Source organism: Halichoeres trimaculatus, unplaced genomic scaffold (assembly GCF_033239565.1).
Source record: "Halichoeres trimaculatus isolate MK-OKI-2021-1 unplaced genomic scaffold, fHalTri1.1 fHalTri1_scaffold_19, whole genome shotgun sequence".
Classification (NCBI taxonomy): domain Eukaryota; kingdom Metazoa; phylum Chordata; class Actinopteri; order Labriformes; family Labridae; genus Halichoeres; species Halichoeres trimaculatus.
Window position 1 is genome coordinate 28950405 of NW_027437197.1, and position 58711 is coordinate 29009115.

Consider the following 58711-nt stretch of genomic DNA (forward strand, 5'->3'; position numbering starts at 1 on the left):
GAGGACTGCTCCCACCCCTGTGTCAGAAGCATCCACTTCCACAATAAACTGGAGGTCTGGATTGGGATGTCTCAGGACGGGGGCACTAGTGAAAAGGGTCTTCAGCCGGTTGAATGCAGTCAAAGCCTCAGGGGTCCACTGAAAGGGCGATGAGATGGAGGTGAGACGAGTGAGGGCGCTAGCCACTTTGCTGTAATCCCTTATGAAGCGTCGGTAGAAGTTAGCAAACCCGAGGAAGCGCTGCAGCTCCTTGCGGTTGGCGGGTATGGGCCAGTCAATGACAGCTTGGATCTTAACGGGGTCAGGTTGGAGTTGTCCCTTGGCAATTATGTAGCCCAGGAAGTGTACTGAGGTGGCGTGAAACTCGCATTTCTCGGGCTTGACAAACAGACGGTTCTCCAGCAACCGTTGTAAAACTTGACGAACATGTCTCTGGTGCTCTTCGAGGGAACGGGAGAAGATTAAGATGTCGTCCAAGTAGACAAAGACAAACCGGTTGAGCATGTCTCTCAGGATGTCATTCATGAGGGTCTGGAATACTGCTGGGGCGTTGGTGAGTCCGAATGGCATTACCAAATACTCGAAATGACCCAGGGGAGTGTTGAAAGCAGTCTTCCATTCGTCTCCTTCTTTGATTCGAATGAGGTGGTAGGCGTTGCGCAGATCCAGCTTAGAGAAGACTTGAGCATCACAAAGGGGCTCAAAGGAGGGATCGATGAGTGGGAGAGGAGACTTATTCTTGACAGTGACTTGATTGAGGCCCCGGTAGTCAATACAGGGGCGGAGTGAGGAGTCTTTCTTCTTGACAAAGAAGAACCCTGCACCAACAGGAGAGGAGGAGGGACGAATGAGACCAGAGGCAAGGGAGTCCTTGATGTAGGCCTCCATGGCTTCTTTCTCAGGGCGAGCCAGATTGTACAGGCGACTGGTGGGTAGAGGTGCCCCTGGGAGGAGGTCTATGGCACAATCATATGGGCGGTGAGGGGGTAAGGAGAGTGCCCGGTCTTTATTAAACACAGGAGCGAGGTCATGGTACTCAGGAGGGACCCCTTTGAGGTCTGGGGGTGGAGGAGGCCCTAGTGGGTTCCTAGAGGCAGGAACTGCCGACAGGAGGCAGTGTGAATGGCAGTGGGTACTCCAACTGGTGATGGTGGAATTTCTCCAGTCAATGTGGGGGTTGTGTTTCTTGAGCCAGGGGTAACCAAGAACAACTTGAGACACTGGAGAATGGATGACAAACAGCTGAATGGTTTCTCTATGATTCCCAGAGATGATGAGTGTGAATTGCACTGTCTGATGGGTAACCTGAGAGATGAGACGCCCATCAAGGGCCGTAACCCTCTTGGGTGAAGGGAGAGCCTCGAGAGGTAATTGAAGTTGTCTAGCGAGTTCTTCGTGTATGAAGCTGTCATCAGCACCAGAGTCAATAAGAACCAAAACAGAAGAGGTGTTGTGTTGCCAGAGAATGCTAGATGGGACTGTCATTCGTAGTGGAGAGCTGGGTGGAGATGTGGTCTGGCTCACCATTGTGCTCTCAGTCAACGGCGAGCCCTGTCTTTTACTGTCAGGGGGCAGGAAGCAATGTAATGTCCAGGTTGGCCACAGTATATGCAGAGCTTGTTGTTCATGCGTCTTAAACGCTCCTGAGGATCCAGACGGACCCTGCCCAATTGCATGGGCTCCTCTTGGCCAGCAGGGGGTGTGGGAGGAACCGTGGGAGGAAGGGGAGGTTGAGGAGTGGCAGAAGCGAAGGAACCCACTGGGGGAGCCGATCTACGGGTTCTATCAGCCCTTTCCCTAGATCTCTCTCTCAGCCTATTATCTATCTTAATAGACAGGGAAATCAGCTCCTCAAGCGTGGATGGCTCATCTCTGGAAGCTAACTCATCTTTTAGCTGCTCTGACAGTCCTTTAACAAAAATCCCCATTAATGCGGACTCATCCCACCCACACTCATTTGCCAAAATGCGAAACTCTACAGAGTAAGAGGCTACCGAGAGAGAACCCTGAGTAAGTGCTAGGAGGCGCTTAGTAGCCTCACTCCCCTTAACTGGATGGTCAAACACTTTACTTAATTCACTAGAAAAAGACTCAAACGAGGTCAACACAGGAGATGCATTCTTCCAGAGAGCAGTAGCCCACTTGGCGGCTCGGCCACGTAACAAATTAACCATGTAAGCAATCTTAGCTTTATCAGAAGGGTAACTCAAGGGCTGCATATCAAAAACCAGCGAACAATTCAAAATAAACTGTCCACAGGAACCAAAATCACCAGAAAAAGGCTCAGGAGGTGGAACAAAAGGCTCTTTATGTGGGGGGGAAGGTGAGGGGAGACGTGGAGCTGGCTCTGGTGGGTTACTCACAGGTGGATTGGTGCTGAGCGGATTGGGCTGATGAACCTGGGAGGCAATTTGAGTAATTTGTTGGTGGAGTTCCTGGAGAGATTCCATGATTCCGTGGAGCATTTTGTCATGACGTCCGATCAACATGCCTTGGTTTGTGAGAGCTTCCTTCACAGCATCCGGGGTTGCTGGGTCCATGATGGCCAGATTATTTTGTTACGGTATTCAACCAGTAATTCAACTTCAGACCCAAAAGCAGGCGGAGGCAAAGGAAGCAGTTGCAAAGGGTTTTTATTATTCCAGGAGTGCTGGGGGTGGGGGATGGAGGCAGGCAAAAGTCCAGGAGGCAGTGTGGGAGAGCGTGGCAGAGTGAGGCGGAGAGGCAGGAGGCTCGTGGAGACACTGGGGGGAACAAAGGAGAACACAAGTTATTCACAATGAAAATCACTAGTAAGATTTCTTCTAAGTATGAGATACTCAAAAGTGACAGCCGATGTACCACTGGGTGAGCAGGGAATAATCTGGCACAGAGTCCTTCCTCCACAGAGCTTATATTCAGCCTCCAGGTGATTGTGATCCTTCGCAGGTGTGCAGAGTCATCAGAGCAGAGTGAGGGGAGGGGAGGGAGCTCAGAGAAACACAGATCACCACACCTTTCATGTTAATGGTGTCCACTCTTCCTTCGTACTGAGTGATCTGTAGTCTCTCAGGAGCCCTCAACCTCCTGCAAGTACACACATTATCTATTATATGGCTGCAATAAGCACAAATTAATATAAGAGCCGTGAGAGTAACACTATATTCAACGCTACATCTGTGTGCGCGAGTGAACTCAGCGTAAGCACTGCACTGATCATCATCACAGACTCCACAAGCTGATCAGGATGAAGTTTAAAGCAAATATAAAACACAGAGTGACAGGGGCACTTCTGCTTACGCTGACCTTATACACAGAAAACGTGCATCTGTAAACACAGATGAATGATCAGGGAGCGTGGAATTGTTTTTCTCCAGTAACTCTGCGTCTTGTGCGTCTTGTGCGTCTTGTGCGTCTTGTGCGTCTTGTGCGTCTTGTGCGCGTTCGAGCAGAACTCCGCTGTGCGCGATGCTGAGAGCTGAGAACTGTGAACGGCAAATACCCACCAGAGCTCTCTCTTTTATTATTTTAGACCGTGACATGATTTCAACCATGAGTGTGAGTTCGTTCACATGAGAACACGGAGAGATGATTTGCTTCTGAAAGATAAGTGTTTGATTCTGGGCAGCGTCAAAAATGTCTGTGGCATTCTGAAAGTTTTAGTTTCGTATAAGAGCTATGTGCAAAGTAATTTAAGCCTGAAACATCGGAAAAAGAAAAGATCATAATTCAGAAGGTATGGCGGTTTTTACTTTGTCGTGGCGGTGTGCCCCGATCCTATACATGTAGCGGAAACCCAGCCATACGATGCGTTCTGGGAGCACTTTTTTAAAATAAAGATTGAACATGAAGGACTGAACTGAATACAAGAAAAACATGTTGGAGGCTCCACAGTCCTTAACACAGCATCTATAACATGTTGAAACGTTTTTATTTTTACAAAATTTAATCCCCACCCCCACAAAAAATCAAACTATTTTGGAAAAGCTTTGGCGGCCTACTTGCAGTACCTTCGCGGCCCACCAGGGGGCCGCGGCCCACAGGTTGGGAATCACTGTTCTATTGCATTTGAACACATGAGTTCTTGCCAAGATAGTCAGGCATTGGTCAAAACCTCTTGCCTGGCCACTGGCATGTGCAGTCTTTACATCACTGACATGTAACATTTAGAGTTGAGCCTTGCTGAACTTAAGTCTGTGATCCTGGATCACAGACTATCTCACAGAGAGGCCACAGTTTGTCAGGTTGGGAAACTGCGTCTCTGGGACGGTCATGAGCAGTACGGGGGCTCCACAAGGAACTGTTCTGGCTCCATTCTTATTCACACTTTATACTGCAGACTTCAAATAAAACTCTGAGTCCTGCCACATCCAAAAATACTCAGATGACACTGCTATTGTGGCGTGTATCCAAAATGGACAGGAATCTGAATACAGGGATCTGATAAAAGCTTTCTGTGACTGGAGTCATAGAAATTGTCTCCTACTGAACACCTCAAAAACAAAGGAAATGATTGTGGATTTCCGAAAGTCTGGGCTCTGCCATCAGCCAGTTAACATCCATGGGGTGGATGTGGAGGTGGTGCCAACCTACAAATATCTTGGTGTACATCTGGACAACAAGTTGGACTGGTCCCTTAATACAGATGCACTCTTTAAGAAGGGGCAGAGCCGTCTCTTTTTCTTAAGGAAGCTCAGATCAATTGACGTCTGTGGTAAGCTGCTGCAGATGTTTTATCAGTCCGTGGTAGCCAGTGCTTTGTTTTATGGTGCAGTCTGCTGGGGAAATAGTTTAAAGCAGAAGGACAAGAGGCGACTGGAAAAACTGGTGAAGAGAGCTAGCTCCGTGGTTGGATCCAGTTTGGACTCACTGGAGGCTGTGGTGGAAAGGTATACACAGAAGAAAGTGGAGGCTATCATCCGTCACTCTGATCACCCACTTCACACCATCATAATCCAGAGAAAAAGCAGCAGGGGACGTCTTACCTCTGTGCGCTGCAGGACCGAGAGATACCGAAGATCGTTCCTCCCTGCAGCCATCAGAGTGTACAATTCTTTTCTTGGAAGAGAGCCCAAACAACATGAATTTCCCTTCGGGGATTAATAAAGTATATCTTATCTTATCTTATCTTATTAAAAAAACAAAAAACAAAAAAAAACATAACAATCTGAAATCACATATTCTCTTACACAGTCTTATCACAACACTTCTTTAACAACATATTGTTACTATCTCAAGGTCACAGGTGTAATATAGGTTAATTTTAGATGGGGCAAGGCTTCCCCCTGCTCTTTCACTGCATTTATCTGTCTTTCAAGATTCAATCTCTGCATTCTGGCGGTAATTTTTCACTTTATCCATAAACAAAAGTTGTCTCATGTGAGCTTGCATTAATAAAGACAAATGAAATCTTGTTTTGACATTACAATAATTTATTGATAGTGAATCATCAGTGTTAGAGCTGCATGTGTTGAAGAAACAGGGGCTGAGAGATGGAGGGGAAAGAAAAGAAAAGAAAAAAAAAACTCAAGAAGATCTCAAGGACAATTTTCATTTGCCGTAATTATTTTTTAGTGGCTGACCTGTTAACAAGTAAGGTACCAGTGCTGGTATGTCGTTGTTGCCAGAGTTACATGGTGACAGTTTGAATGTGCTCACAGTTCTGTCAGAACAATGGCTGCATACAGTCTCTCAAACTTGTGATAGCAGTTGGTTGCTAGTCTTCATCCTCTGATTCAGGGCTGGTGAAGCCATCCCACTCCTCAGCGTCCACCTGCAAATCGAGAAGATCTCTTTCCATGGCAGCTCCCCCACTGTACAAATTCACAGCCTCTTTGTGTTCTAGTTTGACTGTGTGCAACCTCTGACTGAGGACACTATGGAGACCCTGTGCTGCATCCATAGTTAGTTCACCAAAATCTGTGTGAAAATGAGAGGAAAACAAAAATGAATTACACAGTAGCAAGGTGCAAGAAAAGTAAAGGCAATTTACACCCTACAACAACAAATAAACACTACAAGGCATAATTGCATCATAAACAAGATTATGTTAGAAATAAATGTGATACTTGGTTAATGTTTGATATGGTGCTTAACAAGTAGTCAATTGATTGGAAATTCATTGTTGTTTACCATATAATGAAATTCTCAACAATGTTATGGGAAAAAAATACTTCTGCTTTTTCACTTCAGCATTGTTGTGTTTCACAAAGAAAAGCCATGTATCATTCAGTGTAGAAAAAAATAACCAATACATACTTCCACTTTTAATGCTCTCTGAAGTCTGTGCCCTGAGTGTTTCAACTACTTGGATTTCCTTTAGTAGGTATCTGATGTGCTGAGACATATCTCTAACCAGGATGATCTGCTCCTCCATCAAGCGCTGCAGCAGCATTACCTAGTCAAAAACAGACCTTTTCAGCCAGAAGGTGTTGCCTAAGGTTAAGGAAAGGAAAGGACAAGTGAGCCAAAAATCATACACAGTACACAGTACACACACACACACACACACACACACACACACACACACACACACACACACACACACACACACACTATACTGTATATATTTTATAAGAGTGTATTCATGACCCAGTGCCATTGTATTTGGATGGAGATGTGAAATTTTGAACAGTTTAACAGTGCTGATGTCACCAAACCCTTTTCTGTCCTATATGTTTTACTCTGAGTTTTGTTTTGAAAAAGATATTGAGTAAAACTGATATCGTTTAGAGCTGCTGTCTGTTATTTTGGAAAGTGGGATCAGTGAAATCTGGAATTCCCACGCAAAAAAAAAATAATATTCAGCAAAAAAAAAAAGATTTTCTCTCAATACGAAGGAGGATCACGGCATGGGAAGTAGACTTTGTCATACCTCCATGTTGTCCCTCCCATGGTAGGAGGCAGCCATCAGTCAGACTGCAAGCTAACTCAACGTCAATCCGACCTTCCTCCACTAAGGCGTTGTATTGCAAAACCTGTTCTCGAAGCTTCCTCTTTAGCTCTGTCATTTTCTTCCTTTGCCTCAGTCTTGCTTGACTGCTACCTGCAAAGTCAAATTAAATGAAAAATGAGCCAGATTTGTTTCCAGAGATTTTCTACTGAAGTCCACATAAAGCTCACACAGACACTCCACAGCAACTACAAAAAGAAACAAAATCATTACAACTACTGGGAGTTTCGTACTATCAGTGATATTCTTATAATCATGCTTTGAAATAACTCTGTTTGCTGACTTACCATGCAAGCAGTAAAGATCCTGCTTCTTCCTTAAAAGGACCCTCTCTAAATAGGGGGAAAGACATTGAGAAGTGATCTGTAACGGCTTTAGCCAACTTATGTTGTGAACATTGAAGTCAGTCATTAACATCAAAACATTAAGTACTTTATGTTTTACCTGTGACTACCCATTATCTCACATCACACACCCACTGCTGTTCAGTCTCCTGGTCAAGGTGGTGTGCTCAGGATGTTGCTCAGGGCAGCAGCTTGCACCTTTGCCCTGTCTGTTGTCTTTTTAATAGAGAGAGGGGGAAAAAAAAGAAAAAAAAAAGAATCAGACAAAAGCTCCACAATACAAGCACCGTGTGTTTGTAATCAGGATAAGAAAGAATATAGAAATCTATATAAATGTGAGGTAAACCTCAAAATACAGGCAAATGAGAGAACTGTTATTACCCTTACTTTGACAAATCTCTGTGCTAATGCCTGATGAAGGCTGACTCTCTTTCTTCTATTCCAACCCATGGACTGTTGGGTCAACAAGTTGACTCTTCCGAATTAAAACAGAAGAATACACAAGGTAACATTTAGTGAATGAAAAACCTGACAAAATTAGACCAGTTTGTACAGTATGCTGAACAAATGAAATGTGTTGTACTGTGTCCAACATAGGTCAGCTTTATATATATATATATATATATATATATATATATATATATATATATATATATATATATATATATATATATATATATATATATATATATATATATGTTAATGTTTTTTCTGGTGTGTTGTTCTTTGCACTCTGTTTCCTCAACATTGAATTCGCTTAAATAATTTTTACAGTGGAGTAAAATGATAATTTCTGTGGAGATGGAACAAAGAAACTGTGTTTTTAAATTCTCTAATATATAAAGTACAACTGCCTTAATCGCCAACTGTGTTGAGAGTGCAATACAGTACTAACCTGCCTTTGTCATGTACTTATTTACCAGAGCTGCCCGAGAGAGAAAGCTGTTCACCTCTAAGGCAAATATGGCAAGTTATGTTTAGTGTCCTTTACATAACTTGTCAGCTATAAATGAATTGGAAACAAATATGATCTAATATTTTTTTCCTGATAATTATTTGTAAGTAAGATTATAACATTCACATTGAAAAAAAAAATAATAATTCGAAAAACATTTGAAATTAACATCAGGGCCTGTACCAATCCAAGATTTGGTCTGTAAACTGTTGAATATGAGATGCCCCACAAGGCCATCTCAATTTAGTAACAAAGAATAAGAGAGATATTTTAGACATACATTTTGGTTTTATTTAAAATCCAATTTTCCTAATTGCAGAATTTTATTTTTATAGTCCAATGAATTGTTCACCGTTAACTATTTTATATACAATAGATGGTCTGGATGGTTTGAGAGAAAAACCATGCATTTGTCACTATAAACAGACACTTTGCTTTTCTGTAAATATGTCCAGGCCTATCTTTCATCAGAATTCCAAGCCAAACAATTTGATCTCCACTTCTTCTCCTACAGAATTTCCAGCTCCATCCTGGCTTCTGCCACCCCATCTCACCTGCAGGACATATGCATCATCACTCTAATATTTGAAAAATCATGTTAGAAATGGTCTAAAATTATAAACTTAGGGGGAAAATTCCCCCGCACAAACAGCTGAAAAGCAATTGATTGAGGTTAACATTGAGCACATTTAATTTGATCGGCCTGTCGACTATTTCCCTGTAGTCACTGCAATACCAGAATATAATCACAATCATTTACCTTGCATTTCACAGTATGGGCCTTAGCATGCATAACACTAAGAAATGGCTGCATTTCTGTTAGTGGCTGAAGCTCTGGTACCCCCTGCACAACTTTTTTTCAAGTATGGCCAGTGTCTAAAAAAAAGAGAGAGAAAAAAAGTTGTCACATTTTGTGAATATTGAAATGCCTTTTTCAAAGTGACCTGACAACAAGAAGAATCTATAATCAAACAGTGAAAAGATGAGGCACTGGTAAAGAGTTTGACATAAAACAGGATTACCTGCATGTCACATCCATACAAAACAAAGTCACATTGGCCTTCTTTGCTACATCTCTTGGTATGAACATGGGGTAGGCAAATATTTCACCACAGAAGTGGTTAAGTCCCCGCAAGAGAAAGCCGTGCCTGCATTAAACAGAACAAAAACCTGGTGGTTAATCAGCAGATCCAGAAAAGCCCTGCTCAAGCACCTATCTCTATCATCTGAGTGCAAAGAACAAAATACAAATCTTGCCGTTACAAAGGATGGATAATAACACAAAACCAAAAGTGTGAATAGCTTATTATTCAAAGAAATTAATCTTGCAAGCAGGCACACAGCTCATACCTGCAGACGGCAACTTGAAGACCCTCCTAGTTTCAGGCGACCCTCCTCCTCCTCCGATACTTTTTTTTCTTATCCCCAAGGGGAAATTCAGAAATAATGATTCTTACCATGTACCATTAGATCCTCATCAGACGGAGATATACACGACTGACAAGGTAATTAATGCCTGTTATATGATAGGCCATATAAAACGATGTGTTTTTGACGTGAGGAGTCAGGGGAGAGCCCTGCTTTTTAGATGAGTAAATAAGGGCAGTTAAGGATGTTGGAGTGCGCAGCTGTCCTGCATCACAAACAAAACTCCACGGGAGCCTCCTAATGTCAAACTCGTCGAGTTCGCCTGACAGTTGCATCTCACCAGAGTGCGGTTGCTTTCACACCAGCTGGTGCGCACCAGAGTGCGGCCAGAGCCGAACCGAGATCACCTCCTCTGGCCGCGCCAGTTTGGTGCGCACCAGAGTCTGATTTTGGTTTCACACCAACCCAAACGGGACCAAATATAGGTCGATCTAAATTTGGGTCGACCTAACACTGTAGGTGTGAAAACACCCTAAGTCTCAGCAGTTGGTCCTTAATAGATTAGGTTACATTTTTATGGGATATTCGATAAACCATAAGGATAATTTGCAAGTTATGTTTTAATGTAAATAGTCCTTGCTAATTGCTAATGCTAATTTGTAGACACATTGTTTTTATCAAAAAGAAGACAAAATCACTTCTAGCATTGATCCTGGGCAGAATCAACACCTAACATGAAAACTTACATTTTAAAAAGGGAAATAATCCTCATTTGGGTAAAAAAAAAATATTCTGTTTTTTTTTAGATAAATTCAATCACTATAAAGACTCATTGGCAGCTATTTACATGAATACATATTGCAAATGATCCTTGGGGTTTCTTGACTGTAGAGTATTTAATAAACATCCTTCCTGCTTAAAATGGGGATCTTTGGCAACATTTTACAGTCCTTGTTCTCGACAGGGAAAAGTCTTACCTTCCTTGAATAGCCATCTATGCCCCCAAAGATAACCAAGTTATACCTAGGTTAGAAGATAAGAATCAACTCCTAAGCACACTATATAACATCTCTAACAGCACAGGTCTCACAATACAACATCTCTGAGGTTGTAAGCAGAACAATGTCAGTTAATGGCACTGTAATTCGATGAAGTTCAATATGATCTATTATTCTGGTTGATATAATACAATTCACAAAATACCAGATACACAACTAGACATAAAAATTTAATGAACACCTCAAATACAGATTGTGGGCAGACATACCTAATAAGCTTATGATTAGTGTCAATGTGCACCATGTATTTTGGGTAAGGAACCGTGTAAGTCCTTCTCACCACACAACCCAGGTGGGTCATTCGGAAGGGTACACCCTCGCTGTCAACACGATGCATGGATGCATGGATGCATGGATGCATGCACTTGGTCCTATTGGACTTTGTGTCCCAGTGCCAGCAGAGCACCTTGGACTACTCTGCTCCCAGCATCTGGCATTGTGCTCTTAATTCTGGTGATTAATGAATCTAATTCATCATCACTGCATAAAACCAAACATAAAACAAAATTCTGCTAGCAGACAAACTGTAACCCTCCCAGGTTAAGGGGCTGCATCTCCAAGATGTGTACCAGTTGGTCATGCAATCTCTGAAGGATGTCACGCTTCAATGAATCCTAGGAGAAAAAAAAAAATAAATGAATGATGCTTCTATGGAGCCTTGTACTGTTCTAACCCTCTTTGTCGTCATGTGCAAAACTTAAGAGGTTTATGACACGGTTACAGGGTCCTGTCCAGCCAATGACAGGGGCTAAAGAGTAAACTTTATGATGCCTGGGTGTACATGCACAGGGGTAGTTTACACACTAACCACTAATCTTAGGATATTATAAACATTCCCATTTATCCTTAACTTAGAATGTAATGGACACTGTAACTTCTCATAGCAGCATTAATACAATCAGTAACCTTCTCATGGCCTCTCTCACTCTACCAAGATATGTAGCACTGCCACTGTTGGATAAGGAAGCTGTCAAAAGATTTGTGTGTGTTCATGTAAAAATCTGTGTACATATTAGAAATGTGTGCATATTCGTCTACAGTTGTGCATTCATGCAAGGTTTTTTTAAACTGTTATTTAAATTTTAAAGTCCCTGTAAATCAAATTCCGCCATTTTCTTCTAAACACAAAAAATATATGACAGTTTGTGGCTAGCCAGGTAACCAGTCAAGTCACCTCCAATTTGCCTGTGCATAGTTGCAGTGCCCACTTTACTCCCGACAGTTAGAAAAACTATCACATAGCAAAGTCTGGATTTCTAAAGAGTCCATTGCTGGGGCTGAACCGACCCTCTCCATATCGCCGACCATGTGCGCCATCAGGGCCACTGGCATTATGTACTCCCCGCTGACCCCCTCCATCCCGCTGACAGCAGGTGCTGTCATCTCCGGCACTGGTATTACTTGCCCGCCAGAGAGCAGAAGTGTGTGCTTATATTTCACAAAGTGCATCCAGACTTGCTCATTTCAAACTGTAAAACAAAAAATTATTATGGTCCTCTAAGTGGCTGTTACCAAGAGGCTGACGAGAGGATGTGTGAGTGTATTGAGAAATGTAACAAAGGCATGCCCATCACCAGAGCTGTCATCAGAATTACATTTGAAACACAGATCTGAGTGATTGTACTTAAAGCCAGAAAAGAAAGCAGACTCTATTAGTTCAATGATTGTCTCAGAATTTCAATAAAATACATTTATAAAGTAAATTTTGGTGATCAGTTTTTTTCTGAAGATTGGTCCTGAAAAGAGGGGGTTGTCTTATAATCATGGTCATCCTATATTCAGGTCAATACGGTAGTTTCTTTTTACTTTCTCTTATTAATTTAGTATAAGTCACCAATTGGGTTTGCTTGTTTGGTTTTGTTTTGTGATTCAACTATTCTTTTTTTTTCCTTTTAAAAAATGACTCTACTAGTTTGGGAGGCTAGACACCCCGAGTGAGGGCTCTCCACCTCTTACATGTTGGTTTGACTGACTCACAATAGGCTGCACCAGATTATAGTGAGGATTGTGGTGTGTGTGTGTGTGTGTGTGTGTGTGTGTGTGTGTGTGTGTGTGTGTGTGTGTGTGTGTGTGTGTGTGTGTGTGTGTGCGTGTGTGTGTGTGCGTGTGTGTGTGTGTGTGTGTGTGCGTGTGTGTGTGTGCGTGTGTGTGTGTGTGTATGTGTGTGTGTGTGTGTGTGTGTGTGTGTGTGTGTGTGTGTGTGAGAGTTGTCCCTGCAACTTTCTCTGTGAAGTCTGCCTCCCTTCTGGTGGCCTCAACTTGCTTTGAGTTGATTTTGTTTGTTTGGATTTCTTCTAGTTTAGTTTAGTTGGTTAGTTAGTTTATGTTGGGGAGAGTCAGAGTAGTTTTACATTTTTTTTTTTAAATTTGTTGTAGGCCTACACTAAGTATTGTAAAACTGTGTTCAACTGTGAAAATCTTAAATATTACTCCGCCCTGCCACACGTGTTTTTGCACAGTTCAGATGGTCAGTGTGACTGCGCTCTGAGAGACAGCTGCGAGCCAGAAGTCTGTCTGTGAGTGTTTTGGATAGAGGAGGGTTTCAGCAAGTGCCGCTCGTTGAGAAGAACTAGTGATGCAGATCAATTCATGCTTTCACGTCTTCAAACTCCAGAGAAGTCACTAGATTTGCTGCTTGTTGCCTTTTTTCAAAAAAGTGGTACATGAACTATTGGCCAGAATCATCACAGCTCAAAGAAATCAATGCTGAAACATTTCACTCTGTGTGAACTGAACCTAGAGAATATATGAGCTGACTTTTATGAAGTGAAGCACTGGAATGAGGGAACTTTTCCATAATGAGCTCATTTATTGATATGTTCCTGTAGTTCCACAGCACTACATGGATTTGACCTTTAACATAGACTGGTTCACATTAGTCTACTTCAAGATGTGTTTGTGGCCTTTTTCTGGACATGAGGACCACACATTGAGAAACCACACTTTAAGGGGTTGTTTACACAACAACGGTTTTAGGGTGAAACGCAAAAGTTTTGTTGCGCTTCGGCCCCGCGTTTACAAGGAAACAGCATTTCAGGCGACCTAAAATGCAAACTTTTGAAAACGGCCTCTGGAGTGGAATTTTCCAAAACGCTGCCAACACCGTTGCCGTGTAAACAGTAAGCCAGAATTTTCAGTGGAGCAGATACAACAGGACAACAGTACCGTTGTTACAATCTGTGCGAAACTCTGTTGAGCTGTGCTGCTCAGTCTGGTGAATCTTCTGACTGTCTTTTAACATAATGTGCATCTGTTGCTTCACTTCAGCAAGTGAACGAGAGCTAAGCCAAGCAGATTGACCCCGTGCCTGAACTATCGATAGATAGATAGATAGATAGATAGATAGATAGATAGATAGATAGATAGATAGATAGATAGATAGATAGATACATACATACATACATACATACATGCGTACATGCGTACATACATACATACATACATACTTACATACATAGGATATGGAGATATAGATATAGATATAGATATGTGCATATCAGTGTTTATGAGGTGTTGTTATCAGTAGTTGATGACTAACTGCTCATGCTTGGCTTTGATTTTCTTTCTCAAAGCAACATTTTCATGCTCCCTTCATCCTCTTTGACAGCTTCTATGGCCTGTAGGCCACAGATGGCAGCTTGCTGTGCATGCTGTACAATGAGAGACAGTGAAATGTCTCACCAATCCAATCCAGGCTTCAATACAGGCTTGTTCATTCTCTGAATCACTTTCTTCTTCTGATTATTTCTAAAATAAAGATTTTGGTTTGTTTTCTACCTTTATTTATCCTCCATTTCTCCACTTCCTTTAATCTCTTTAAATCATATTTCAAATGTCTCTGAATAAATTCTGCCTCACAAATAAACCTGTCAGTGACAACACTTGTTGGAAAGTGACCCCGTTCTTCTACTTCCTTCTGCTTCATTTTTTAGTTACTTCAATTAGAGGGAAAGGGTTTAACATGGTTCCAGTCCAGAAGATTAAAGTGTGTGCTGAAGCCTGCATTATGACACTAGGTTTACATTCACAACATGATACAGGACAGAAAGAAATACAGTTTAAGAAGCAGAAAGCCTACTGACCACACATGGAGAATCAAATCAAATAGAAACACCACTGGCTCACAACATACAATAACTTCCATCCATGCACCCTAGCAGGATATGAGCTAAATTTCTTGTCTATGAATTCTGTGATTTAACATTCTTAGCTTGACACTTCAGTTTATCTGGACATAGTTTTCATTTGATAGCTAAAGAAAAAGTATTGTCCAAGTTAGCTGTTTTTGTTGTTAGCCTGCTAGCTCAGTGAACGAGTTGAGCACAGGTGGTCATTGCAAACTCTCTTCACTGTCACTGCTCTGTAGTGAATGAAAGTTGGTCAGCTCTCTGGGGCCCCCTTTGAGCTTGGGGCCCCAAACACTTGCCTGTCATGCACCAAAATGTCTGTCGGTCCAAGACCAGTTCTGGATGTCTACACAACATTCAAGTAAGGTCAGCCGTTTGGACGTCTAACCATGACCCCACTTGGACGACAATATGCAGTTCAACATTTGAACGTCGGCTTTTTGGACGTCAAGTGGACGTCTGAGGAGGAGTGAGTGAGTAAGTGAGTGAGTGAGTGAGTCCACTGAGCAAACAGACATTCAAAGGACGTCCTTTGATGGTCCCTTTGCTCAGTGGGAAGGCTCTGTGAGGACCATCTGTTTGGGGGGATTAAAGTGACACCTGAGAGGCAGGGTACACCCTAGACTGGTCGCCAGCCAATCGCAGGGCTGACACAGAGACAACCATTCACTCACTCACTCACAATTACGGACAATGTAGAGTGACCAATTAACCTGGTGAGCGTGTTTTTGGACTGTGGGAGAAAGCCGGAGAACCCAGAGAGAACCCACGCATGCACGGGGAGAACATGCAAACCCCACACAGAAAGGCCCACCGGCCAGGCTGGGAATCGAACCGGTGACTTTCTTAGTGTGAGGCTGCAGCGCTACCCGTTGCGCCACCTTACAGCCCCTGAGAAATATCATTTAGAAATTTAGAAATAATCAGTTTTGAACTCCTGAATGACCAAAGGGGAAATAGAAAAGAGTAAGACTGTTTGAGGATCATGTCTTGAGTCCTCACAGGGTCTTTAAGGAAGCAGGACTGATCCGCCAAATCAAGCCTTTAACTCTGACCTGTTGAACATCTGGACTCTATGACTCTCTGTACTGTTGGTTTCACTCTTTAGATGTTCTAGCGGTCTTCATGGAGCCAAACTGAAAACACAGATACCAGGAACACACTGGCAGCTAGGAAATAAACAATGAAGTAAATCCGGTTCAGTGTTTTGGTCTTCGTGGTCCAGTAGCCGGGCTCCTTTTCTTCCTTCCTGCTGCTGAGAAGCAGAACCACTGTCTTCAAAACCTCCCTCAGCTCGTCACTCAGATTCTCCGAGTCCTGGGTCTCCTGGGTCAGCTGGCTGCTGCTGCCCTGAAAAAACAAACCATGGTGTATTAGAGCAGTTAGAGGAAGAAGAAGATGGAAAAGAGGAGTCATTGAGATGAAAGTCAACAGTGGACCTAACACTCTGTCTGAGAAGCTGCTGATGGGGGGAGGTGTTGAATGAAGGAAGAAAGTGTCAAATCAGCCTTTCTGAGGCTTTCAGATGACTCAGACAGTTACACTCCAAATGATTCAACCCTGACAGGAAATGAGCTCCATGAGCAAAATGTACAAACTTCCATCTGTTAGCAACAACAAATCAAAAGCTATGCTGTCACCTAAAGCTGAGTCAAGGTTTGTTCTAGGGGCTCTGGATCTATGGAATGAAGAGAATATGGGGCAGAGAAGGATGAGGGCTCAAGACGAGAGGGTAACGAGAGGGTAAGGCAGGGCTAGACGTCCAGCCCCGTCCACAAAGGTCCAGCCCTCCCCAGGTTACTCCACCTCTTCCCATCGTGCTTTGGTGTCAAGATGGTTCATGTCGGTGAGTGAAATTACGTTGCTACAATAAATGCAATGAATGAAAAGCTTTGTTCATATCTCATGGCGATTCTGTTGCTGTATATTGCCGTTGTATAGCTTCAGGTTATTTTGGCAGGTTAATGGTCAACATTTAGCTTGTGTGGTAACATTATCCTACGCGATATTAGAGTCAGCGTTGTGAGTGTTAGCTTTAGCATTGTTGTTGTAACCATAGGTTGCAACCCTAATTTAGCGGTGTGTGTGCGTGTGTGTGTGTGCGGGTGTGTATGTCTGTGTTTGTCATTTTCATTGCGTATGTCGAAAGTGACGAACTTGGAAGTTACATTAAATAGTTACGTTATGTAATGTAACAAAAACTTTATCTAATGTGTTAAAGTTGTAGTTAAAACTTATTTGACTGAATGAATGATCCAGAATGTAAAAGAACACTAATGCTAATAGGCCTTGTGTGTCTTGAATCTAATGGTCAGTTGTTTCATTTTTTGTGTGTGGATATTTCCACAGCATCCCACCCATTTCTGAGTGACTGAAGAACCTGTTTTTCCTCCAGCAGAGGAATACCATAGTCCATGTAGTCCTTACCGGACCCAACAAAATCATAAATGTCTTTACCATCTACAGAATCATTTATCTGGAGCAGTCCACCATGGAGGTATGGTCTAAATTTACTGATTTCATTTATTTTACTTTAACATATCACGTAATAACTTTTACTACTACCCCTCCCTTTTCATCTCCCCATTACAAGTACATGTGCATCTAGTGTGAGGCTGTCAATGGCTCTAATGTAATAAATATTTTGTCTTTCAGAATACCCCATCTGCAAATGCAGCCTCCAATGCAGACCTGTTGCACATAGAAAAAAAAAATGAAGTCGGGCTTCAAATAAGAACTGTTAGTTAATTAATCTTTTATTTGCCCACAGGCTGTGCAGGAAGGGGGAAGAAAGGGGAGCTGCAGGGAATCTACTCTGAATGTATGCACCCTGGCTTTTGTTCCAAGTTCTGCCAAATTTGTGCTGGTGTTCCTGAGTGAAGACTCTTTTATTGGTCAGTGACTATTTTTATCTCAATACAATTTTTATTTTATCTTTTAGAAATGGTCCCTTTTTTTTACTTTGAAAACAAAATGACAACAAGTTATCAGTTATATTAAACATATACTCAACGAATACTTATCCTTCCTCTAGTTCTTCCAGACTGAGTAAATATGTTCATGACTAAATAATAACTGTAGTTATCATTGAAAAACATTCTACTTTTGTATCGAAATTTATTGTCATGTTATGCTTTCCTTTTAGGAGTGGACAGGGAAGAAGAAGAATTTCAGTCAAATGTTCATGTTTTGTATTATTTTGTGTGAATAATTGTTGAAACATCTGTAGTAGATGATTTATCAGTCTGTGGAGGCAAGTGTGTTGTTTTATGCTGCAGTCTGTTAGGAAGGCTGCATCATACACGAAGATGCAAGGCAGCTGGGTAAACTACTCGATGGTAGAGACATGTACACAGGTTTACAACAGCTTTACATATCTGTCCCTGAGATTCTTCCAGGTTCTTTTAACCAATCATAGAGAGAATCACAGCAGTTTGACAGAAACATAACATCATGCCGACCTCTTTCACCTGTGGCAGCAGCTCAGGAGGCATCCCAGCAGGGGACTGGTCAAAGACACGCACACAAGGAATGGATTTGTTCATGTCTGTAAAGAATCATGGGACAGCTTAGAGCCTGAACAAAGAGACAACAACTTGAAATGATAGATTCTACATGAGGAAGATCTGGAGAAAGACTCTGCTGCTCCACAAATGAAGCAGCTGTCTGTTTCCTCCTCTCAGTCAGAAAGCTTTCTGTTAATATTGATGTTAGTTGAGCTGAATCTCATCTCTGAAGCACTCGTGGACTTTTCCTGCTTGGTCCCTGCAGTCCTCACCCAGGCTTTGGTCTTTATCTGCCTCTTGGTCCTGGGACACATGGTCCTTTTCCATCAGGTACATCATCAAAATGGTCTCCAAGAGGCTCAGCATCATCAGAGTAAAAACCCCGATACAGTAGACGGCTGAAAGAAGAAAGCAGTGACAGAAAGAGCAAAGCAATCAGTGGGCTCACAGTGAGTTAGTAGGTGCTGCTAAAGATCCATCAGTTAGTGCAGGACTCTGAGCTCCTTTACCTATGAGTGGGATCCTGTCTGAAGAAGGAGGCAGAATATCATTCAGAATCAGCTGCATCACTGTGACAGCCAGCAGCACAGTCACCTTGAAGCTCAGCTTCTCACCTCCACTTTCTGAGATCAGGAAGGAGGCCAAGTCCAGACACAGGAAGAACAGGACGGGGACTATGAAGTTGGCCACATAGAGGACTGAACGCCTCTTTATGGTCATCTGTAAAATCATGGTTAAGATCAGGTTGGTCTTTTTGTTCCAACACTTCAGTTAAGAAAGCTGAACAGTCTTTGTGATGTGACGTCCAAGGCCTGTTGTGTGTGTCCAGCCCTCCTCTCCTGCTGCTGGAGTTTGCTGCCTTGTTGCAGGTAGCTGTGGGAGGAGTTTAACCTGGAAGAGAATGGGTTCCTGATGCAGCACACCTGAGGCTGGGCTCAGGAGGTTTTAAAAGCTAAGGTGCCCTTCAATAGCTCTCTTCCCTGACCTGCAGACTGCCTTCACCTGTGTTTGTATTTTCTGTTACAGGTTTTGATCTACTTTGGAATACACGCTCACACACTCACTCAACACTGCACACACGCACTGATTCTACATATACTGATAGTCATCTCTTGGTAATTTATTTATCTTATTAAAGAATTTTTGCAAATCATTACAGACTATGTGTGGTCTCCCTCTTTTGTCACACTCTTTTTGAGTCAGGTTTGTGACATTGCCCATTGTATATCAATGAGCTGTTCAATCAGCAGGTTAGCATCATACGGTTATCATAGAGGCCAAGGCTCATACTAAGTGTGACGTCAAAAATAGTATGTAGTGCGTTCACATTAAATAGTATGAAAAGATTGTGTGCGAGAAATACAATTTTACAATCGGTAAAAATTTTAAGTATGGGAGGTGGGCATACTAGTCGCACTGACACGCCCCATAATGCATTGCGAGCCCCATATTTATAAACGTAAATTCAGAATGAGATGACAAGATGAGAAGCAACTAAAATGGGCTTAGCTCTACAGGGAAACCTAAACGTAAGTACAAAGAAATAAAGTGCCTGAGGCGATGGACGGATCGTCTTCAGTGTCTGCGAGCAGTAAACATTTTTTTTAATTTTTTGAAGAGTGATGAATTCGTCTTGAGACCGGTGTTAGCTAAAAATCATCCACTAGCGAACTTCCCGTTTTCAAAATAAAAGCACCCGTTTTTCTCCTTTAAGTTCTTTAACGCTTTTGGCTGGGTGACCGTGAGAGGGAAACATAGCCGCAAGCATAAAAATCGCACGCCGGACAACCGTAACGTTCACATTTCCAATAAATATGCCCCTCTTAGCAACACACCTGCTAAGAAACTCAACACTTTAGTGATTGGTGACTCGGTAGTACGGAATGTGAAATTAGCGACGCCAGACACCATAGTTCAGTGCCTCCCGGGAGCCAGAGCGGGCGACATTGAGGGCAACTTAAAACTGCTGGCAAAGGATAAACGTAGATTTCGTAAGATAGTTATACATGTCGGCGTTAATGACTCCCGACGTCGCCAGTCGGAAGTCACAAAGATTAATGTGGAGTCGGTGTGTGCTTTGGCCAAAACTATGTCTGGCTCCGTAATTTTCTCTGGCCCCCTGCCAAACAGGGCAAATGATGAGATGTTTAGCCGTATCTCCTCATTCAACCGCTGGCTGTCGAACTGGTGTCCAGATAATGGCGTGGGTTTTATTGGCAACTGGCGATCCTTCTGGGGCAAGCCTGGTCTAATTAGCCTGAGATGGCGTTCATCCCACTCTGGATGGCGCAGCTCGTTTAACTAGAAATCTGGCTGATTTTATTAGTTTACCCATCTGACAACTCAGAGTGGAGACTAGGCAGCAGAGCAACAGTCCTATACGCTCCTCTGCGTTTCCCTTAGTGCAGTTTCCCAGCCACTCCTGTTGTAACATAGAGACTGTGTCGGTTCCCCGACCAAGACCCTTTTTCTATAACAATAAAAATAACAATAACAACAATTATTATTATAACAACAACAATAATAATAATAATAATAATAATAATAATAATAATAATAATAATAATAATAAAAATAAAGGAGTGAATTATGATAATCTTATAAAAATTAAAACTTCCGGTGCGGATGAACCTCATGACGTTAAAGTCAAATGTGGTTTGTTAAATATTAGATCTTTATCATCTAAAGCTGTGCTAGTTAATGAACTTATATCAGATTATCACATTGATTTACTTGCTCTGACTGAAACCTGGCTGTGTGAGGGCGAATATGTTAGTTTAAACGAGTCCACTCCTCCCAGTCACCTTAATACTCACAACCCTTGAGACACAGGCCGTGGGGGGGGAGTGGCAGCTATCTTTAACTCTAGCTTTAATATCAGCACTAGACCTAAACTAGGCATTAGCTCTTTTTATAAGTCTTTTTCTCAGTTTCTTGCATCCAGCTGTAAAAACCGCGCAACCGTTTTTGTTTGTTATCGTCTACCGGCCTCCTGGCACGTACTCTCAATTTCTCTCCGACTTTTCAGAGTTTCTTTCTAATATCATTCTTCTTTTGGATAAAATTATCATTGTCGGTGACTTTAATATTCATGTGGACGTCGTTGACAATAGTCTTTGTATTGCCTTCATGTCTTTACTGGATTCTTTTGGTTTCACACAGTATGTGAACCATCCTACTCATCGCTTTAACCACACCTTGGATCTTGTTCTTGCTTATGGCGTGGAACCTGTCAACTTGGCTGTCTTGCCGCAGAATCCTCTTCTGTCGGATCATTTCTTCATTACTTTTGAATTCTTGCTGTCGGATTTCTCACCTGCGAACAAAATCATCTTGTCCAGGAACTTGTCTGACAGAGCTGTAGACATTTTCAAGGAAGCTATTCCTGCTGCCTTGAATTCTTGCTCTACTTTTGCAGAGAGCTCTTGTGCTCCCTCTCAGCTTGATCAGCTTGTTGCGGATACCACGGGTTCTCTTCAAGCCGTCCTCGATTCAATTGCTCCGCTCAGACAGAGGACTCTCAGACGACATCATTCCGCTCCGTGGTACAACGCTCAAACTCGTGAGCTCAAACAAAAATCGAGGACATTAGAAAGAATATGGCGTTCGACTAAAACAAACGAATCCTGCTCGCGTTGGAAAAATAGTCTAAATGAATATAGAAAGGCTTTGCGACTGGCATGTGCAACTTACTACTCGACTCTTATAGAAGAGAATAAAAACAATCCTAGATTCCTTTTCAGCACTGTAGCCAGGCTGACAAACAGTCATAGCTCTACTGAGCCATGCATTCCTCTATCGCTTAGCAGTGAGGACTTTATGAGCTTTTTTAACAATAAGATATTAAAGATTAGAGATAAAATTAGTAACGTGTTACATGCAACCGCGATAGAACCTTCGATCGATGGCGAATTTGCGGAAACGTCGCTTAGAGCGAATACACTCCTGGACTGCTTCTTGCCTGTGGACTTGTCAGAGCTGGATTCAACTGTCTCTTCAGCCAAACCATCAACTTGTCTTTTGGATCCCATCCCAGCTTGGCTGCTGAAGGAAGTCTTTCCCTTGGTCGGATCTTCTTTACTAAGGATGATTAATGCGTCTTTACTGTCGGGCTACGTGCCCCAACTTTTTAAAGTTGCTGTTATTAAGCCTCTTCTTAAAAAGCCTACACTTGATTCAGGCTCTTTTGTCAACTACAGACCGATATCTAACCTCTCTTTCGTTTCTTGGAGAAAGTTGTTGCGAATCAGCTCTGTGATTTTCTTCATAGCAACAGTCTCTTTGAGGTCTTTCAGTCTGGGTTCAGAGCCCACTACAGCACTGAGACTGCGCTGCTGAAAGTAACCAGCGATCTACTTTTGGCTTCGGACAGTGGTCTTCTTTCTGTGCTTGTCTTGCTTGATCTTAGTGCCGCTTTTGACACTATTGATCATTGCATTCTTCTGCGGAGATTAGAGAGTCTTCTTGGTATCTCAGGAACCGCTTTAGCCTGGCTTCGATCGTATCTTTCGGATCGACATCAGTTTGTTCATGTGAACAACGTCTCTTCTTCGCACACCAGGGTGCAATATGGAGTTCCTCAAGGTTAAGTGCTCGTACCGATTCTATTCATCTTGTATATGCTTCCTCTCGGCACTATATTGAGGAAACACTCCATAAACTTTCACTGCTGTGCAGATGACACTCAGCTTTACCTGTCAATGAAGCCTGAAGAAACCAACCGCTTATCTAAACTTGAAGCATGCCTCAAAGACGTAAGGTCCTGGATGAGCAGAAACTTCTTACTGCTGAACTCAGAGAAGACTGAAGTCATTGTTCTTGGACCTAAACATCTCAGAGAAGCTTTCTTGAACAACATCGCCGCCTCTGACGACATCAGCTTGGTTTCCAGCACCACTGTCAGGAACCTGGGAGTTCTTTTGGATCAGGACCTGTCCTTTAACTGTCACATCCAACAGGTCTCAAGGACGGCATTTTTTCATCTTCGCAATATCAAGAGAATTAGACACATCTTGTCTCGGAGCGATGCTGAGAAACTAGTCCATGCTTTCGTTTCTTCTAGGCTGGACTACTGTAACTCTCTTTCATCCAGCTGTCCTAATAAGTCTATTAGGACTCTTCAGCTGGTTCAGAATGCTGCCGCTCGGGTACTGACTTGGACTGGGAGGAGAGAGCACATCTCTCCAGTGTTAGCGTCTCTACACTGGTTACCTGTAAAATCTAGGATAGAGTATAATATTCTTCTTTTGACTTACAAAGCGCTCAATGGCATCGGGCCATCGTATCTTAAAGACTTAATCGTTCCGTATACTCCGTCTAGGTCTTTGCATTCTCAACATGCAGGTCTGCTCGTTGTACCTAGGGTCTCAAAAAGTAGTATGGGAGGTCGAGCCTTTAGTTATCAGGCTCCTCTTCTTTGGAATAACTTACCGGTTGAGGTCCGGGGAGCAGACACGGTCTCAACCTTTAAGTGTAGACTTAAAACTTTCCTTTTTTATAAAGCTTACAGTTAGAGCTGGATCAGATCTGAACCAGCTCTTAGTCATGCTGCTATAGGTTTAGACTGCTGGGGGGAACTGACACACAGGGCTCCTGTTTCCCTCTCTATCTGTCAGTCTAACTTCTAGTCTTACTGTCCTGTTATAGTTACTGACCATACACCTCTCTGAGAGGATCTGAGTTTGTCTTGTAGGTTCCTGGGGATCGGTGAAGTAGATGGCCTGCTGCTGTGCTCCTGTCCGACACCAGCTGCTACGGCTTTGGATTGTTGCTGGGAGTGGCCTGCTGGTTTCTCCTTAACTGTTGCCACAGCGCCAAACTTCAGACTGCGTCTGTCTCTCTCTCTCTCCCTTTCTGTGTGTGTGTGTGTGTGTGTGTGTGTGTGTGTGTGTGTGTGTGTGTGTGTGTGTGTGTGTGTGTATATGTGTGTGTCTGTGTGCGTATGTGTGTATCCCACCCTGTAAATGTTTTTGTAAAGTGTCTTGAAATAACATTTGTTATGATTTGGCGCTATAAAAATAAAGATTGATTGATTGATTGATTGATTTTGTAAATTTGGCTCTTGTTTTGGAGCGGACCGGAAGACTGTCTGTGTCTTCGATAGCATATTGGCGCTCTTAACAGAATGTCCGAAATGTCGAAATTAAATTTGTATCCGTGTGTTTTGTGGCCCAAATGACCACATTTTGGTATTCTACGTGAGGACTTTCTCGCCTAAAATGTTCTTAAAACTTTCAAATATGGCGAATCAACTGAGATATTTGATAGCCTGGTGTGCTTCCATAGACTTATGTGTGCTTCTAATTTTTGTCGTCGGAGGTTTTGAAATGCATCATGGGAAACCGAGTAGTATACTACAGTGTAAACGGTTGGCACTCTAATCATACTTATAGTATGTAGTATACAGTATATACACAACGACCATGTAGTGTGTAGTATGTTAGTATGCCATTTCGGACACAGCCCGAGTCTTTGTTTAATGCTCACTGTTTCTCTCTTTATAGACTGAACTGCACTCAACTCAGTAAGCAGTGGGGACAGTTTGGCCATTTCAAAGCAACATCAGTGTTTGGAACCAAACTAGTGGAAAGAAGAAAAACTGGAGCTGTCCAGGATGAGGGGAGCTGAACAGGTGTGTGTTTATCCAAACAAGCTAATGCTCTGCAGCAGTCCATGTTGTTCAATCAATAGAATCAACATGTGAATAGAGTCCGGCCTGTTTGGAAGAGATGGACCAATGGGCTCTGTGTGTGTGTGTGTGTGTGTGTGTGTGTGTGTGTGTGTGTGTGTGTGTGTGTGTGTGTGTGTGTGTGTGTGTGCGTGTGCGTGGGTACAGACCTCTACTGTTGGTACTCACTGTGTAATCCAGCACGCTTAAGAAGAAGCCAAAATTGTAGACCTCTGAGGTATCCACCGTTACATCCATGAGAAGCCACTCTGACTCAGTCTTCATGTAATAACCAGTAAACGATAATATGTCATTATTGGTTAAAGCTGAAAGAAGCTTCATTTGCCGTGCTGATGATGGAGAAAGAGAGAAAAGTGTGAGACTTTCCTTCCAGTTTTAACAAAGACAAGGTTTCTGGTCTTGGTGCCATGAAGTCCTGTACTAGGGGACTCAAGACCCATTGACCTTGGTGAACTGTTCTAGACTTGATCATTTCAGTCACTTTTTTCCAGGGGGAAGAAATGAAAGCAGCTGGACAGGCAATGTGCCAGCTTTGTGTGATGGAGGCCAGGTGGACACTGACAGGGTTAGCAAGTTTTCTTTTACACTCACTGGCCACTTTATTGGCTACACTTTGCTGATACCAGGTTGGACCCCCCTTTGCCTTCACAACTGCCTCAAGGTTGGACGTGTTGTGCATTCAGAGACGCTCTTCTGCAGACCTAGGTTGTAACCAGTGGTTATTTGAGTTACTGTTGCCTTTCTATCAGCTCCAACCTGTCTGGCTATTCTCCTCTGACCTCTTGCATCAACAAGGCATTTCATCCACAGAACTGCTGCTCACTGGATATTTTCTCTTTTTGGGACCATTCTCTGTAAATGCTAGAGATGGTTGTGCGTGAAAATCCCAGTAGATCAGTAGTTTCTGAAATACTCAGACCAGCCCATCTGGCACTAACAACCATACCATGTTCAAAATCAATTAAATCACCTTTCTTCCCCATTCTGATGCTCGCTTTGAAATGCAGCAGATCCTCATGACCATGTCTACATGCTTTGATGCATTGAGTTGCTGCCATGTGATTGGCCGATTATAAATTAGTGTAAGCGAGCAGTTGGACAGGTGTGCCTAATAAAGTGGCCGGCAAGTGTGTATATGAATCATAAACAGCCAGAACATGAAAGTTAATCCTACTCTACCCTTAAAGATAAAACAAACAATAAATAACTTAATGTCAAATAATAATGTTGATGAAAAGATGAAAATATCTCCAACTCTATAATGAATGAAAGAAATGTGTTTTCTACACGTCCAAAGGTTCCACACAGTCGTAATTAGGCTCAAACAAACAGCTTGTTGTAATAAATAGTAGACATGAGAAAAAAAAAGGTCAAATGTGGAGCATGTTTGGTCCCTGATCCCAAGAATCAGAGATTTAATGTTAAAAACACAAACATTCAGAGTTATACTCACACGGATGTTGGATTGACTTGAAGGTTAAGTTGCAGATCTGAGTGTCAAAGGGAAATCTGTGGAAATCCATCTTACAGGTGCTGACCAGCACCATGCCACTCTTTTGATGTATCCATCCATCATACCTTATCGTGAGATACTGAGTGTTAAAGAGCTTATCTTTGTTTGTTCTGAAAGAGAAAAAAAGCAAGTGACCCTAAAAGCGTGCCGTGGATTCAAACTGATGACTCATTTGATGAAAAAGTCTCATTGTGTTTTTGTTTGACATGAAGGCCAACTGTCAGGATTCAAAAAAAGGACTCAGGCGCAGAGAAAAACCAGGACAAAAAACGGAATCCAAGCAAAAGTTCTTTACTTAATAACTCAAGAAAACTCCTAACAAGGTCTGTTCCAAAATTCCAAACAAGGTCATTCCAAACAAGAAGTTCAACAGGCTTCAGAATAAAACAGTCTTCGGAGTACAACAAAACCCCAAAAAGACAAACAAAACTCTTAGGCTAAATGGCGTGACCCAATGATGCAACTCAGACAATCTGACAGAAAGCTGGAGAACAGACATGGCATATATACCCAGGTGAGGCTGATACTCTCTCAGTCACAGGTGAGTGATGTCAAAGGGCGGGAAAAGAACAAAGACAGGAAGTAAAACCACACATCACACAAAGCAACAGGATTTACAAAATAAAACAGGAATTGAACACAAAATACACTAATGATGAAGAGAACATTACAGCCAACAGTTTGAACAGACAGATACCCAAGTGTGTATTGGGATAAACATTTCAACTTTCTCATAATAGGCTAGGCACTACCCAAGTAGCTGCCTGTTGCAGCAGCTCTCTCGTCTTTGTCTGTTTCTTGTCATTTTTTTCGTCTCTTTTTCGTAATCTTTGTATTTGGAGTGGATCATCACTTTGTATGGTTCATTGTCGGTCACGGACACCAAACTTTTTGTGGCTTCGGCGATATTTTTGACTACTTTTCTCCTGTGTTTGTCTGGAGATCCTACATGTAACCATGGCTGCATTGTTTACATGCGAACTCAGCTGTTAGCAGCCTGTAGCATGCCAATGCTAACTGGTGTAGGGCTTGATGATTTCCCTCGAGCTGAGGAGGAGGAGGTGAGGACGACGTGCCGGTTCTCGGGTGTGAGCTGGGAGATGACAACGTGGACCTGTCCTCCCATCCATCGTTGTTGGGAACGTGGGATCCAGCCCCGGGGGATGGACGAGCTAGCCGTGCTAACCCAGCGGCATCGTGCTGTTCACGGACGTGGCTGACGGAGCTGACATCGGACGCCAGCGACACATCGGAGGAGCTTCGCCTGCTGTGAGCAGACAGGATCCAGGAGACAGAGACTGAACAGACTGCTGGGGAGGCTCAGTCCTGGACCCTGTAGAGGTGGAGACTGGCTGGAGAGTGGTGGACGAGTGGTGGACGGGAAGTCGTCATCTATTTTCTTGTGGACCTTTTTGCACTTTCTATACTCTTTCTTACTTTTGTTTTCTTAAATGCTGCGGTGACTCCTGAATTACCCCTCGGGGATAAAAAAAAGTATTTTCTATTCTATAATATGAGTCAAATTAAGCTCTAAGCTTATCTCCGTGACAAAACGATAAAAACACTTTAACTGCACAGACTGAGCCCTAACACCTCAGACAGCAGCATGGACACATGGAGAGAGGACAGGTGCAGAAGGACTTGGTACAGATCTGTGTCCTGGTAAACTCTGGATGTGGCTTAAAGTATTACCAGTCTGTCATCCAGATAAGATCTCCCTACAAGTTCAAAGGGGGACCTTTATGATAATAATAATAACAATCAACTTTATTTGTATAGCACTTTTCAAAAAAAGTTACATAGTGCTTTACATCATAAAAGCAACCAGTAAAAATAAAGAAATGTGAGGAAAAATATTAAAATACATAAAAGACTAATGCCCCGGCCACACCAAACGCGAACACGCGAATTTACTCGCGCGAATCGCCTTTCACGCACCGCGTGAACGCCTGAGTCTCGCCGCTGGACTTTTCTGACAAGCTGAGGGGCGAACGTGCGTTAGCGCGGTACTGCGCATGCGGAGTAGAGAGCTCGTTCATTTAAAGACCGAAAGTCCAAAAGAGCAGCTGAAAAACAATGAGCTGTGGTTTCCAAAGCATGACAGGAGAGTGTGTGAAAGCTTTGGAGATCACAATCAATGCCTGCTGCCTCTCCCTGGTAATCCACCAGCCCTGCTTGGCTGTTCCCTGCGATCTCATCCTCGATCCCCCGAACCTCCGACCCCCCGAACTCCCGACCACCCGAACCCCCGACCCATGTTCCCGGAGGTCTCCCTGGAGATAATGAAGGGGTGCAGGAAAGAGAGGACCGCAGAGAACTTCCATCTTTTCCCTGGCTCTGCCCCTGCCCCGCTCTTTCCTCCTGTCTATCAGGCTCAAAACTCCGCTGAGGAAAACACAGTCGGACTCAGTGATAGCCCGTGCAGGCAAATCCAGCTGGGAACGAATGTTTTCAGAACTTACCTTCAAAACCTGTCTCCTCAGAGACTTTCAACCAAGCCTGCTCCTGTTCTTCCGGTCTCTGTAGAGTACACACGTCGTATCGTATAACTCCGGATGATGACACACCGCACAGATTGTTTTCTCCTCCATCCTCCGGCGGAGTTGGAGCGGAGCAGGCGGCAGTTGCCCCCTAGCGTCGTCAAAACAATGACGTCGTGGCGGAATATTTTGAACTCGAGCGAATTCGCGTCTACCACCCAAACACGCCAAACGTGCCGCCCGAGGCGAATCGGCGGCTTAACGCGTCTTTGCATTGACTTTGTATGTAATCACGCTGCAAATTCGCGTTTGGTGTGGCCGCACCATAAGAAACATCACCAATAAAAGAAAAGTATACATCTGTTAAAATAAAAGCATTAAGGATTGAAACAATTAAAGCAACAAAGGATAAAAAATCTAAAAGGATTTAAATACTGCCCCTGATACTGTCACTTAAAGATAAATAAAAGTAAAAGCAGCATTTTGACGATTAAAACACGCTCAGCTAAAATCTCTGATAAAAGCACATCTATAAAAATGTGTCTTTAAAAGAGATTTAAAAGAGGATAAAGTGTCTGCCATTCTGATTTCCTCAGGCAGGTTGTTCCACAGCGTGGGAGCTCTGACAGAGAAAGCCCGGTCACCTTTGGTCCTCAGCCTTGACTTCAGGACAGCAAGGAGAGCCTTGGCTGAGGACCTCAAGTTGCGACCAGGCACATATGGACTGAGGAGACCATAAATGTAATTTAGTGCAAGACCACAGCGTGCCTTAAAAGTCAGCAATAAAATCTTAAAATCATTCTGTAATTTATGGGGAGCCAGTGAAGAGAGGCTAAAATGGGAGTTATATGTTCTCTCCTTTTGGTTCCTGTGAGGAGTCGTGCTGCTGCATTTTGGACTAGCTGTAACTAGTTTTAGAACTGAAACACCAGTAGATCTCTGCTCTGGCTTGATAATCCACATTCTTGCTTTAAGTGGATCTTTTCAGACCTGTTCAATCCTCTTTGTCTTTAGAGCTCTTCTCCTTTTAAGGGTTGATTGAAATTTGCCTTTCCACATGAAAAATGAAGAATCAGTGAAATAGCAGCTTCCACTACCACCTGCTAGCTGTGACAGCAGCAGAAACTGTCCTAACAAAAACAACCTTTCAGAATTATAAGAGTGCTGTAGGGCTACCACATCAGTTATAAATATACAGATTAAGGGTTTTACTGGTCTGAAATATCTAAAGAAATATTTTAAACATTCTGTTCTAAACCAGTCTCCCAAACTTTAGTTGAAATGGGTAAAAATTAGATGAATTTCGTTCAATGCCTATTTGTTCATTTATCATGATGACTTCATGAACATCAAAATAAAATTAGATGAAAGCTCTTGAGCCAAGAAAAAAAGCATGGCCACTGTGGCAACAAAAAGTAAAAGATCAATCAAAATGCAGGAATTAAAAATTCATTCAATTACAGATCAATCATACACAGAGCTGCTTTTAGCATCAGCAAAACTCTTGTTTAAGAAGACTGTTTAGTACAGCTTTTCAAACCCAAAAAGATTACAAATTCACAGTAAACAAGGTACACACTGTGGCCTTGGAGAATCTGGTGAAAGAAAAACCCAACTTCAAATATCCGTCGTTATCACTGTGCAAAATACGTAGGGGTCTGAGACCCCAAAATTGATATATGAGACCTGCTAAAAGGCTCAACGGCAACATTCCCAGAGGTCTCTTAAGAAGTACATTTCGCCATACATCGTTTAGCTGAGTTCATATGTTCACATACGTGTGTGTTTGTGGACACATGCCCCTGAGGGATACGTGAGTGTCTTGTTTGGTTGCAGAGCAGAGCAGTTGTCCTGTAGCTGCCTGCATGGTTGCGCGTTCACAACTCTCCTCCGCTCTCTACAAAGCGCATGGCAAAGTTCCATCCCGATGCACACAAAGGATAAACAAACACGTGTGTACGCACACACAGAGACGAGCATGCAGACAGCATCAGGGAAAATAATGATGAAACTACAGTGCATTTGTTTCCATAATTTTTGCACTCAGTGCTAATTCAGACATGTAGTTTCTCTAATTGGGCCTCCCCTGGACCTCTTTAGCAGCCCCCAGGGGAGGCGCGCCTCACAGTTTGAAAACCACTGATGTAAATAAATGTGAAGTTAGGTCCAGAGTTTATCCAAGACTGTTGTGGCTGACCAAGCTTCACAACCTACTCCTACCACAACCAGCATTTAACAGCAAAACAGTCAAAAACACAAACACTGGTCCTGAATCACGTCTCACAAGAGCAAGAGTGGAGCCACATATTTCTGTACAAAACTCTTTAAGCACTTACTAGCTCCAACTACGTGTCTTCCTCTTGAATATTTAATTAGCCACCATCAACTCTCAGTTCTCATGCATGCGTCAAATGGGCTGTGAAGTGGGAGTGAGTGCTTCAAATTGGCAGCTCAGCCCCACCCCCCACTCTCTGCTCCACGTACTCTACTTATGCTGCATTTGTATTCAGAACTGGAAAGTCTGGAGTGGGAATGGCATCACCTCCGAATTTAGCATTCCAGTTGGCAAGTCAGAAAAACTTGCCATAACAGTAGTATTTCTGTATATCAACATTAAATAATACTATATACATGGCTGACTTATTGCAACAAACACTAGTCAGAAATTCTAAAATTAAGAGAATCTAACAGGAGCTTAGCTACTATTTACCCTGGAACCTCAGAATATCCAATTTAGAACTCAGGGATGGTGTGGGTGCTCCCGCTTCCACGTCGGAAATTCTGACCTTGGTGGGGGGGCATTCCAGTTGGGTGTTCCCACTCGGAACTTGGAAATTCCAACAAATGCAGCACTGGAATAATGGCCACTTATCAACTTCATGCACACCGAAAATGTGCTGTGATAGAGAGAGAGTGCTTCTGATTGGCTGCTAAGCCCCATCCCCACTCCAAGTCCCCGCTGCACATGTGCAGTGAAATTTGATCCTTCTCCTTTGTGTGTGTGTGTGTGTGTGTGTGTGTGTGTGTGTGTGTGTGTGTGTGTGTGTGTGTGCGTGTGTGTGTAAATTATACTTGTTTTTGCAGCTAGGTCCTGACCGTATGAGAGGCAGATTTTGCAAGATTTTAAACTGCAGTTATAGCGCAAAAACCTTGATGGCTCTGAAAAATCTGACAATGCATTGAATAGCACAAGGCTTTGATGAACACATATATAAGTATTTTAATCCTGTACTGTTAAAAATTAGCAAGTTACAGCGAGTTAAAAACGGGGTACTGTTTTACGTCCATGGTGATAAATCGGGTAAATTATTAGCTAATCAACTCAGAGGATTTAAAGCAAAGGGTCATATTACAAATATTAAAATGGAAGATGGCAACATCACCTCAGATCATGCTAAGATTAAAGATACATTAAGGAATTATTATTTCCAACTGTACACCTCTGAATTCCCAAGCAAGACTAAAATAATGGATATTTTTTTAGACCAACTCAATATTCCCACGCTTTCCTCTAACAGTAAGATGAGGCTAGATGAACCCATAACAAAAGAAGAGATTGATGCTATTTCGTCATTGCATTTTGGAAAATCCCCGGGACCCGACGGGTTCCCTGTGGAATTTTTTAGGGTATTTTCCTAATTACTTTCACCATAACTTAGCATAGTGCTGTCCGACTCATTCATGCAGGGTAAACTTCCAACTTCATTTTATGAAGCATGTATCACTCTCATTGCAAAAAAAGATAAGGAATCTAACAGAGTGTTCTTCATACAGACCGATTTCTCTACTTAATGTTGATGTTAAAATTTTGGCCAAGGTTCTGGCCCGAAGATTAGAGAATCTCTTACCATCGATCATATCTGAAGACCAAACAGGCTTTGTTAAAAACCGACACTCCTACTTTAACTTACGGCGGATATTCAATATCCTATATCCTCCCCCCTGTGCTCCTGAGTGTATCCTCTCTCTAGACGCTGAAAAAACGTTTGACTGGATAGAGTGGGTATATCTGCTTGCAACTTTAAAGAAATTTGGCTTTGGTCCAAACTTCATATCCTGGATGAAGATATTATATTTAAGTCCCATTGCTTCAGTCCTTACTAACTCCCAGTTGTCACAGCCCTTTAATCTCCACAGGGGAACCCGTCAAGGATGTCCCCTAAGTCCCCTCTTATTTGACCTGGCCATAGAGCCATTGGCAATAGCAATCCGCAGTAGCAAGGATATTTCTGGCATAAGGAGGAATGGAGTGGAACATAAGGTGGCCCTTTATGCAGACGACACGTTGAGTTTTATTTCATATCCAGGTACTTCCATACCCGCAATGTTGTCTTTACTGCAGGAGTTTAGCCAGTTCTCAGGATACAAATTAAATTTAAATAAATCAGAAGTCTTTCCTGTCGGTGAGGTTGTCCCAGTGTCAGACTACTTCAACTTCCCTTTTAAGATTGTGGAAAACAAATTTACTTACCTTGGGATTACAGTTACAAAAAAGCACAAGTGCCTTTTCAAAGAAAACTTTCTCTCTCTGTTAAACCACTTCCGGAGCCGTCAAGGAGATAGGACGGAGGAGATGTGAAGTTATCGCTTTGGGTCTTTTTCAAACCGTCGCCTACACACTCTCCCTACCCACTACCCCTTCATTTGTGCATCCTTGCAGAGGGTCCGCCACATTAAGGGCCATCCAAAATCGATCCCCAGGGAGGGGTAGTGGGTTACAAAACCCTCCAAAAGCAAGTCTGCATGGACGTCGACTGCACAAACACTGTTAAACTAACACAAATATTTGATGATTTTCATGCAGATGTTCACAACTTTAGATGTACATGTCATTGATTAAGGCCTGCCTTACATTTTGACACCTCATGTTTATTTGAGTGTTTTGTATTTACAGGGACTGTCAAAAAAAAAAAATCATTCAAGCGAGAGTGAAACATGAAAACCTCTTCAATAAAAAAGAAATGCAGCCAAAGAAGCGTGGGAGTAAGTTTCTTTTGTCTTTTCTATGTTTTTTTTCCTTTTTATATCTGTTTCCACCTGAGAGAGGGAAGTTTCTGTCCCAAAGCTGTATTTATACCCTACACCAGGGATGTCAAACTCATGCCATGGAGGGCCAAGAGGCTGCAGGTTTTCTTTCCAACCAAGAACTCCACCAGCTGATTCCAATGATTACCTCACCTTCAAGCAGAGAGCAGGGACTAATCAGTGAAACCAGCTGGTGGAGTTCTTGGTTGGAAGGAAAACCTGCAGCCTCTTGGCCCTCCATGGCACGAGTCTGACATCCCTGCCCTACACCCTTGTGAGGCCTGAAACCAAAAGGTTTAACACTCCCCTCTGTAGGTAGGGCCAGGTAAAGTTTCCTGTCTTTATAAGGCCAGGTGGGAGCAATCAGTGCCTCCCTTTGTCTGAATCCTGGTAGCAGTGTGGCAGGACTGCTTGTTGTGTGCAGGTAAGGGAAAGCTTGGGAGAAACTCTCAAAATAACAAGATTCCAGTCTGAAACCCAATGTATTGTTGTAAATTTAGATGCTGGGAAGCTGTTAACGGATGAACTTCAACTGTAAAGTGCCTGGTAGGCTTATGTACTGTAAGGTAGGCTTTAAATGAGGATTTCCTGGTTGTCGTTATAGGCTGAACACTAATAATGCCATTCATTCTCTAGGAGTTCTACAATGGCCTCCCCCCTTCTTGTTGGTTTCTCTTAATCAGGGCCCAGATCAAGCCAGGTAATATAGCTGGGAATGGTAAAGTAGGAGGGTTATCACCCTCTGAGGTATTTTAGCTGTTTTGATTATGATTTTCACTTATGTTTCTTTAATTTCAGATTTAATTGCCAGACTGCTGTTTTGCCTTCGTCGTCTTTGTGTTGCAGTACTCTGCTTTCTTCTGCTTGGCTCAATTTAGCCAGGCTTAGCTTTGGGCCTAAGCCAGTCTGTTTGGACTTTTTATTTGCTTGTTGCACTACTGTACAAGATTTAAATATTTGCTTTTAGGCCAATCCCTATCAGGATTCTAGTTCTCAGGGTAAAGCATTTTTGTGTCTCTTGTGTATTATTGACTTGCTTCTGTTGGAACACTTGTTTTCTGTCCACAACTGAACAGTGTAGCATATGCTACCTTTTTGTAATACTGGACCAACTGATATTTTCCTGGTTTTATTCTTTTCCCTAACAGAGGCACAAGCCACAAGTCCACCTAGTGGTGTGCAGTGTGGTAGGTCTGGTGGTGGTCACCTGGATGCAGTGGATATTTCACAGTGTAGGTTTGTAGTGAGTATTGCAGTGCCTAATTGCAGTGGGTCCCTACAGTGAATTTGAAGTGAGTATTACGGAGCCTGATTCCAGTTAGTGTTTATAGGGCCTGTTTGTAGTGATCAGTCTCAGCGTGTCAGTTCACGAGGCGTTCACTGGGTAATCTTGTGGGTGCACATAGGACCTCCCCACAGTAGGTACCCTGTCCAGGTTTTGTAATTTAATTAACACTCCTAGCCTCTTTCTTTTTAAAAAGCTAGCGTTTTTAATTATTTTTTATCAACCTTGTGGAAATAAATTATTGTTCTAACTACCTGTGTTTTCCTTTCTTTCAGGCATTTTAAACTTTAGAAGTACATGAACATAAACTGCTAATAATAAACTCAATTCGTGAATCAAATGCACGTCTCCGGCTTTTCCTCGAACCTCTAAATTTTGTTTAGTGTCGACCCATCAAAGAAGGGGCGCTTCCAGGCCCAAAGGTCTATTGAGACCCTATGTGTATTTAAGGGTGTGTCTGGTCATACCCTGATGAAGAGAACTTCATTCAACTGCGAGTGTGACTCTGTGACGGAGTGCACTCCGTCATGGAGAGGGAGTGTGTAGGGGGCAGTTTCGAAAAAGGCCCATAGAGACGCACCCATTGTGTCATCTTTGTTGTATGGCCTTTGTCTCTTTCTTACTGCCCTCTGCTGGTTTGGGGGTGCAGTGCAGTTCCTTTTATTGCTTCTCAGCACTGCTTTGGTTTATTTAATCTTCATGAGACTAAAGCTGCAGAGGAAATGCAGACAACAAGGGGGCATTAATGGTTTTGGTCCTTCTGGTTGAAAAGCACCCTCAGAAAGTGATGTTCCAGAGACACCTGAACTCTAGGGGGACAGTCAGCACCACTCTCTGATCTGAAGAGGCTCAGAGGGGTCAGGGTATTGGGATCAATGAGGAGCATGAGGAACTGTCTGATGATACATACATACATACCAGCACAGTGAATGTGTTCAAGGAAAACAAAGGTTTATAACAAAAACTGAAAGAGTTTGACACAGAGCTTTTTCTGCTGTGGAGGACATAAAGACAAACTTACACCTCTTCAATGGTTAAATCTGGTTTCCACAACAGCTCAGCAGGAACAGTGACCTCAGAAGTCCCACAGAAATCCCTCGGTTTCCAGTTGATAAATTTATTTCTCCACCACTTAAAAGAAAAAGATGTAAAGTTCAGTTAGTTGAGTCATATGGTCTTTTATTAGAGAGGTGGTTTTTAAGTCAAACAAAAAGTCTTTAGAGTGAACTCACCATCACCATCCAAAAGTAAGCAACTAATTCCTGTTCCTTTTCTTTCTACGAGGAGAAACAAGAAAGTCCTGATCAAGCCTCAAAGGTCAGATAAACCTACATTTAATTATCATAAATGCCAGCAACAGCTTTAAAAAAAACATTAGCAACAACAAAATTCTGAAAAAGCTGAGTCATGTCAAAGAAGAAGCAGGAGAAACTATGAGTCATTATCAACAGGTTAGTCACATGAGTGAGTCGAAAAAATGAGCTTCCAGAGAGGATTTTATCATCTGCACAACATGATATCATGAGAGGATCAGAGAATCTGGAGAAACCTCTGAACAACAGGGACAAGAACCAAAACTATAACCAGATGGACCTCAGGCAGCTCTGCATTAAAAACAGACATGACTCTGTTGAGGAGATCACTGCATTCATGGAAACAGAAATAACTCTGCAGAGGAAATCACTGTATCAATAAAACAGACTTTACTCTGTAATGGAGATCCTTGAAAACTTTTGTGAACTTAAGAAAGTTGGGGCTAGGAAGTCTTCTAAAATAATTCACAAGTAATTTATGTTAGAGACAAAAGAAAGGAAAGACAAACTGACTGATGAGAAAGAATGACTGCTGTGTTGAAATTAGTGGATAACTTGAGGTCTAGAAACTGGACTTGCTCATTGGTCCATGGTCCGACTAAACACAGAGTGAGTTTGAGATCTACTCCCACAGACATAAATCCATAAAGCAGTGATATGGCTTTGGCAGAAGACAAAAAAAAATTAATTGAAGGTTAAAAACACTTACCACGTCTAAAATGCTGTAGAGGTATATAAACAGCGTTACATTTGTGGACCTCCTGTTATGTTTAGTTGGTCTGGCCTGGTAAAACTTGACTTTGTCCGATAAGTTTAAGTGTTTTATTACGTCAGCATCAGCACAATGATCAGGCAAATCACCTACAGAGAAGACAAGACATTTTCATTAAAACAGTAATTTCCCTGTAAAAGAAGCAGTCATTAAGTCTGACTGTAAACTGGAGACCAGTCACTTCATGTTCCTGTTACTGGTTTAAATAAAATAGTTCTGTGAACTGGTTTTACCCTGAACGCTATAAACTCAGCCATCTCTGCTTCAGATCGATCTGAGCCTGAGAAACAGGTCCGTCTGTGTGTCAGCTCTGCTTGGGACAGGGTCTGCATGCAGAGCTGGAGGAGGCCACTGACTTTGATACAAACTACATTATTCATAAATATATCTGCAGTAACTAATGACTGAGAAGAGTCACAAAGCATACAGTGACTTCTTTTCCAGCTCAGCATGGCAGAGTGTGTGAACATAGCTGTACCCAGAGTCAAGAGGAAGATTGAAAAGAAGAGCAGCTTGTGGCTTTAATTCAAAGAAAATGACTGAACATTAAGTTTTCCTTCATTCAGCTCCAGTGTTTGGTCAAACGAGCTAAATGTCATGAGAATTAACCAAAAACTTGAAGAATGTGAAAAAGATTACATAAAACAATAATACAGTCTGTATTTTACACAATAAAATTTAAATAACCTAAATAACCTTCATTTATGAATCACCATAACCTTCATTTATGAATCACTTTAACAAATAAAGGATCTTACCTTCCTCAGAGTCGTACTGATCATCAGGAGGCTGAGTATGATTGGAGCTGCTTCCATCTAACAGAGAAAGAGTTCACAGGTTTTCATGTTGTCATTATTTCCACGTTTATGTATTCAAGCAGGTTTTTGGGACCACAAGGTGAAGGTGATCAGCAGACCTCAGGGACCGCAGTGGAGTGTAAATATTTAAAAGGTCAGGTACTGAGGTGCTGATCCATGTAAAGATTTAAACACAAACAATAACATTTTAAAGTGAATTCCAAAATAAACAGGAAGCTAATGGAGGGATGATGTGTTCATGCTTTCATGATCCTGCTACAAGACAAGCAGCTGTATTTTAGACTAACTGTAAGCGCCAGGGAAGCCTGATTAACACCAACGTACAGAGCATTACAGTAGACCAGGGGTCACCGACTACATTTGTCCAAGGGCCTTTTTTTTTTTTTCAGCAGACTCTGTGAGGGCCAGATGCTCTTGTGAAATAAATACAATTTTAATTGTATCTTCAGTAAATTCTTAATTGATACAATATTATTTGATACATTCATTTCCATTCCACATTTATGTTATTTTTACCATTTGACAGTTAACAGGCTCATATAACCTGTACTGCAGCAAGCCACCAGGGGGTGATTGCAATATTAGGCGTCATATTTGTGAGTCTGTCAATCACCATCAACTGTGGTGTCATTGGTTGTGCAGAACATCAACAGAAGAAAACTGTCCGATTATATTTAGAAAATGGCACTCTCAAAAAAACCTTAAGCGGAGAGTTGATTTAGAAAACCGCAGCTTTAATGAAGAATAGACAGAGAAGTGAGCCCTAAGATCACAAGTTACTAACGGGGTGGAGGGAAAAAAGCTGATTAAGCTGACTAGGACAACAAAAACACAGGTCAGAAAGATGAGGAATAAAACCACCACTGCCAAGCAGATGAACAAAAACTAAGCAAGAAACCCTCCAGATAAAAAAAAGAAATACTAAAGATGGCAAGGTTTGCTTGACGGAAAGAGCTGGGATAGAAACAAGACCCAGAGTCTACAATTTAGAAACTGCCTGAGAAGGCACTAGGAAACACTACAAAACAGGAACTCTGAGCAACCTCTCACTTTCTCTGAGGGTGAGGCAATGGGTGTGTCTCAAAGCGATAACTTCATCCTCTCTCCTCTCTCCTCTGTGGCACAGGAAATACTTTCTAAATCGCCATTTTGAAGACTGCCCTAAAGCGATAATTGTGCTCAGAGGAGAGAGGATGGAGGAGACTGATTGGAGGAGCTATGGTCGAGGAAACACGAGAGCAGGCCTTGTGGAAGTCTTTTCAATGACAGACACGCCCCCATATTGAATATTACTCTGGTTGGACGCTGCAGCGGCTCAGACTGCTCTACATGAAACTTTACAAACACAACAGAATTTAATGAGTGAAAAAACTAGCTGAAGACACACTGAGGATCGTTCAGAAACAGATCATGGAGCTGGGATTAAAAAGTGTTCGCTGTGAGTTTAAAGCACAAAACACTGCACACAACCATCATCAAATCAATATAACAGAGGATTAATACAGAAAACTGACTGATAAATAATATCTTCCTGAGACACAATAAGTTGGGTTATATTAATAAGCTTCAGAGTTCACGATTACATGGGCTCTAGATAAAGGCTAAATAATTCATAAATAATCTAACAATTACGCATTATACCAGAAAAGAGATCCATATTAGCTTCTTAACAGCACACAGAATAAACAGAGTGCAGGTTTTCTTCATGGTAACGTGTTTTATAAACAGGATAATGGAACAGACAAATCACTGTTGTTCCTGAAATGGATACATACCCCCACCAGAAGGCTACATTTCTGCGCAAGTACAATCCTGACTTTATCAAGTACAGCTTCGTGATGGAGGCAACGAGGCAGAGCCTAGGGCTCAATGTGTTGAGTGTGGGCTAACACTATCAAACGGAGCACTGAAGCCGTCACAACTGAGACGCCATCTAGAAACCAAACATCCAACGCTCGTAGGAAAGCCGGTGGAATTTTTCATGAGAAAGGAAAATGGGCTACAGATGCAGAAAAGGTCATTTGTGTCACTGACTGGCAACTCGAAATTTGCTTTGAAAGCAAGCTACCTCGTAGCCAGATGGGTGGCATGGAGTAAAAAAGCATTCACCATTGCAGAGGAGTAGGTTTTGCCAGCCGCTGTGGATATGTGCTGTGAGATGATCGGAGAGGCTGCTGTGAAAAAGTCACTGACCATTCCACTCTCAAACCACACAGTAAGTCACTGAATCTTGGACATGGCCACAGATATCCAGAATCAGCTTTTCTTGAAAGGCTCAAAACTAGCCCGTTTTTCTCATTGCAACTAGAAGAGTCCTCTGACGTCACAAATGCAGCACTGCTTCTGGTATTTGTACGGTATTGCTGGGACAAGGTTGAAGATTACCTTCTTGTCTTGCCACTCAAAAATGTGCTGTTGAAGCACTTTTTTAAATTAATTTGCAGGTTTCAAAACTGTATTTTAGTTTGCACTTTACTGCAATTTTATTGACAGTTTATTAATTTAAGAATTAAATGTTTTAATGTATCTACTTTATCACCTCTTATCACCGTTTTCATCATTTTTATGAGTCTCCGCTATTTTGTTTTTGTAAATTTGAGAAATATTGATTTTTGTGTAACTAAGCCTGACTTTAGGCCTGTTCTATGGCAGCAAGACCAGTTCCAGCCTTTTCAGCATGTAGTATTATGTGCTGTTTTATTTTTGATTAATAAATATCTATGTGATGAGCACATGGTTTCATGTCATTAAACACAGTTTGAAATACACCAAATATAGTCATTAAATACAAATGAAATCAGGAGTAAGTTTACCAGTTCGGTGTAAATATGGTAATAGGCCCCGGGCTCTGGGCTCTGGGCCCCTCTGTGCTCAAAAGGTTGGGCCCCTTGGTCAAAAAGGTTAGGAATCCCTGATTTAAGCAATACAGTAACTCTATAAGAGATACGTTTAGATGATGGAGAAGCTTATGTAAAGTAAAGAGAATTAAATATCAACAGACCATGGGCTCTAATTTCGTAGACCAGGCACAAGTGCAGGGGGAACTGCCTTGCGCCGGCCTTCGCCGTGCGGACAGGGCGTGACCAGCGCACTTTGCAAGTTTCCTGCAGTGCCAAGAGAGGCTCACTGAAGGCGCAGAGAGGCGCAGAGGAGCACGTCCACGCCTCCCTCCGCACAAATGGCAGAGAGGGAGGACAAAAGCTGTGAGTGGGTTTAACACAGCCGAGCGCTGTTTTCACCAATCAAATGAGCGCCTCTCCACGCCTTTAAATGCGCTGCGGCCGAGGCGCAGCGTCTGATTGGTCTGACTGATCCCCAGCACCACGGAAAGTGTGCTGGAAAGACCCGGTAGCGGGGACTGTCAGAGCCGCTGTCCCTGCAGCAGGAGAATGGACAGTGGGGCGCATCGGAGGACACGAAGCGCGTCACTGTGTGGGCCAGCTCCCGGGACAGATGTAATCTATTCCTTTGTCATTAATAGGAGTACAAAATGAAGAGACAGTTACACAGCTGGCTTTATCCATTCAGAATACTTTTGATCCACCTTCACTCCAGGTTTGTCATCGCCAAATAGCAGAATCTTTGGTGATATACTGTATACTCTCCCGGTGTCTCCGCCTCATCCTCCTTATAATAATGTACTCCATCTTTTTAGATCATGTTAAAAATAAAAACTAAAACAGAGAAATATGGGAAATCACGGGTAAATCCAAAGTGACATACATTTATTTTGTCTCTTTTTTCTTCGTCTTTTCTCTCCCTCTTTTCTTTGAATTACATGAAATGAGAGAAGCCAGATATATACTCAGTATCAGATGTTAAGGCTGTTTATTGTTTAACTGTAAGATGTGCATCAAACTTCCAGCTGCCGTCAGGTTAAATTTCCATTATGACAAACGGCCTTAATCTGAAATCAGATGTGAAGGGACAGTTGATATAGATAGAAATGTTTATGCTGGTTCAGATGGTTACATTAAATAGTGATTGGTGTGATTGTTTACTGCATCAAAATGTGCCTGACACTCTGGAAACCTGCCTCTGAGGCTTTGTTGACATGTGCGCACATGTGCGCCTGTAACCAAATTACAGCTGTAGAATAGACCAGGTTGGAGCTGGCGAGCTTTCAGCTCACTTTCTGCACTGTTTTTGGCACGAAATTGTCACTGCGCCAACATAAATATGCTGACACCTCCCCCTGGTGCGCCGTCAACTCCCCCTGGCATGCAGTCACACCCATCTCTGTGCAGACCATCTACCAAATTGTCAAACTGGCAGCGCACGGCGGTGCACCACACAAAATTAGCACTGCGCAGGGTGCGCCAGGCTTGCGCCCCCTGTGCTGCGCCACAAAATTAGAGCCCTTTGTGGGGTAAATCCTGCTGTTAATGATCACTGTCCATTCTGCACCTGTTTGTCTGCTCTGTTTCTATTTTTACAAGGGTGTTAAAAAAGTGTTTTTACTGCTTTGACTGAGGTTATTACTCAAGAGCTTTTTATCTGTGGTTTTAAACACACCCGCCAAAACAAAGAGAAGAGTCAAGTGCTAAACTTTGTGCTGGGCCAAGCTAAGATGGGGGTGTATGTAAGCCGGAGGAGGAAGGTGAAGGGGGCCGAGAACTCTGGAGGACTAAAAGTGCCAAAGTGAAATATATAAATAAATCGTTAATCAAATAAATAACTAATTAATCAAATCATTAATTGTGTCAATTATTAGTAAATATTGGAAATAAATTAATACATAATCAAGTATATATAATTATTGATTGATTAAATATAAGTGTTATGAAATATTTAAATAATTATTGAAAGTGTCATTAATTATTTAAAATTTTCATGTGTCTAATGTAAACCTAAATTTAATTATTAATAGTTACTCATTTAATTAACTGTTGAATTATTTATTGAATTAAGAGGAGGCAGGAGGAAGGGGGCTCTGGTCTTGCCACCCAGTATGAGGGAAGCAATGGAGAACTTCTTCTATGTTAGCAAACACTCTGAAGCAGACCTTCAGTGAGAGCTGCTCTGTTAGTTTCTTTGACAGGGGACCACCGAGTCCGGCAAGCCTGCAGACCAAAGTCATGATTGTGACTCGACCAGCATAAGTCCTGCCCACTGAGTTGATGGGTGAGAGTGACAGATAAAGTGAATTCATGATGTACTGCTGAGCGGTAACCATGGAATTTTTATATGAATAATTCAATAACAGTGGCGTTTTCTCCCGGAGGCCAAGGGAAGCCATGCTTCCTCTCTTTTTTTAGACTGTAGCTGTGATTTAATGAAAATATTCCTTTTTAACAGTTTCGATACTTCTTCTGTGTTTTGTCACCGTCATCTCTTCCTTATCCCTCTCCTCTAGTTATTGAGCATTTTACAATGTGTAAAACAGCGCCCTCGTAAATGTTCTGTGGCGAATGCGTGGTGAAAATACGATACTGCACGCTGTTGTCCGCAAGGAAGCCAAGCTGAGTTGGCATCCCTTGGTGAAAAAAAACAAGAATGATTAACCAATCAGATGAGGCCGTGGTCATGACACTGCTCATCTGTTATTGACCAAGACTGTGCCAAGGGAAGCCACCACGTCTTTGGCCTCAAACCAATCAAATCACAGTATCGTCATCATCGAGCCACTGAATGAAATCAGGGAGGTTGGCACATTAGCAGTGTGCATGAAGCGGCCGGTTGTGTGTCTAAGTGGGCGGTTGAATGAATTAATAAGATGTTTAAGCTAAGTCAAGAGGACAATGTACATGTGTGAATGAGTGAGTGAGGGTGGGAGAGCAAAAGGGCGTGTGTCGGTGTTCAAAGTAAGTAAAACGAGCGCTCTCTGGGCACTCTAACAGGTCCGTTACATGAAATAGCGATACAAACTGCAACATAGCCTTTTATGTACCCCACTCCCTAAAAAAAAAATACAGATAACCAGATAACAGGCTTTGTCTCACTTGGCTTCCTCAAAAAAAATCTCCACGCCACGCCACTGTTCAATAATTATTTAAATGAGTAATCACTTATAATTCAATTTAGGTTTACATTGGACAAATTATTGATTTTAAATAAATTATGAAACATTTAATATTTCTTTAAGTATCCCATAACACTTTTATAATTAATCAAATAATTATATATTAAATAAATTATTTCATTGATTTATCCTTAGTTATACATAATTATTGACACAATTATTTAGTTAATTAGTTAATTAATAATTTTATAAATGGTGTATTCATGTCTTTCATTTTGGCAATTTTAGTCCTCCATAGAGAACATCTCTGCAGTCACTGTGTGAGGGTCTCATCAGGTCCAGGTTCAACCTTGACCTCAGCTTTCATAGACAGTCAGAAGACCTGGACTCTTTCAGGACCATGTTGTGCTTTAAGGGCATTTTGAGTGATGTGGCAGATGGTGACCTGAAGTTTGGGAATGTGCTAAAACTATGATGTTTTTATTTAATTATTTATTTATTTATTTATTTATTTATTTATTTATTTATTTATTTATTTATTTATTCAATATTTAGACAGAAAGTTTGTTGAAATAATAATTTTGAGTTGAACTGAATTAGTTGGGTAACTTGTGTATGAGCAGCAAATAAAGTGGAGTTCAAAAAAAAAAAAAAAACTGTCTGTCTGTCTGTCTGCCCGTCTGTCTGTCTACAGGGAAACGCGCTATGCCTCAGGTTGTATTTCCATCCTTATGCCATTGAAAGTCATTTCCACTCCTGTGGATCTTTTCTTTTGATCTGGTTCAGATGAATGAGTGATTTATTGTTGCATTATGTGTGTGGTGTCAGTGAGACTATCCAACTGCTACCAGCCAATCAGAAACCACGTTTGGTCAAACAGGCAATTTGATATGAGAGCAAACTAAGCAGCTATGAAACAAACAAGACGACGTAGACCTATAATATAGTCTGCACCAATCTGGCAACAATAACCTCCATTTATCATTCACTTTAACAGACAAACAAACAAACAAACAAAGGTCCTTACCTCCCCTTGAGTTCTGATCATCAGGAGACTGAGTTTGATTGGAGCTGCTTTCACCTGACACAGAAAGAGTGCACAAGTTTTTTATTCTGTCATTATTTCCATGTTTATGTATTCAATCAGTGAAAGTTCATCAGATCATCTGCTGCACACTGTCATCATGCATGGTCCACAGATCAGGAGCAGCTTTTACTGTTTTCCTCCAAGGACTGGACTGATGTTACATTTAAAACCCTATTGTATGGAGAGAATTTTGTTCCTATATTATTCAATCAAAAAGAATAGATTTGAAGCAAAAAAAGAAAAGACATTTGTAAGCAAAAGAGAATAAGTGAGAAATTAAAAAAAAGTTGAGATTAAATAAAACAGGTTGCAATTGAAAAAAAAAAAAAAAACGGAGGACATACCACTTCCCTCTTACACAATGCCTGGAGTTAAGTTGATAGCCTCTGGCTACACCCGCCGTACACTTTCAACAACAACAACAACAACAAGACAATATTATGAATTATAATGCCCTACTGCTGCAAGCACGCTAATTAGCATGGCTGTCTCTGCCAGTCACGGCCTGAGTATAGTAATGTTAGCTAAGTTAGTGAGTGATTAAAACATTTTGTTCCACGGTACACGCGGTGTGATTGTTTCTACACAGTACAACAGTACAGGGTTTCCCCCAGTGTATTATAAGCCTGCTCTCCCCACCCTAGGCTAACATTGTTTTTAATTTTTTAATTGACTTTTCGCACTCTATCAACACATGATTAGGTGTTTTTTTATCATCACAACTTTGTTGAGCATAGTCGCGCATAACGGGACATGTCACGGACGTCAAGCTCATCAGACCACTGCTTCACCAACTGACTGAGAGGTCTGCACCAAGCTGTTAACAAGAACCGAGCCCTGGCTCCACAAGGCTCAGCCAGCTGCTGTAGCATGGCTGCTAGCTGTTAGCACAGAGCTCAAAGCTTCTGTGAGCTAAAATGCTTTCCCCACATGTGAAAATGATCCATCGTTTGATTTTTAGGCTGGTAGGGTTCGCGTTCATTTTCACTCAGGTCCAAACAGTTTGGACAGTTTGAACCTACACCGGCTGTTTTGTTTTTTGTTTTTGTTTTTGTTTTTTGTTTTTCAATTGCAACCTGTTGTATTTTGATCTCTACTTTTGTTTTTAAATTTCTCACTTATTCTCTTTTGCTTACAAATATCTTTTTTGGTTTCAAATCTCTTTTTTGGTTTCAAATCTCTTTTTTGGTTTCAAATCTATTCTTTTTAAATGAATAACATAGAAACAATATTCTCTCCATACTATTGCAGCCAAGACAAATCTTCCTCGTTCATTTCAGTTCAGAGTTTAGAGCTTTTATTGTCCCTCCAGGGGTAATTTTGTTTTTTCACAATGTTCAATGTTCAACCCAGGGTGACATCCTTAAATACATCTTTAATCCAAACATGGAAGTCTTTGAAGACAGGAAACTCCAATCAGAAAATGTGGAGCTTTGAAGAAATGCAGCGTGACTTTAAATAAGTCTTAAAAACAGCTGCATTGTGACGTTGGGCATTCTACAGCTGTTAGCATCCCACTGAGAAACAAAATCCCTTTCTACACACCCTCCAAGTGGCTCTGGTTGTAGAGGCCTTCAGCATCAGGAGGCTGTGTGTGGTTGGAGCTGCTTCCACCTGACACAGAAAGCATGATCAGCTTCTGATTGAAACATTCTATCTTTGCATATGCATCCCCTCTTTTCAACAATCAATGCTTTTCCTGCTCACAGAGCTCACAGCTCACTGACACACCATCAACACTTTGCTTCAATGAAATCAACTCTGCATGAATGTTTGTGAATAGTTGGAATCAAAGTGTAGAGCTCCACAGCAGCATGCTTCAAAGACAAGAGAGCCAGCTTACCTGTGAGGAGGAGCAGAAAGAGGAACCCTGCACACATCCTGACTGTGGAACGTCTCCAGTCACTCAGGATCCCTGTCCCTCAGACTCTCTGCAAGATTCTGACTTTACACATCACTGCCTTGATGTGGAAGAGGGCAGGCCACACCTAGAACAAAAGCTTTTTTCCTTCCTCTAAATGGCATCAAGCTCAACCATTAGCACACTGTGGGTAAATCCATTTTCTCCTCCAAACAAAGCAGTTTACTCCTCAGCACATCCTCTGTGGTGGCTCCAAAGTTTACCAAGAAAAAGCTTTTTAATGGAAGAGCTTCACCCAGGAGCTTCCACACAGCCATGTGTCATTCCTCTTCAGTGCTGTTGATCTTTGAATCCAGCATGTTTTTAACAGAGATCAAATCACTCCACAGACTCCCTTAGTAAAGACTTTGTAGACCACTTCAGGGGTCAAACTGGTTTTAGAAGTTCCCTCATTTGATCCAATTAAAAACAGTTTTAATACATTAGAAAACTTGTTTTTACCTGAGGAAACACTGTACAGTTTGGTCCTGGTTGATGCTCAGATGCCTGGGAGAGTTTTCTCCAGAGTCAAACCAACAACCTGCCTTTTAGACCCAGTTCCCACATCACTTTTTAAAACTTTTTATGGATCCTTTGAAGGTAAGTTCTTGTATATAGTGAACTGTTCCCCACAGACGGGGGATTTTACTACTGCCCTTATAACACCAGTCGTCAGACCTCTTCTAAAGAGGAACAAGTGGGATCCTAATGTTCTGAGTAACTACAGACCAGTGTCTATCTTACCATTTTTAAGCTACATTATAGAAAAAAAAAACGTTTTTTTCGGCAGAAGGATTTTTTCAAGAGGCATACTATCTTTGAGAAATTTCAATCTGGATTTAGGACCAACTACAGTACAGAGTACACAGTACAGTACCTTGTCCTACTGGATGTGAGCGCTGCTTTTGATACAGTAGATCACAGGATTCTTTTAAACAGGCTCAGACACTTGGTGGGCCTCTCTGGTCCTGCCCTCTAATGGTTTAGTTCTTATCTCACAGACAGAAAAGTTCTGATAAGTTTGAACACATGCTCCTCAAGGATCCATGGAATTGACTGTGGTGTGCCTCAAGGCTCAAGTTTAGGCCCTGAACTTTTTAACTTGTACATACTCCCACTGGGAAATGTTCTCAGGAAACATGGCCTCATTTTTCACAACTATGCTGATGACACACAGCTGTACATATCCATATCTCCTGATTGCATTGGGCCAGTGGATGCTCTTTTTAGACGTTTTTCTAAATTCAATCCTGGATGGCTGAAAACTTCCTACAGTGCAACCAGGACAAGACTGAGGTTTGAATTATATTATAATTATGATCACAAGGCTCAGGGAGAGAAACTTGTATCAAAATGACATACACTGAAACTAAATCCTTTAGGTCAAAAATCTGGGTGTCATGTTTGACTCAGTTCGACTTTATTCCACACATTGAACATGTAGCAAAAACAGGATTTGATCATTTGAAGAACAGAGCCAGAGTCCACCCCTGTTTCTCCAGTGCTAACACAGAGATGCTAATGCATGCTTTTATCTCCAGTCCTATTGACTATGGTAACGCCCTGCTTTCTGCCCTTCCAAAAAGAAACATCTCAGGTTTACACGTTTTAAAGAAATCAGCAGCACGTGTGCTGACCAAGACCAGAAAGTGGGCACTTACTTCAGCAGTTTGAGATTATTGAGTTGGCTCTCTGTGTGTCTTAGGAATGGTTTGAAGGTCCTTTTAAAGGTTTTTAAATTAGGAGTCTTAGATCTTCTTATCTTTCAGAATTGCTTTGACCATTTGAACCCTTGTGGACCCTGAGACGGCGCCTATACAAGATGAATGCCCTCGATGAATATTTAAAGATACCAACTTCACGATGGACCAAGAGGGGAAACGAGCCAACAGAAGAAACTTCAGTCAGTGATAGGTGGAAGTGTTGATAGGTGAGGTGGACACACAGAGTCTTAATTCTGGGCACAGTGTGGGCATTACTAAGGCCAGAAAGGATAAAGAGTGGGAGCCTGTGGCTGATGCTGTGGATGATGTTATCTCAGAGGGTGGGACTGTGGCTGTAGTCAAAAAGAAATGCTTCGACATGAGAGTGGAGATGAATAGATGTATCACTCTCCATAGAAAGAGTGTCTGTGTGACAGGTGGGGGAGACGACACACCTGAGCTCACGCCTACACACGAAAAGCTGCTGATCATTGGAGGATCCCTCCTGAAAGGTGTGGTGATGGAGGTGGAGTGGGACACAGCACCAAATAGAGCAAGGTTAAAATCAGCTGGTAGTGGCACATTCTTGTTTTGTACCAAGTAGTGCAGCACAGCACACACCCTCATTAACATGTAAGGTTTGTTTCACAATGACAGAACAGAGTTGATTCAATAATGTAGGCTACTTGTGTGTGTGTGTGTGTGTGTGTGTGTGTGTGTGTGTGTGTGTGTGTGTGTGTGTGTGTGTGTGTGTGTGTGTGTGTCTGTGTGTGTGTGTGTGTGTGTGTGTGTGTGTGTGTGTGTGTGTGTGTAAGTGTTTGTGAATGAGAGTCTTTTTGCTCTGATTCTCATTAGCACAGGAAGAGGTCTTTTATGGGAAATGGATGTATAATGGCTCTTTTCAATGTAGGCACACACAGGCACACATATGATGCTATCTTCCCTGCTGCACCCTCTTTAATGCATCCAACCTTCAGTGAATGCTTCATGCACTATATGATGTTTGTTTTTAGGTTTGTCCAAGGCTTCACAACACACAAATTTTTTCTACTGAAATTTCTGTCATAACCAGCCATACTTAGGAAACGTCTTAGTGATCTCCAGGTGGAGGGAAAAGGAAACTCTACAATTGGAGTGATCTCGCCCTTTAGGAGATGTACCTGGCCCTGGCCCACCTGTCAGCCGAAATATGTTACAGTGGCCTGATTTGGTCACATTTGGCCAGATTCAGAGTGAGTGACGCGTCAGCGAGCCTGCAGATCACTGGTGGTGATGTAAACAATGAGGTCATCTAAGTAGGCATTACAATTTTCAATCCCTGCCAAAACAACACTCACTAACCTCTGAAAGGTTACAGGTGCATTACACATGCCAAACACCGTAACAGTCAGTAACGTGCGGTGAGGTCCATGACGAGGGAGGCAGGCAGCCAGCTAAAGTTGAAATTTCTATATGTGTGTGTTACATATACGGTGCACTGCTCACATTTGCTAAAACAAACTGTTACTGGCCAGCCCTGCCCCTTTAACGCAGTGACAGTCTGTACTGTGTGTGTGCGTGTGACATAGCAGAAGGAGAGACGGTCTGAGTGCATGCATGGTGTTTGTGGGGCGGGAGTACATTATTTTGGTCTTTGTTTCCTCAATAAATGTGCGGTTGTGCACAAGGTGCACCTTTTTTTCCTCCTCTTTAGTCTTTTCCGTCCCTCTGGCCCGGACTCCTAGACATCGGTTACCAGCAACGAGCCAAGTAAATAAATGTTGATCAGCTTTCCCATCTACGGTTCAGAGACAGACTGAAGTCCCGGAGTTAACAAGACAAAATACCAATTAAAACCCAAAACATACGTTTACATGCATTTCTAAACGATTTACATCACAGGAGCAAGAGCAAAATACGAACAAAAATAATCTGTATCTCAACAACACAAGAACACAGGCCAGGCACCTCCGGTATACTCTATTAAGCATCTGCACTAACAAACTATCACGAGACCTTAAAGAGGGTGCGATATTACAACCTGCAGAGGCGGAGAAGCGTTGTGCCTCATCAATGCCCACGTGAGACCTTAAAACGAATGCGCGAACCTGCAAAACGTTGTGATTTCAAGTAAACGGTCTCTCTCTCTCTCGGGGTCTCTGCCTCCGACGCACATTACAAGCATGAAGCCAGCGCAAAACGCTGTCTGTCCCCTCTGTTAGCCTCCCTCTTGTTTACAAATCATCAATTTCCTTTTTTTATTTTTTAATCATGACAAATTGTATATGAACGACTGAATTGTTATTATATATATATATATATATATATATATATATATATATATATATATATATATATATATATATATATATATATTTCTTGTTTGCCGAGGGGAGGCACTGCCTCCCCTGACCGCCCACGTGAGATTTCAGGTGCAGGCTTGGTTAAAGGCACCTGCCAGTAACCTTTGACCAAATCTAACTTGATTACAAACTTTGCTGTTCTTCAGTTATCTTCACAGTCTTCTATACAAGGAAGTGGGTAAGAGTCAAGAACAGTCAGTGTGTTTACATGCAGTCAGTAACTCTTATTTATTTGGAATACTAGCAATGACCAGGTAAAGGCAATGTTAACACCAATAACCCTTTTGAAAAACCAAATGTGCTCATATTCTGGTTTTTAAAAACATGAAAATCACCCCTAGGGTACTCCTTTTCTAACCCGAACATTTGGTCATGTATACACCTATTGGGATATCCCCTTCGAAAGGAACATTAATTTGTGTTTTGAGTATGTTCTGTCCGCAAGGAATCTTGGTCCTCTGGGTGCAGGAAGTCCACCATGCTGCTGTTGTTGTTGTTGCTATGGATACAGCAAGTTGAAGCAGAGATGACACGCATTGTATCATGACGTCCATGCACCAAGATGCTGCCCATGCATTGTTGTTTTGATCGGGATATCATGGAAACAGGAAGAACTCTGTTTGCTCACATATGCAAACAGGTTTTTCTGAATGTTCCAGAAATATGAATACTGACCTTAACCCAAATATAGACTGCATGTTAACAGCATTAACCTCTCTGAAATCTATGATGAACTGTGGAGATCCATCTGATTTCTCTTCCAACAGGCAGGGGGAGCACAAGGAACTGGAAATGGGCATGGCTAAGCCAGTTGTAACCCAGCTCACCATTTTGTACACTTTGTAAATGTGAATGTGCATAGGGTAGTGGTATTGCCAGTTCTTTGATTCTACTTTATTTGTTCTCAAATTCTGTATTAATTCTCGTTTTACATTAGATCTCATGTTATTTGTAGGTCTTGTGGTAAGTGTATTAACCAATCAGGTTCCTGGATTCAGCGTGAATCAGGAAGTGTAGGCACAAGACGGCGCATTTGATAGCCTGAGACACTCGACTCTAGACCAAAACATCTGAGTTACTGCATCGATAAAGCTTAGTAGATAGTACGTGGAGTAACTGAACTTATACTCTGAACCTAAACGTGCTAATTGAACTTACAGGATGATGGAGTGGGGCGTGGGGAGTGTGGGGCTATAAACATCAATGAAGAAAGATGGACGAGTAATTGTTATCAATGTTTTATTTATTTCATCATTTGTTAACTTTTTTAATTTACTTGATAATTTATTATGCTTATGAGTATTTAAGTTTGACCTTATTTTTATGCAGGCCATGTTTTGAGTTGCCTTTTCCTTCTGGTGTGGAGCGATGGCGAGCTGAAATGACAAACGACAACATTAGAATCTGTCTGTGACTCAACGACCACATCAGATAAGCTTGTCTTTTGAAAGAGACTATTTTTTAGCCTTTTGGACTATCATATCTTCGGAGGAGGAAACAAAATGTTTTTGTAAGTATTATGGACTTTGAATCCCGTGGACAATCATAATTACAGATTGCATGAAATGCCTTTTTTGAATTTTAAGTTTAGTTGATTACTGGGTTTGGGAGAGTGAAGTGTACTCACTGAAAAAACTGAAGAACTGGAAATATTTTGAATAGAATAGAATAGAATGGAACTTTATCGTCATTGTTACAAGTACAACAAAACTGAAGTCACAGCAGCAATCAAGAAAACAAAAGTAAGAAAGTGCAAAAAGGTCCATAAGAAAATAGATGATGACAACTTGTCCATCATTGTCCAGTTCAGCCAGCTTCCACCTCCACAGGGTCCAGGACTGAGCTTCTTCAGTCATTCTCCATCTCTGTCTCATGTATCCTGTCTGCTCACAGCATGTGAAGTTCTTCCAATGTGGCGTTGGTGTCTAATGTTACCTCCGTCAGCCATGTTTGTGAATAGCATGACGCTACTCTGCCCTCTGGTATTCCCTCTGTTGCTGGATTAGCACAGCTAGCTCGTCCGTCTTAGTGGAGGCAGATTTAATGTTCCCAATAACGATGGATGGAAGGACAGGTCCATGTCGTCACTTCTTAGCTCACACCTGAGAACCAGCATGTCGTCCTCACCTCCTTCTCCTCACCTTATGGGATCTTCATCAGGCCTTACACCAGTTAGCATTGACATGCTACAGGCTGCTAACAGCTGAGTTCACATGTAAACAATGCAGCCACTGGCTAGGTCCTCACCTTGTCTGTGTTACGAGGATCTGGCAGTAGGCCCTGGCAAGAAACAACATGCCAAAGAAACACTACATGATCTTGAGCTAGATAACACATTTTGGGATTCAGCCTGAGGCCTACAGCCTCTATTCGGGAAAAGACCTCCTTCAAACTGCAGAGGTGGTCCTAAAAGGTGGGGCTGTATATCAAAAAATCGTCCAGATACACCATGCACACCTGCCAAGGCAGCCCTCTGAGCACCAGCTCCAATCATGCGCTGAAACGTTGCAGGTGAATTGGTGAGACCCATCGGCATGGACCTCCACTGGTAGAGGCCCCTGCCCGCCGTGAAGGCGGTCTTTTCTCTGTCCTCCTCAGCGACCTCCACCTGCCAGTAGCCATTAGAGAAATCCAGTGTACTAAACCACTGGGAGCCTGCTAGTGCATCCAGAGTGTCATCGACCCTGGGAAGGGGGTGCGAGTCTTTCACTGTTATGCTGTTCAGGCGACGATAGTCAATACAAAACCTCCACTCACCATTTTTCTTTCTCACCAGGAATACAGGTGAGGCCCAGGGGCTGAAGCTTTCCTCTATGACTCCATCAGCCAAAATGGTTTCCACCTGCTGATCAATTTTTTCTGTTTTTTCTGGTGAGGTTCTGTAGGCACGCTGGCGCAGTGGAGGATGATTTCCAGTATTGATCTGATGCGTGATGAAGGTGCATTTGCGAGTCACCCCTTTTGATGCTAAATATCTCCTTGTGTTCTGCCAGCAATGCTACTAATTGTGCTTTCTGCTGCTGACTGGCTGGAGACTCTTCCAGTGACGTGCCAGGAACATTCAATCAATCAATCAATCAATCAATCAATCAATCTTTATTTATATAGCGTCAAATCATAACAAATGTTATTTCAAGACACTTTACAAAAACATTTACAGGTCTAGACCCGTAAATGTTAATAAAATGTTATTAGCAGAAACCCAACATCAAGACAAGATAAGGAGTCTTATCTTATCTTAATCCACCATGAGTAAAGAATTTTGCAGCATTTAGCAAGTTACAATGGCAAGGAAAAACTTCCCTTTAACGGGCAGAAACCTGGGACAGAACCAGACTCATGTTCGACAGACATCTGTCTCGACTGTGTTGGGGTTAGAGAGACAGATAGAGGAGAGAGAGTGGGAGAGAGAATGGGGGGGGGGGGGGGTAGGGATACACACACACACGCACACACACACACACACACACAGAAAGGGAGAGAGAGAGAAACAGACGCAGTCTGAAGTTTGGCGCTGTGGCGACAGTTAAAGTGAAACCAGCAGGCCATTCCCGGCAACAATCCAAAGCCGTAGCTGCTGGTGACGGACAGGAGCACAGCAGCAGGCCATCTACTTCACCGATCCCCAGGAACCTACAAGACAAACTCAGAGCCTCCCAGAGAGATGTATGGTCAGTAACTATAACAGGACAGTAAGATAAGAAGTTAGACTGACAGAAAAAGAGGGAAACAGGAGCCCTGTGTGTCAGTTCCCCCCAGCAGTCTAAACCTATAGCAGCATGACTAAGAGCTGGTTCAGATCTGATCCAGCTCTAACTGTAAGCTTTATCAAAAAGGAAAGTTTTAAGTCTACTCTTAAAGGTTGAGACCGTGTCTTGATGGATGAAACAGCTGCGACAGTCTCGACTGGGACCTGGGGGAGCAGAACAAGCTCAGACTCTTCCACAGAGAAAAACTCCCTAAGGTGTGTGCCCTTTCTCATAGTGATGTCCTGAACTGTAGGGTTCAGCACACAGGCTGTAGTTATTCCATCCTTCACTAATGTCACTGTGTGGGCCACAACACACCCACTTGCACTCTGGGGGTTGGGTGCTAAGTAGCCCACAAAGTTAGGAAGATGTTCAGCTGGTCTGCTGGGAGAAACACTGACTGGCACTAGCATTTCACTGAGAGGGGGCAGTGTAAAAGCAGTGGCCACAGTAACATTGCAACACTCAAGAATCAAGTTTTTCGTACTCAAGAGTAGAATACTTAGTGTCCCATAGTTGCAGTTTGCCACGTGCAAAATCCAAAAGGGGGTGGTTAGCCACAAGGAGGTCCAGGCCAAGCAGTGCGGCTTGTGTCGATCCTCTCATTACTTAGAAAACATGCTGCCAGGAGTCATTTCCAAGGAGTCAGGTAGCAAGTCCGCCTTCGCGCAGAGCTGGGACTGACATGCGCAAGTCAGCACTGATCATTGACTCTGTTGAACCTGAGCCCACCAATATGTTGATTTCTGTCCCCTCAACACTCCCTCTCGCATACGAAGTACACTGTTGAGGTGTCATTTCTGGTGTACGTACCTCACATGTTGATGAGACAGGCATTTCTTTCTCTCCGTGGCCCTTGAGTGTATCAGCTGAGGTCTGGGCCGCGACATCACCTTTTTCCCGGCTGGCTAGCTGGAACTTCTCTTTTTGGAGAGAAAAAACGCACCCCTCTCTTCCTCTGCTTTTCCTCCTCGAAGTGGGACCTTGAGGGTCTGGGGCTCCGCCAATTTGGTGAGCTTGCTCGGTTATCATAATGCATTCGATGGTCTGGTCTCTCACTGAAGCCTCGCTCAGCTCCCTGTTCGAGCCAGCTGTGATCAGGGGAACGCCCCCTCGGTTCACCCCGGGGACGATGGGACAGGCAACCTTGCTCCCCACAGGTACACTGACACTGACCTCCACATGGTGGATGAGTTTTCCATTCATCCCTCCAGGTACTCGATCGCTGTTGGTTGTTTTCCTCCACCAGTCGTCTCATTTCCATTCTCTTTTCTCTCATGTCGTCGGTTAGTCTGTCAATAGCTCTATACAGCCCACCTCCATCAGATATGGATGACACCATGGCTGCTGCCACACCTCCCATAAGAGGCTGACGTGTATGCTGGTTGCCATAATCCATCTTTAAGGCTTCTCGGGCCATCTCACAGCGTCCCGCAATAATAAGGGCCTCTTCCAAGTCCATAGCTCCCTGCTCATGACATTTAGCTTTCAGTTGGGAGTCGAGACCAGCCAAAAATCTGCAAAATTTCTCTTCTTTCTGAGCGATGTCACCATACCCTGGGTATGCTTTATGAACCAGCTTGCTTATTTCTGCTGCATATACTTCCAGACTCTCACCAGGGGGACGAGGGCGGGCTGCAAGATTTGCTCTGAAACGGTCGAGAAAATGTCGCTGTCCAAACGCCTCCTGTAGTTTCTCTTTCACTGCTGAAAAATCTGCTTGCACAGCTGCAGGGAGACTGTCCCAAAGGAGAAAGGCAGCTTTGGTTAATTGTGTCGGCAAAATCCTGGATAGTTCCTGATTATAGTCACCACAGCCTCCGACGAGTGCTCTCACTGCTACTTCATACTGTCTGATCGAGCAAGGAAAACTTTGTTGTTAGTCTCCAGCAAAGGCAGGCGGTAGGTCAATCCTCAGGTTCCCGGAGAGAGGTCTCTCTCTGTAACGCTCGCTGCAGACAAGCGGGTCCTCCTCGTATTTCCACATATCGATGTTTTATCTTCCTTTATTTCACAGTTCGTTAGCTCTCTCATAGAGAAGAATAGAATAGAATAGAAAATACTTTATTTATCCCCGAGGGGAAATTCAGGAGTCACCGCAGCATTTAAGAAAACAAAAGTAAGAAAGAGTATAGAAAGTGCAAAAATGTCCATAAGACATTAGATGACGACATCCCGTCCACCACTCGTCCACCACTCTCCAGCCCAGCCAGCCTCCACCTCCACAGGGTCCAGGACTGAGCCTCCCCAGCAGTCTGTTCAGTCTCTGTCTCCTGGATCCTGTCCGCTCACAGCAGGCGAAGCTCCTCCGATGTGTCGTGGCGTCCGATGTCTGCTCCGTCAGCCACGTCCGTGAACAGCACGATGCCGCTGGGCTAGCACAGCTAGCTCATCCATGCCTTGGAGCGAGATCCCACGTTCCCAACAATGATGGATGGAAGGACAGGTCCACGTCGTCACCTCCCAGCTCACATCCGAGAACCAGCACGTCGTCCTCACCGCCTCCTCCTCAGCTCGAGGGAAATCATCAAGCCCTACACTAGTTAGCATTGACATGCTACAGGCTGCTAACAGCTAATTTCGCATGTAAACAATGCAGCCATGGTTACATGTAAGATCTCCAGACAAACACAGGAGAAAAGTAGTAAAAAATACCGCCGAAGCCACAAAAAGTTTGGTGTCCGTGACCAACAATGAACCATACAAAGTGATGATCCACTCCAAATACAAAGATGACGAAAAAGAGACGAAAAAATTACGAGAAACGGACAAAGACGAGAGAGCTGCTGCAACAGGCAGCTACTTGAGTAGCGCCTAGCAACCGAGAGGAATAGAATAGAATAGAATAGAATAGAATAGAAAATACTTTATTTATCCCCGAGGGGAAATTCAGGAGTCACCGCAGCATTTAAGAAAACAAAAGTAAGAAAGAGTATAGAAAGTGCAAAAAAAGTCCATAAGAAATTAGATGACAACATCCCGTCCACCACTCGTCCACCGCTCTCCAGCCCAGCCAGTCTCCACCTCCACAGGGTCCAGGACTGAGCCTCCCCAAGAAGTCTGTTCAGTCTCTGTCTCCTGGATCCTGTCTGCACACAGCAGGCGAAGCTCCTCCAATGTGGCGCCGGCGTCCTATGTCAGCTCCGTCAGCCACGTCCGTGAACAGCACGATGCCACTGGGTTAGCACAGCTAGCTCGTCCATCCCCCGGGGCTAGATCCCACGTTCCCAACAACGATGGATGGAAGGACAGGTCCACGTCGTCACCTCCCAGCTCACATCCGAGAACCAGCACGTCGTCCTCACCTCCTCCTCCTCAGCTCGAGGGAAATCATCAAGCCCTACACTAGTTAGCATTGACATGCTACAGGCTGCTAACAGCTAATTTTGCATGTAAACAATGCAGCCATGGTTACATGTAAGATCTCCAGACAAACACAGGAGAAAAGTAGTAAAAAATATCGCCGAAACCACAAAAAGTTTGGTGTCCGTGACCGACAATGAACCATACAAAGTGATGATCCACTCCAAATACAAAGATCACGAAAAAGAGACAAAAAAATTACAAGAAACGGACAAAGACGAGAGAGCTGCTGCAACAGGCAGCTACTTGGGTAGCGCCGGTCAGTCATGTCACAGTTTATAGCTGTGTCGGGTCAGGTGAGGTCCAACAATCGCTACAGACGTCAAGCTTGAGCTACTCTTCTGTAAACTAGCAGCGGGAACTGAGCTACAGGGAGTTAGCGGGTGCTAACTTTAGCAACTGACTGTTTCTTTAAAAGACCG

General features: G+C 42.7%; 1 protein-coding gene across 2 annotated transcripts; it reads right to left on the minus strand.

Moving 5' to 3' along the window:
• Positions 1 to 13730: 13730 nt before the first annotated feature.
• LOC141808229 (5-hydroxytryptamine receptor 3A-like) lies at positions 13731 to 47197 on the minus strand. Of its 2 annotated transcripts, none has more exons than XM_074694714.1 (13): positions 47076 to 47197; positions 46778 to 46846; positions 45173 to 45226; positions 38124 to 38180; positions 37303 to 37454; positions 36513 to 36557; positions 36302 to 36411; positions 26431 to 26555; positions 25146 to 25306; positions 18799 to 19009; positions 18562 to 18687; positions 18245 to 18330; positions 13731 to 16133 (listed from the first exon to the last, which is right to left on the minus strand). In XM_074694714.1, the coding sequence occupies exons 1-13, from the start codon at positions 47110 to 47112 to the stop codon at positions 15897 to 15899; spliced, it is 1470 nt and encodes a 489-aa protein (XP_074550815.1). In that variant the 5' UTR covers positions 47113 to 47197; the 3' UTR covers positions 13731 to 15896. The 2 variants fall into 2 exon arrangements, with proteins under 2 accessions (XP_074550815.1, XP_074550814.1); XM_074694713.1 differs by having other exon boundaries at positions 26431 to 26600.
• Between the last annotated feature and the right edge of the window lie 11514 nt (positions 47198 to 58711).

Coding starts and splice junctions, on each gene's coding strand:
- LOC141808229 (XM_074694713.1), bottom strand. CDS start 47,112: ATGTGTGCAGGGTTCCTCTTTCTGCTCCTCCTCACAG. Junction 36,412..36,512: donor CTTACTTTTGGATGGTGATG/GTGAGTTCACTC, acceptor TTTTCTTTTAAG/TGGTGGAGAAATAAATTTAT. Junction 18,688..18,798: donor AGACAGGATCCCACTCATAG/GTAAAGGAGCTC, acceptor TTCTTCTTTCAG/CCGTCTACTGTATCGGGGTT.